General features: G+C 31.6%; 7 protein-coding genes across 7 annotated transcripts in view; 1 reads left to right on the top strand and 6 right to left on the bottom strand.

Moving 5' to 3' along the window:
• Positions 1-565, bottom strand: part of HELRODRAFT_188298 (hypothetical protein) — a gene marked incomplete at both ends in the record, with an annotated part of 3,359 nt that extends 2,794 nt beyond the window's left edge. Inside the window, 2 exons of the mRNA XM_009017319.1 lie at positions 118-270; positions 554-565. Coding sequence (XP_009015567.1) covers positions 118-270; positions 554-565 — 165 coding nt within the window. The remainder of the gene's footprint in view (positions 1-117; positions 271-553) is intronic.
• A 151-nt stretch (positions 566-716) lies between these two features.
• Positions 717-2,010, bottom strand: HELRODRAFT_160357 (hypothetical protein; the record flags this gene model as incomplete). Its single annotated transcript, XM_009017320.1, has 4 exons — positions 717-795; positions 962-1,035; positions 1,098-1,184; positions 1,852-2,010. 4 exons carry the CDS (start codon positions 2,008-2,010, stop codon positions 717-719), a joined length of 399 nt encoding a protein of 132 aa, XP_009015568.1.
• A 4,002-nt stretch (positions 2,011-6,012) lies between these two features.
• Positions 6,013-7,217, bottom strand: HELRODRAFT_64527 (hypothetical protein; the record flags this gene model as incomplete). The annotated part of the gene is made up of 3 exons (XM_009017321.1): positions 6,013-6,179; positions 6,705-6,848; positions 7,109-7,217. Coding segments are annotated over 3 exons (420 nt in total), but the record flags the coding sequence as incomplete, so codon positions are not given.
• Positions 7,218-21,849: 14,632 nt separating this feature from the next.
• On the bottom strand, positions 21,850-26,345 carry HELRODRAFT_160359 (hypothetical protein; the record flags this gene model as incomplete). Its single annotated transcript, XM_009017322.1, has 10 exons — positions 21,850-22,575; positions 23,155-23,194; positions 23,259-23,346; positions 23,742-23,958; positions 24,210-24,358; positions 24,531-24,820; positions 25,159-25,234; positions 25,428-25,635; positions 25,781-25,911; positions 26,192-26,345. The coding sequence occupies 10 exons, from the start codon at positions 26,343-26,345 to the stop codon at positions 21,850-21,852; spliced, it is 2,079 nt and encodes a 692-aa protein (XP_009015570.1).
• Positions 26,346-28,980: 2,635 nt separating this feature from the next.
• On the top strand, positions 28,981-29,243 carry HELRODRAFT_64435 (hypothetical protein; the record flags this gene model as incomplete). Its single annotated transcript, XM_009017323.1, has 2 exons — positions 28,981-29,081; positions 29,105-29,243. 2 exons carry the CDS (start codon positions 28,981-28,983, stop codon positions 29,241-29,243), a joined length of 240 nt encoding a protein of 79 aa, XP_009015571.1.
• Positions 29,244-30,420: 1,177 nt separating this feature from the next.
• HELRODRAFT_64965 (hypothetical protein) lies at positions 30,421-38,233 on the bottom strand (the record flags this gene model as incomplete). The annotated part of the gene is made up of 12 exons (XM_009017324.1): positions 30,421-30,588; positions 31,479-31,596; positions 31,965-32,026; positions 32,279-32,379; positions 32,850-32,937; positions 33,932-34,130; positions 35,423-35,513; positions 36,237-36,516; positions 36,659-36,865; positions 37,213-37,332; positions 37,533-37,640; positions 38,039-38,233. Coding segments are annotated over 12 exons (1,737 nt in total), but the record flags the coding sequence as incomplete, so codon positions are not given.
• A 9,290-nt stretch (positions 38,234-47,523) lies between these two features.
• HELRODRAFT_160362 (hypothetical protein) lies at positions 47,524-48,620 on the bottom strand (the record flags this gene model as incomplete). The annotated part of the gene is made up of 2 exons (XM_009017325.1): positions 47,524-47,643; positions 48,189-48,620. 2 exons carry the CDS (start codon positions 48,618-48,620, stop codon positions 47,524-47,526), a joined length of 552 nt encoding a protein of 183 aa, XP_009015573.1.
• Positions 48,621-72,089: the final 23,469 nt, after the last annotated feature.

Below are 72,089 nucleotides of genomic sequence, written 5' to 3' on the forward strand. Positions count from 1 at the left end.
ATTTCAAAACTATCCTAGTTTAGCATAAGCTATAATAATGTTTGGGAGGTATGTTGTGAAATAATGAAGAAAATAGTGGATTAAAAATTGAACAAAAATGTGATGAATAAAATTTACTTGCAGACTATGCCTTCTGCACCTTTCTTGGAACTTCTTATGATAAGAATGCTCTTTCAAGAGTCGTTTGATGCGGGCACAACTACTTTCCAGTGAATGTTTGTTACTGACATCATCATCGTCGTCACTACATGTGTCACCTGATAAGACTTCCTTTCATAAGCAAACAAAAAATATTTTGTGAGCAGTAAAAAATTAATTTGTGAGCATTAAAATTTTTCAACAGAAATTAAAATGATGGCCTTATCATTTTAACCCATATAAAGAACTTATCGCTAGAAATATAAATCCCTAAGCTATTAATAGCCTTATATTACTAACAATCAAAAAATAATGATTAATGAATACAAATTAAACTGATTAGCAGAGAAAAATAAATAAAGATAAGACAAAGATATATCAATTGAAAATTTTAGTGTTAACTAAAGTAATATACCTTAATCCACATTTTAGATGAATGAAGGTGAACATTCAGTTTTATTTCCTTTCCTTTTAACGATCAAATTTGATGCTTTTAACTTATAATGTATTTAAAGAGTTTTATTTTAAATATGATCTAACATTATTAAATTATTAATTTTTATAAATTTCAAAAAATGTTACAAACTTCTGTTTGTATGAAAGTTACTGCAGTGATCAGACTGACAGCTCTGAGAAATGATCTTCTCTTCTTCATTCCTGTATAAAATAAAATTAATACACTTTACTCAATCATAAAAATTAGTACCAGTTTATATTAAGACTCTCTTATAAATAAAAAAAAAACAAAAATAAAATTAATTCAACAACAAGCAATACAAGTCAAAAAAAATAATGACTTCATATTTCTTGTAAAAATACATACTTTTTCAAATTATGAGCTTTCAGTTTCTCAATGAAAGAGATCAGTGGGCCTATCTGTAATGCTTTCTCAATTCTCTGAACATGTGCCGGTGTTGCCAATGTTGAATTTTGTTGACTATCATGATGTACACTTGTACTTGCCACATTCTTAGGTAGATGTAGCAGTAGGCTGCTGCTCTGCCAATTTTGCATGACAACAAAACTTCCTTTGAAAACCTGATAATCTGTTGACAGTTATTTATAAATTATAAATTAAATTAAGGTGTTGAATTGAAATATATTATAATATCATCAAATGAGAAAATGAGCCATGCATGCAATTTGTAAGGACTAAAAATATGAAACAATTATTTTCACATTAAAATTTAAAGTGAAAATGATAGTTAAAGTTTATTGTTTAAAAAAAATGTTTACCAATGGCCATCCCATGTGCATAATGTCATTAATTTAATTTAACTTTTAATAATAATTAATTAAATTAAATAATCTTGAAAAATAAGTTAACTATTTAATAATTAGTTTAGCATTTACTTTTTATGTTAACAACTCAACATTTGAAGATTTTAACATGTTTTTTATCACTTAATTATTATTTATTTATTTATTTTACATTGTAGTTATAATTTTTTACACAACAAAAACCATTTAAAAATAGAAATTAGAAAATGATCATTCAAGAAAGATGATGTGAAAAAATTTAAATTGAGCAATAAATAAAATAAATATAAAATTAAAATTTCTAACAAAAATCTAGGCAACTTAAGAACCCAACAACAAAAATTAAAATTCAGACGAAATTCGAAATTGCCATAGCAATAATAAATATATAAAATAATGATTGAGAAAAATGTGTTAAATTTTAAATGAAACGTTTGCATACAATCAACTTACCGGAACAGCGGTGTTTCTGAAAGGAAAACAAGCATTAGATTTCAGGCGAGAATACCAAATTAATCTCAACAAAATGGCTGTCAGGCTTTTTGCGAGCCGAGCATTGAATGCAGCTACGTACATAACTCTTTTCGTCATTGAGATGTTGCCAGCCGCCATCTTATAGCAAAAGCTATAAATACATTTTTAATAAAAAAAACACATTTTTTAAAAACTTGGATAAAACAATTTAAAGTTACAAAAAAACCAAATCTTTAAATAAAACTTTTAACTTAAAATTACTATAAATTGTTTTTTCAAAGCAAAAACGTTTCATTATTAATTAAATGCGCTTTAGATTTTTCTGAGTTGCGTCAACTAATCTATAGAGTCCATAGAGATGAAAGTTGTACATATATATATATATATATATATATATATATATATATATATATAATATTATTTATTATGTTTATAATATATATATATATACACATACATATATATATATATTTGATAAAAATCACGGCATGTTCAGCGTTTGTTAGCTTCCTGTTTAGTTATTCAATTTTTCTAACGGTTGATCGTAAATCTAAAATTACTAGGCAAATCTTGGGCAACAATGTTGAAACCTTACATTACAATAACAACCGTTATAATTTACGACTAGCGACTAGCCGAATCAATACTCACCGAAGATGGTATATGAATACAGACAAAAAGCTTTTTTGTTCTACCATGCCAAAAATAAATAAAAATTTTGGTTTTGGACTCAAGAAACATAAGAAACTTGAGAACGATTTACGCTCAACTTTTAGAAAAATTGAAAAACTAAACAGGAAGCTCGCTCAACTTTAAATAACTCGATATTGTTCATGTACATAAAATAATGAGAGATGACTTTAAATGTGACTTACGTGTGTTGAGTATTACTTAGTGTTTAAAATGTTATAAAGTTTAATAATCGAAATCGAACGAGAAACGACTCACCCATTGTTATTAATAATATTTTTTTAATTGTTTGATTGCAACTAGATATATATTTTAACAAAGTAAAATAATAAAAACTGAAAACTGAGAATAAAAAAAATATAAAATATATAAAATATAAAGAGTAACGCAAATATTAATGTGCAAAAGTGTATAAGTAATGTTCAAGAGCTTTAAGCGTGTTAAAGAAATAACTCTAACTTAACTAAGATATCTTATATATAATATAATATCTTAGATATATAAGTTATCTTATGTGCTTGTTTTTATATACTAGAAGACCTGGTTCCATAGAGCTTAACTAGTTATTATTATTATTATTATTATTATTATTATTATTATTATATTATTATTATTATTTCTATTATTACGGAAATTGATATTCAGCGCTTTTTAATTGTTGAAAACTCAAAAGCGCTACTAAATCATAGACAATTAAGACGGACGTTCATTGTGCAAATAAATAAGTTTTAAGCTGACTTCGAAATCGTAAATATTGTGGGTTAGGGTCAGGTAAGTAAGGAGGTAAACCATTCCAAACAACCGGACCAAGAACCGCAAAGCTGCGGGAACCCGTCGCTAACTTTTTAGTCGGATAAAAAATAAATTACGCTCGGTTGATCGGAAGGAATATTTTGAAAAATGAGATTTGTATGGTTCCAATCTATCAATGAGATAAGGAGGTGCTGTATTATTGACAAATTTAAATATCAAAACTGCTAACTTGAAGAAAACACGTTTCTCAACCCTCAACCAGTGCAACTTATTCAAAATAGGCGTAACATGATCGAACCACGAACCCCCCAAAACCAGCTTGGCCGCACGATTCTGTATTGACTGATCTTTGAAAAAGACCTTTTTTTGACACCATAAAAAAAAGACCATTGCAATAGTCCAGTCTGGAAAAAATGAAAGAGGAAATCAAACTTTGAAGAATAGACGTGTTTAGTGATTTTTTGATATTGCGTAATAAACGCAGTTGTTAAACTCCTTCTAACCAGTCAGTCCCTATTGTATTTCCCCTCATTCTTTTTATTACAAAGCATTATATGCTTTGATAAATTTTACGTTATATTATCGTATATTGAGCTGCTTTATGTCTGCAAATTTGCTGTCTCGTCGTGAACTACTTTTATAACTTAACTTACATTATTATTGTTTTCTACTTTAACATTTATCTATATACAAACTTTATTTACTTATATCTTCTAACCTAAGTTATCATCCACATAATAATATTTATTATCGGGTGTCTTTGTTCTATGAGTACTGAGTAGGTAACTTGCTAATCGTAAATTATAATGGATGTTATTGTAATGTAAGATTTCAACTTGTTGTCCAAGATTTGTCTAGTAATTTTAGTTTTGTGTTTCTCTTCCATGTGATTCTTTATAGTGCATGTTTGTACCCGCATCGTGAGTCTTCTCGATAACTTGGTCGTCGCCATACCAATATATTCAGAATTATGGTTCCCAAAGTGTCGGGAATAGGCGAGCGTTGGAGCTCGAGGTTGAAGGAGTGATAGGAAAGGGTCGTCCGCGATTGGGAGGGAGAGAGCAGGTGGAGAAGGACATAGTGAAAGCGAGGTTGCGTGATACTGAGGCGAGTGACAGATGTGAACGGCTTCGAGGGGTATTTCGGTTTCATCATAGGTATCCAAACGGCAACCCCCGTTTTTTGGTTGGAGTAGTATATTCGTAGTTTAGCACTATCGTATTCGTTTGTTGCTTGAACGTTTTTTTTTATGATTCTTTTCATGATTTTTCAACCTGTTCGAAAGCTGTTGACACATGGTTCTTATAATATATTATTTTTGTTGTTATTGTTAGTTGCATTGTTGTTGCTGCTGATTTTTTGTTCTTTGCGTTCTATTACTTTGGGTGTCATGGAATTTTTTTAATCTATTATCATTGGGCAATTTATAGTGACCCTATCAAGTCTTGTCCTCCTGCTCTCTACATCAATTAAAACAATAAAAATGAGGTCGCAGTATAGCACATTTCAATTTTATTGAAAATTTCAAAAAATCGAAACGTCACTAGGAAATATTTATTTCAACAATGAAATGTATCTGTTTATTACTAATAAAATATAATCAAGTGATGTAATTAACCCTTTAAAACATTTTAGAGTATGTTAAATAAACTATGGCCAAGTAAATTTAAATATTTTACCATAATATAAGATAACATAAGATGTTGAAATAAAAATTTTGAAAGGTAAAATTTCAGTCCTGAGATCAAAAATACTTAAATTCAATGGTTGTTTCATCAAAATTTTAACAGTAATACTAAAATGAAAATAAATACTAAAATAAATACATGTAAGTTTGAAACCCCGAGGAAACATAGCAAAAAACCTTGATTATAAAAGGTGATGATTATTTTTTTTAAAATGCTGCATATTAGTTTGTAAAAGGATTGATTCAGAGAGAGGTGAACAAATTTTGTTCATGCTTATCCCAAATCAACAAAATAGAGCAGATATCGAAAAATATAGCTAAGTCAAACTTTAAAAAAATTGAATCCAATAATATTATGACAAATTTAATTGAATTAAATTTTTTACGAGAAATTTTGCTTGTTATGATTGCTGTTAAAATTTGATGCAATCACATTACTTTTATTATCTAAAACCATTTATTCTATACATTTAATAATTTCTTTTAGAAAGGCGTGGTGTGCTTATAAACCTGTATGTAGTTCGTTCGATTTTTGGAGTTTCCGGTATTCGAACATTGTTTGGTGTGTTAAAAACTTTAAATGTTACATATTGAGCGGTAGGTGTAATTGTGAAGGCTGGCGTTTCTAACGGTTTCGCGTAAAATGTTGGTGTTGTTCGCAAATAAAATACACTTGTTTGTTCATTGTGGTTGTTATCAAATTTATTATCGTTATTGCCAGTATTTCTGTTGAACATTGGTGTAGTTTTAATAAAATTTCCTTCTGGTGTGTTAACGCGATAGTTGAAGAGAGTTAAATCGTACGGTACAGGAGAAGGTGAAGCACGGAATTTAGTTGTTGTCGTCGTAGTTGTCGTCGTCGTAGTTGTGGTTTTAGTGCCTTCAATTATAAGTTTGGGTTCATTTGTTGTTTTCGATCCTGTATTGAAACCTTAGAGAATGTTAAATAATTTTTTCAGTGTGTCTGTGTGTTTGTCTTCACTGACAAATAGTCCAATTAATTGTAACCCTCACTGACCGTACAGTTGTTGTATCCTGAGTATGTCGTTTGCTGTTAAGTTGAAGTTCGGATCGTAGGGACTGTAGATGGCGTACATAACATCGTTCTCTTTCGATGAGTGGTTGAGACCTAACACATGACCTATTTCGTGAGTGGCTACACGCAACAAATTGTGACCTGTCGGTATTTATTAATCCTTAATATTTAATGTGACGAATGCGAAATTTCGAGTGCGAAATATTTCGTAGCACTCGCGGTTTGTAAGTATCATTAATGTAACGGCAGAATTTTAAACAAATTGACAATTTAATAGTTCAAATTTTACTTTTTAAAACATTAATATTTCTACGCTATCTTATAATTGTGTTCCAGCTTTATTTCTTATTTTCTTTATTAAATATTTAACATTAAATTTTTGATCCCTTGGTTATGTAACTATTGACTGATGTGAACTGAACATTAGTAATTGAACTTAATTGTTTGTATTGTCAAATGTATAAGCTCATTTGATCAACCAATTGAAAATGTAATCTGTTTATTTAACTAACGTTCTTATAAAAACCTAAATAACAACATTTTGAGTCAAAAAAGATAAAAAATAATTAGATAACATAATAATCTTCACGCTAGCGTTGATCTCAAATAAAGTTCAATGGGTAACAAAATTAATTTATAGTGAATTAATAGTATTCAGGTTTCAACATGTAGACATAGATTTCAAAAGTAAATTAGTTGTACCTTCATAAGACTCATCAGTCCATTCTTCGTCTTCGTCAAAATGAATCCTGCCATCTTGTGGGTAAAAAGAGTGCGCTAATGTTTTACCCACATTTCCATTACTTCTCCCTGATTTCAAGAAAAAACGATCAATTAATTTGTGTACATTTTTTCATTTTGAAAAAGGCAAATGCAAAATAAAAACACAAAGTTGATAATATAATTATTTAGTCAAAAAAATTCTTTAATTATTTTGTAGAGATGAATGCAAGAACCACATTTTGCAAATTAGTTTTGGTTATGTCTGATTATTACTTGCTTACTGTACCTTCCATTCAACCATTCAAAATATGAAACAAATCAGCGTGAAAAACGAATTGAAAGTCAACCATCGAATGGGAAGCCATCTCCGTGATCACCAGAGGCAAAGAGGATTTTGATGTTGGTATCGTTTGGGCTTACAGTGTTTTCCACTTCCAGACGTGTTACATCGGTCCAAAACTAATTTGTGAAAGTTAATTGAGATGATGTCGTTTTGAGGATATTAATGATTAGTGAGACGAATATTTGATTGTGATGAAAATGAACATGAGCTTCTGATGATAACGATGTAAGGATGATTATGATTTTGGTAGCGGGTTTTTGGAAACAGGACCGGGTTAAGCCTTTAGCAAGCCCTTGACAATATATCAAATTTGGGCCCTAATATTTTTAAAATAAATTACTCCGCAAAAACAAATTTAGGCCTTATATAGCTGTACCATTTTTAACAACATAATTTACAAAAACACAATAAAATGATAATCGTAACTATTTTTAAATAATAATATTTCAAATATTGGGACATACGTATTTACGGTTTCAAGTAATAATTTGAATTTAGAAATTTTAATTTGAAAAGTCAAAAAGATTTCATTGGTATTTGAACGTTCAGGTTCAATGACTTTCTTTATTTCGGTGATTGCTAATGGGTTTATAGGGTAGGTTCATATTGTATTTACATTTCAATTTAATCTTTTATGCAACTAGTTTTACATTCTGCTTTCTTGAGTTTCCACATTTCAAAATCTGTCTATTAAATTAAATGGTCTATGAAAAACCTTAATTTTGCCTTATTAGGCTGTAAAATGCAGTTGCTCATCTGTCATTTTTTCATAAAGCCACAAGCCATTTAATAGAATTTTTAATTTAAAGTTAACAGTGATAGTAGAAATAGTTGTAGTTGGCTTCGCATCAAAAATAGTAAGTCATGAGAAAGAATGTAAAATTAACATCTGAAATTTTCTAAATTTTCTTTTTTAAAAATGAAACCTTGAAGGCTTTTTTAAGAACTTCCTTCGTCGTCCCTGTTGCAATTTTGCCAGAGTACGTCAGAAAATAGTATTTCAAATCGAATAATGGCCACGATGCTGTTAAGATTGAATGATTAGTCAATCAATCAATCAATCAATCAATCAGTCAGTCATTCAATCAATCAGTCAGTCAGTCAGTCAGTCAGTCAGTCAGTCAGTCAGTCAGTCAGTCAGTCAGTCAGTCAGTCAGTCAGTCAGTCAGTCAGTCAGTCAGTCAGTCAGTCAGTCAGTCAGTCAGTCAGTCAGTCAGTCAGTCAGTCAGTCAGTCAGTCAGTCAGTCAGTCAGTCAGTCAGTCAGTCAGTCAGTCAGTCAGTCAGTCAGTCAGTCAGTCAGTCAGTCAGTCAGTCAGTCAGTCAGTCAGTCAGTCAGTCAGTCAGTCAGTCAGTCAGTCAGTCAGTCAGTCAGTCAGTCAGTCAGTCAGTCAGTCAGTCAGTCAGTCAGCCAGCCAGCCAGCCAGTCAGCCAGCCAGCCAGCCAACCAACCAACCAACCAATCAATCAATCAATCAATCAATCAATCAATCAATCAATCAATCAATCAATCAATCAATCAATCAATCAATCAATCAATCAATCAGTCAATCAATCAATCAATCAATCAATCAGCCATTGTTATTTATATAGCGCTCTTTTAACTAACGCTGAACAATCACCATGTATGCCACTTAACTCATCATATATTCGAGCTTTATTCCCTAAAAGAGTTGCATAAACTCATATAATATAATTAATTTAGCAAAAATAAAGCAGTTATAATTTAACAAAAGTAAATTAATTAAATTAACTAACAGACATATTCATCGAGTCTCTTTCTTCTTGCTTCATTGTTGTTGGGAGCATCAGTGACTCCACATCTTGATTTCTGCATGAGGTCCCACGTTTTCGAATCCAGGTCTCCTGTGGCTGGCAGACCAACTTCTCGTTGGAAGCTTTTGATGCCCTTCACGTAGTTGTAATTGTTGATGCTGCCGTCCAGTTGGTACTTGTCCACGTAGCTGGTTTTTATGTGCTTGTACTTCATCAAGTAACGCTGTAAGATTTGTTGGGTGGGTGCAATTTAAATATTTTATTAACGCGCATTCAACAGCAGTTACAAATTATTTATTTACTAAAGGTGATTTTGAATTTAAATTTTTTCGTTGTAAGATGATGTTTCGAGTTATAGAAATAATTCAAACATACGATTATGTTCTGAGGCATAATTTCACAAGTAATGTTATGAAGTGAATTTGTTTATTTTTTGAATATATTAATTTTCAAAATTTTCATTAGAAGTGTATTATGCTTCAGTCATTTGTGATTTCACTTCAACGATGAAAATTATCAATGGAAATTGATGATTGCATTGAATTAGATTATTGAAAATTTAAATATTTTATTTACATCCAGGTTAGAATGTAATGAAATGATTCACGCAATGTCTTTCATGTGCTGCAGCGTAATATAATGGCAGCATTCTTGTAGCTGTTGAGAGGAGTGTAAATATTTAATCAATGACTAATATTATAATTACAGTATATTATGTTTGTCAATTAGGTTCGATCAGCTAAAAAACAAGTTGCAATCAAAATTAATTTTGTTTCAATCAACTTTTTCCTTAACTAATTACTAACCTCACCTATAATGCATAACTAACTGACATCATTGTAGAATCTAAATGCTGATAAACAATTTCATTATAAAGTTGATACGTTGAAAGAAGTTTAATAAAGCTTAGTACAAAATTCAGTTCGGCATACATTTGAGTCGCGGTGTAGAAGTGTGTAAAGAGTTTAACGAGGCTAGTTATTGCTAGCACGTTGCTTCAAGCCTGCTGCTTTCACGAATGAACCAAATAGAACAACGCCACACCAGTACAATTAATTTTTATGACCACCGCCGTAAACGAATGAAACATGATCATTAGACTACAGCAATAACATCACATGTTTGAGAAAATAGTTATTACCAGCAACTGTTAACAACGAAAAGGACTTCTAACTTTGGCTGCGTCTTTCATTTTGTTGGGTTTCTCGATGATAGGCGCTGCACTGATGATGCATACGATGGCAGCTGTGCTCATTGTATAAAAACACGTCCGTGCAACACAATTCTTTGAATTTGACTTCATCCTGATAGATGATCCAGCCAGATAAATCTTCTTGCGTTGCTGACTTTTTTTAAATTTCTAAAATATTTGTAAAATAATCATTAGAAATGATCAGAGCAGGCGAGGGTCATGAAATTAAAATATGTGATTGCTTTGTTTAATTTCAAAAGTTTGTCAAGTTAATAAATTTTATTTAAATTAGTAGATTATTTATATTACGTTAATTAAACTGTTTTAACTAAATTTGTAACATTTTAAAACATGCAAGCGTAATATTATATGTTGATACTTTGCATCTGGAAATTTATTTTGTGAAAAGGTAAAAAAAACTGAATAACAAATTAACCAAACAAAATTTTATAAAATTTTTCTACCAATATTTTGCAATGTGATCCACAATATTCGTTTTCAAGTTTCAATAACTAACTTATGACGCTTGCAAATACAACAATAACCTATTAATTAAATAATTGAATATAATAAAAATCACTTCTCATGAGTTGCACTGAATTGTTGTTGTGTCTAGTTGAAATAATTAAACGTCTTCGCATGCCAATCTTGCTTAAATAGAGATTTCTTTGGCGTTGTCACACTTTGTTGTGTTTAAGCTGCCTGCCTTTGAATAACAAATTAACAACTATATGTGTGTATGTATGTATATATATATATATATATATATATATATATATATATATATATATATATTTTTACAATATTCTATAAATTCTACCGAATGTTTGGCGTTAATATGTTTGTAGTTCGCCAAACATTCGGTAGAATTTATAGAATATTGTAAAAATTATGGTCTATTACCAACATATATATCTATATATATATATATATATATATATATATATATATGTGTGTGTGTGTGTGTGTGTGTGTACATATATGTATAGATATATATATGTAAATATATGTATATATATGTATATATATGTAAATATCTATATATATATATTTTTACAATATTCTATAAATTCTACCGAATGGTTTAATTTATAGAATAGTGTAAAAATTATGGTCTATTACCAACATTTACTTGAAGTTCTGCGACCAACCGACGCAATCTAACAATCGAACAAGATCGCGAGCAGCGACTGCTCCATCTCTCTCGAGAATTAGAAGTTACATTCGGTAGAATTTATAGAATATTGTAAAAATTATGGTCTATTACCAACATATATATATATATATATTTTGGTAACAGACTGTTGTTAACGCAACATTTCAAAAATTCCACACTACTTTCAACATTGTTCAACTTTTTTATATTTCTTTTTAATTTATTAATTTCAGAGAAATTAGACATTTTATTGTTTTTTAAAAAATTTTTATTAAATAAATTTGCAAATAGCTATTTCGAGTTATAAATAACTCATCTTCAGTGCATTATATATAAGGTATGTAAGATATCTGATATAAAGGAACAAGTAATTATTAATTTATATAAATTATTTAATTAAAACAAAAAACCAATAAAATAAATTTAATAACTAAAAACACTATAAAACGCGATTTTTAAAATTTTAACGGCAAGATTGTTTATATTATGGTTGTTAAGGTAAATATCAACGCTCAGCCAAGAAGCGCGAATTAATTTATTTAATTAACTACATATTATTAATATTATTTTGACAATATTTAAAAACGTTATTATTATTATTATTGTTAACGTTATTATTATTATTATTATCATCGCTGTGGTTCTTCTTGCTTCTTGTGATGATGTTCCATTTGCAAGTGATATTTGCGCTGTGGGTTGGGGCGTTGGTATCTACAGTGTTGGCACTGTTGTTGTTGTTATTGTTGATGCTGTTGTTGTTGGTGTTGTTGATGTTGTTGTTAGGGTTGTCACTATTGATGATGTTCCAATTGCAACTGATATTTGCGCTGTGGGTTGTAGCATTGGTATCTACAGTGTTGGCACTGTTGTTGTTGTTGTTATTGTTGATGTTGCTGTTGATGTTGTTGTTGGTTTTGTTGATGTTGTTGTTAAAGTTGTCACTATTGGTATGATTGTTGTTTACATCATCAATATTGTTGGTGATAACATTGTTATAATTATTGCTGTTGTCGTAATTGTTGTTGTTATAATTATAATGATTGTTGTTTTTATTTAGTAGTCTATTTGAAGGTAGAATGTTGTTAGACTGTACTTGAATGTTCATGGAGGAATTTTTGTTTTGTTTGAAAATTGATTCAGCGATTTTCAGGTTTGTGATGTTGTTATTGCAATAAACTATTTGCGTGTTATTTAACATTTGTTGTGTTAAAGTGATGTTATGCTGTTGTTGATAATGTTTTTTAATTGCTCCATCTTGTAGATGCATGGTCAAACGTCTTGACAATGTGGTAGTTGTCATTCCAATATATGAAGCATTGTTGCGGTGCGAACCAACGCCCCAACCCACAGCGCAAATATCACTTGCAAATGGAACATCATCACAAGAAGCAAGAAGAACCACAGCGATGATAATAATAATAATAACGTTAACAATAATAATAATCATAACGTTTTTAAATATTGTCAAAGTAATATTAATAATATGTAGTTAATTAAATAAATTAATTCGCGCTTCATGGCTGAGCGTTGATATTTACCTTAACAACCATAATATAAACAATCTTGCCGTTAAAATTTTAAAAATCGCGTTTTATAGTGTTTTTAGTTATTAAATTTATTTTATTGGTTTTTTGTTTTAATTAAATAATTTATATAAATTAATAATTACTTGTTCCTTTATATCAAATATCTTACATACCTTATATATAATGCACTGAAGATGAGTATTTATAACTCGAAATAGCTATTTGCAAATTTATTTAATAAAAATCTTTTAAAAAACAATAAAATGTCTAATTTCTCTGAAATTAATGAATTAAAAAGAAATATAAAAAAGTTGAACAATGCTGAAAGTAGTGTGGAATTTTTGAAATATATATATATATATATATATATATATATATATATTCTATAAATTCTACCGAATGTTTGGCGTTATAACTTCTAATTCTCGAGAGAGATGGAGCAGTCGCTGCTCGTGCTCGCGATCATGTTCGATTGTTAGATTGCGTCGGTTGTCGCAGAACTTCGAGTAAATGTTGGTAATAGACCATAATTTTTACAATATTCTATAAATTCTACCGAATGTTTGTCGTTATATTAACTCCAAACATAGAATAAATGTGAGCATTTAACAATTTTTTGATTTTGTTAACTAAAAAATTGGTTTTTCTTTTTAATCAGTTATTTCCCAATGATTCATAGAAGCAACGACGTAAACGCTGTTTTGTTAGAAGAACTCCCTTGTACATAAACTTATTCAAAGATCCTTATCAAATAAAATAAGTTAAATCAATCATATAATAAAGAAGATGAGAATACTGCTGATGATTATGACGATGATCACAATGATCATATTGTATAATAGCAATTGTAAATTCACAAATATTTATTAATGGGAGATTGATTCAAATTTGTTGTCTAGTTCAACGACAACGTAAAAATCGGTAAAATATTTTCCTAAATTTTTGATTCAAATTTGTTGTCTAGTTCAACGACAACGTAAAAATCGGTAAAATATTTTCCTAAATTTTTTTGGTAGCGTTATCATAGAATACTATTTGTGAGAATTATTTTTAAAATGTATTGTTATTATAAACAATAATTGAAAAATATTCTTATAACATTCCATATTTACATTATATTTTATAACGTACTAACATTTGCGAAGGTTGATTGTCTGTTAGACGTATACAATTAACTTACAACAATGGATGCTTTAAATTGTCCGCAATCATTGCAGTGACGTTGAAAATTTATTAGGGACACTCAAATGCATACATGCATGTAAAAAAAACCCTGTGAAACAATGTGCCGTGTGAGGTACCTACCAAAAGAAAATTGCAAAGACAATGAATTAAGATAACGAATATAAAACAATAAAGTAATTTATCAACGAAATTTAACAAAGAAAAATAATAAGTAAGATAAAAAACAACATTGAGAAATAACAAATAAAAATAATTAAATTACTGCGAATGTTGATACACAAAATAGATACGAAATCGGATTTGTGCCAGGGTTTGGTTAGGCTGTTGAAAAATTGAATAATGACAAAATGGTTGAAAAAAGGTGAAGTTTTTTATCTATTTCGCTACGTTTAAACAGGAAAAGTGAAAATGTAATACTACAATGACTCAGTAAGAAAAAAATGCAAAAACTTTTACAATGATGTTGCAGTTGAAACAATTTAGTGAAAAATTTGTAAATTTCGGATACTTTCTTTCCCCAAAAATTTTCACGCTTGCTGACAAATTTGAGCAACTACCACGTCTACTTATAACATCGTGCAATAACCATGTAAACGTGCAATAACCATGTAAACATATGGGTTTTTTAAAAAATTTTTTTTTATTTTGCGACGGACTGATATAAATGCATTATTCAAATGATATTGTCAATAATTAATAATTATAAATAGGGCCTGCCTTACAATGGCAAAGCCGAAGCCAAATATTCATTCATTTACAAACATTTGGAAAAAAAATATACACACATATATACATATATATTTCTTTAAAAATTGGCTATATAGTATATAAAATATAGCTACGTCTTGGCGTGTTGAAAGAATGTTTGATGGACAGACAGGACGAACTAAAAAATCGTAGAAACGTGTAATTTATGTGGTTGTTTTATTAACAAATAAAACAATGCGAAATACATATTTACTTTTAAACGGCAGTAATAAGTTTGGTAATTGTGAACTATTCGTTATTCAGTCTTGCGTCCCAGGCTCAATTGTTCAAGCAGCTAACATTCAACGAATAAATGAACTCGTGTTCTCATGTACACAAATTTTTCATCAACTATGATGATAGTAATGATCGTGACAATTTTTTAGACAGAAAAAATTTTAATTTTGATTTTTTTTGTTCGAAATGTTGACGAGGATGTCTTCAAAATTGCAGGCACACACAAATCTTGGAAAATTGTCATATCAATTAACATTTCGATCATGTTCACTGAGCCTCCTCGCCTGTTCAATTACGTCGTGTCATTTTATGCTCTGACGCAAATAATTGAAAATGTGTTTAAGCATTTTAAAACACAGTGTGGTTTCAAAAACAGTCAAATCTTTAGCAGGTTTGTCATCAATCACAGTTTCCACGGAATCACTGAAAGTCAGCTTCTTAAAATTTTTTTGTTTGACTTGTCCGTAATCATGAAATATTCAAATTTGAATCAAAAAGTTATAAATTTTACATGTGGATACGAATGTTGTTATTAATTTAATTTGTGTTTTAATTTTAAATTAATTGAATATTTCATATTCAAAGGTATTACTGTGACAAACGAAGCTGTATTGTAATATGTTCGCATTGCACGACAGCGCAACTTGCATAACAAGCTCGTAAGATATTCATAAATATAATGTAGAATGTAATACAGTGTTGAGAACATTTGTTTGTTGGCTATTTTATTGAGTCGCTGGCGTGCAAGCGACACGCAAGCTTCAACAATACGACTACGCCCTCAACTGCCGCTAGCTTCAACATTCACACAATGTAACTCGTCAAGCAATAACAGTTAGCATGAGAGAGCTTTCTGAGCAGGTTGAGTGAAGTTACAGGAGGAAGAAATGCTCAATCAAATTTTTAAAATTTATTACCATTATTACAATTGTGACTCATTTTAAAATAAGATTGGATGTTTTTATGAAAGATTTTAATGTTGTATACGGTCTTACGCTTGCAGCTGTTCTGCAATTATGACGCTTACCCTTTGAAAGTTTTATATTACCGTTTGATGGGTCACTTTTGTGGATGTTTAATTATACATTTGTATATATGTGTTATGATATTTTAGATATTGGAATATTCATTCTTAAGTTTGAACCCATTATTTTTATGTTATGTTTTTGCATAGTTAATATTAAGAAAATAATCAATTCAGTAAAACTTATCCAAAGAAAATTTTTAATCTAAAATATGTGCATATAAATCTTGCCATAACATATTAATGTTTCTCCAGCATCTTTCATTGTTCCATCCTGGTCATCCATTCACTGCTCAGATACCAAAAAACGAACGATATAAACATGATCACGTGAGAATTTACCTGATCACGTGTGACATGGTGACATCATGGCATGTTGTTTCCACCCGTTCTTGTATGTTTCTCTTTGTTAACAATTTTAATCGTGCAGCACTACTGCTTTAATCTGTTTGTTCTTACTATGTATTTTGTTTACTTCTACATTTTTTTAAACATAACAAAAGCAGTCTCCACCTATCTACTCAATATTTTTCTGCACTTGAAACTATGTGTGACAATGAATATTGACATTTCTTTACTGATTCTTACCAGTTATTTTCTTATTTTTGTTAAATATGCAATTTATTTGAAAACATTTTTTAACAGTATCATCTGATTGAATTTAACGACAATGTTTTTTTATCCAGGTAAGCAGATAGTTAGAACTCAATCACAAACCACTAGAACCGATTTATCTTCTCACAACCATCAAACATTTTCTAGACACACAGATCGCGCTTCAATAAATTTGTCGGCAATGATTTTAAAAAATTCTAATAACAATTAATATAATACTTGAAGTTGCTACATAAACAGCTGTGAGCCGTTAGCAAACTTTCAAAACATTGGATTCAAGTTCTGATCATATTCATTCATAAACGATGAGACAAAAATATCGTTCTAGCTTTTACAATGACGACGCAATTTTAGCAAATGATTGGAAACTTGGTCAGGTTAGTGACGTTAGTGAAAATATTTCGAGGTACGTCATCCAATGAACCCAATTATAATGGGCCGACCAAATATAACATGCTGCATAGAAGCTACGTTTGATTTTACAATATTAAATAATGATAAAAAGTAAAAATCGCCAAAATTTTGAAAACCCAGTTTTATATTATCATAAAAAAGGCAACAAAATATGACTAGCAATACATCAGCAACAACTACATTGACATTGCAAAGACTAACATTGACATTGAAAAAATTGAAAATGACATTGAAAAGACATTGTTGAGAAAACATTTGGCATTACATTATGATTAATTTAAGCAAAACACCTACGAAAACATTTCTATACAGACAGTTTCTAAAAGTGAAAAAATTATGACTTATTGCAAATTTGCTGTAAAATCAAATTTTTTATTTTAAAAAATACACAGGGCTATAAAATTAAATTTCAACTCAGTTGTTGAGATTGAGGGTAAAGGATAAAACAATTTTATTTAAAAAAAATGGAAAATTATTGGGGATATAAACCTGATGTAGAATGCATTGATTCAACGACAGTGAACCTTATATAACGTTAATGAACATAAAGTACTAATATATAACCAGAACAAAAAAATTTTAGGTGAAATATCTCTGGCTGATTAAGTAACGCGAGGGTATTTTCGTATTTTAAGATCAACTAATTATAAAAACCATGCTACACCACACACACACACACACACACACACACAAACACACACACACACACACACACACACTACGCATACACACACACACATATACACACACACAAGTAGTGTTAAAGGCGTTTATTGAATTTATCACGGCTAATCTCGATGTCCAGGAATTGGCGAATTAATTTATTTCATAAATATAAAATATTTTATAGATTTATTCTATAAATAAATTTTGAAAAAATATTATATAACATTTATAATAATTATTGTTGTTGTTTATTTATAATAAAAATAATAACTACGGTATTATTTATATTATCAATATTAATACCCTTGTATTAATTAAGACGACGAATGTCTAGAAGAAAATTGGTTATTCAATTCATGGCCTAGATTGTAAATAAAATTTGCCAAAAATTATTTAGAATCGTACAACAGTTTTTACCCTAAATCGATTTGAAGTGCATCCTTTTTATATTTCAAAGTCATCCAAATTATTCACCATCCATATAATGCACAATCTATATAATGAACCAACCATATAATGCACCATCCATATAATTCACCTCACACGTAATTCACCATTCACATCCACACAACTCATCCATTACAAAAATCAGCACGCACACGAAAATACAACTGCCGCGTTAATTGAAAGCAACTAAATCAAATGTGCCAACAAAGAGAATACATTCGAAATAAAAATTAAGATTTACGAGTTTAGTTATATGTTAATAAATTATATATTGAAAAATACAAGAAAGTTATAATCTTCAAAGATGTAAATTATTATTGTGAGCTGCCATTCTTTAATAATAAATAATTTAATTTTTTTTACATAAAAACTTCCTGATTTATTCCATTTATTTTTAGGTTTCTCAATCAAAAGCCATGTTCATGTCAGGCAGTACAAAATAAAAAAAACATTTATAACAAATCCATTTGTAAAATTTTAGGTTAATTAATTAATTAATTCATTCATTTGTTCATTTATTCATTCGTTCGTTCGTTCGTTCATTCATTCATTCATTCATTCATTCATTCATTCATTCATTCATTCATTCATTCATTCGTTCATTCATTCGTTCATTCATTCATTCATTCTTTCGTTCGTTCTTTCATTCATTTGTTCGTTCGCTCGTTCGTTTGTTCGTTCGTTCATTCATTCATTCATTCATTAATTCATTCATTCATTCATTCATTCATTCATATCCATCCATTCATCCATCCATTCATTCATTCATTCAGGAAATAAGTGATAGCGTTGGAAGAAATTTACTCAACCCACACAAACAATGATGAATTCTTATGCCAGCTTCACCGTAACAACAACTTTCATAAAAAAAAAATAATTTAGTACACAAATTTATAATTAATGACGCAATAAATTTTAAAAATAATAAAAAACAAAAGAAATAACACACACTGTAACAATAACAACACACTAGAGATTAACACTAACAAAAACATGAAAGCAGGAAAGTAAACATAAACTTCAACATTTCTATTATTTTATAGCTATTAATTGTTTGAATTTCGGTCCGAATGAATGGTTACTACATTGCAAATTAATTAGAGCAACACAACAAAATGTTTGTTGATGTGAAATGATTGAACATTCTGAACTGAATCGCGTTCATTGTTTGGTTGTATTGATGATAATAAGCATAATGTTTTTTTTCAATCTGCAATATTCACAATATTAGCTCATTATAAATACAAGTTAATCATCAACAAATTTGAATCATAATAAAAATTATGAATCACAAAAACATTGAACATAAATCACTAGATTCATAACTTTATAGTTTAAGATTTCTAATGTTTTTTGTCATACTTATGTTCCTTGACATAGTGGAAAGTTTTTTCCTCTGTTTGACCTAGCTTTCCAAAAAGGATGTGAATGGCTGATATCATCTGACTCCAGGAGCATCTTTCGCAATGCTCATTTCCCAGCTGTCTCTTATCTGCTCTCAGGCCTCGCTGCTACGCTTTTAATAATTAAATCTCTTTTTGAATGTTTTAAAAGTATATGTTTAATCCATCATCACTTATGACTTTATAACCTATTTTTTGTTTTATTTTTTTAGAATTTTGCTTTTTTTACTTCTGTTTGTCCTTGAAAAATATATTTCTGTAAGATCATTTGATTTTTAATAAAATGTTTTTTTTTCATGTTGATTGCATTTTATTGGAGAAACTAAAATACTAATTTGTTGCTTCAGAGTTTTTCTAAAATATTTTTTGAAAAATAAAATTTCAAATTATTCTATTTTATCAACAAAGTGACGCAGATATCCTTCTTAATTTGTACATACACGAACACTAGTGAAGTAATGAATTTGAGTTTGCAAAGCTGGGTGCAGCTAAACAATACTTCAATCTACAACTAAACTCAAATCATCGCGTGTTATCGGTGCTTAGTTTGTTTTTAATGTTATCCTTACAGCCACAATTACAAATTATTGTAAATCCCATTGTTAGTACATTTATTATTATTATCCCTCAAAAATTACATTGTCATATCGTCATAGGTAATTAATACTACTACTGATAATGATAAAAATAATAATTATTATCATTATTATTATCAGTATTATCATCACGATTATGATACATCAGCACCACATCACAATGAACTTTCATTATCGACCTCAACGTAAATGTTGGCAAACAAAATTTCATTTTTTTTTTCATGACAACTCAATCATAACAATAATAAGAGGATTATTAATTATTATTATTAACATCATCATCGTCGTCATCATCACCATCACCACATTCACGCCATAATATTTGTTCAAAACATTCATTAGATGTTTTACTTTTTTCACACAGCAATAAATTGGCCTATTTAGCGACCTGACAGGATTAAACGTTGAAATGAAAGCATGAATGTTCAGCGACACAAGTTGCGACACAAGTTGCGACACAAGTTGCGACACAAGTTGCTAAATAAAGCGTACATTTAATTTTGTATTTCGTGTGAACAGAAAGTAAGCTATGCACGAACCAATCTAGAGATTATGACGTTGTCAGTCAGTGTGGCACAGTTTACTTACTAATAAACGTTTTAAATATTATTGTTTTTGTTAAAAATCGTCGTACATATTAATGTTATTTTTGTATTAATTTTTTTTTAAATTTAAAAAATATTTTTTCATTTAGAAAAAATACAATGCGGTTTCATCTCCATGGTTGCTGTGTATATTTAAAATGATAATGATAATTTTAAATGATAATAGTTTTAACGATCCTGATGATGAACGATGATGATGAGGATCACCAAGATTTTTATAATAAATTTCATGCCACGAATGAAAAAACAATTTTAAAATGCTTAATATGAAAATAGATTTTAATGGAAAATAGACAAACGGGCGGATGGTCATAAAACCCGGATCAAACATCCATACTTGTTGTAAAGTAAATCCGACCCTTCATCAACTTAATTTTTGGGTTGATTTCGCATACCATGTTGGAAGATTTTCCACCTATGCTGCGATCCCGTCCGAGGTCGAATGATGATTTATGATGATCGATCACCTAAGACCATCAGATGTTTGCCTCACTTATAATGTGTAACTGTACAATTTAAAGATGATGATACTGTGTTTCTGAAACAACTCAAAATTTGTTCATACAAAGCTATTTCATTGACAGATTTTTTATACTGACCTTGGAAAAAACCCGGCAGTTAATGTTGAATTAGTTCCTGAAACATAGTAGTAGGAATGTAACTGAACTAACTATTAGTAATGCGGCCAAAAATGATTTATCCTAACACCGTTTATAACATACATATTGTATTTTTTTTTAAATTTTACTAATTTTTCTTGTCTTTTTTTGCCTTCTTATAAAATTCGTATTTTTTTTAATTTTTATTTTATTGAAATTTTTAATCAACTTTATCAGGGAAGACGCATTAACATACAGTGGCGGATTTAGAGGTGGCCTCCGACGTGAGCAAAAAGTTCAGTGAAATTTATTATTTCAACAGAAAAACATCGTTTTTTGTTGAAAATGGACAAAAAAACGGAAGTGATCCGCAAAAAATATCCTACCACAAACGTTGGCACCGTCCCAAGTTAAACATTTTAAAAATTTTGGCGTTCCCCGTCAAAGTTGTCCAGATCCACCATATATTAATTAACTTCAGTATTTATTTTTTTAGATAATTTAATTTATATACCAACGTTGTTATCATTTATCATTGTAATTAATTTTTAATTCTTATTTATAAACAGTTCTGTTTAATATTCACAGTTGCTGATCTGCAATATGAATCAGGCTCTGATGCGTCATTGCTCTCACCCATATGGTCACCATCATCATCGTCAAGGTCATCACCATCGTCATCATCATTATTTAAATACTGCTCTGCCCAAACATTGACTGGTTTTCTGTTTGGTGGATATATAAAACTGATTGGAACATGTTGGAGTGATACTTTGGAATAATTTTCTTCCTCTGAATCTGTTACATCACCATCATCTTCATTATTGGTGACGGCTTTTCTAACGTTGTTGATGCAATTCCCGACAACGTGCATGTCATTTTCATTGCGGTTGATGTCGTTACTGTTATCGTTGATGCCACTCCCAACATTGTTGATGTCATTCCCAACATTGTTGATGTCATTCCCAACATTGTTGATGTCATTCCCAACATTGTTGATGTCATTCCCAACATTGTTGATGTCATTCCCAGCATTGTGGACGTCATTTCCAACATTATGGATGTCATTACCAACATTGTGGATGTCATTTCCAGCATTCTGGATGTCATTCCCAACATTGTTGACAAAATTTCCAACATCGTTATTATTGTTTTCAACACTGTTGTCAGGATCTTCAGTATTTGACGAAGTACTAATTGCAATATTTTGATTATCCTTCGGATAGTGATTCAAACTTAATTCTACCTTAGTATCTAACTGAAAGTAATGGTTGGAAGAGTCTGTCTGTTTAAAACAATTCAAGAATTATATTTTAATTTGGTACTGGAATTAAATACAATTCAACACTCTGACCGAATAGTGAATGATCTGAGAGTAGACCTCGTTCGTTCCATTTACAAGCTCATAAGATGCTTCCTGCAACATTTATTCTATTCAATTAATTCGGGAAAATTTGGAAATATTAGTATCACGCATTAAAACACTAATGATCCTTTTTAATTCGTTACAATTTTAATTGTTAAAACTTATTACAACGAGATCTGGCGAAATTAAGCGTTATAAAAAAATTATTTTAAAACAACTCTCACCATAAATTATGTATTGCTACGTTGTGTAGATACGTATGTAAATATATAGATGTATGGATGTATGTAATCATATGCATTCGTATAAATATAAAAATGGCCGGAACAGGTGACGACCATGTCAAATGGTGTCCAATCAATCAATTGACCGCATAGAATGATGATGGTGTTTTGGTGTTTTACATAGGTTAAAATGTGCTATATAAATGTTCCAATAATTATAAGAATAAATATATTTTCTCTATATTGATATAAGAGATTTTTAATAAAAAGAAACCTCTTTTATAGGCATTGAGATGTTTTGGTGTTTACAAATTCTAGAAGTTTAAAAAATATTTTGAAATATATTTTCTATCTTTTCTAAAGATAAAAATTAAATACCTGCTTCGACAAAGCAAGATGACAGTGACGAACAGCAGAAAGAGTACAGCAATAACGATTGAAGGTACTACGAAAAAATCCCAATGACCTTCAGATTTTTTTAATTAAAAGTCAAAATTATAATTTCTGGCAAACGAATTTAACAGAAAATTTTAAAGTTATTAACTCAGTTAAGTTAATATAATTGAATATGACAGTATTTAGGTAATAAATTATAAAATGCCAGAGCAGTGAAAACTTTTTAAGAAATTTGAAATTCATTCTACCTGGAAAAACATAAAAATGTTATCCTATCCGATTAAAAACATTACAAATCGTAGGACCTAATCATAGTTAAAAGAGATCTTGCATCAACCTAACGTATCATTACCGACAAAATATGTACTGTATCCGTTCAATTCAAATATTACAAATTTATTTTTTTATTTCTGTAAAAGTTATAAAAAAATAATACAAGAAAAATTTGCTGGCAAGATAACTAACTAGTATTGATTTTGGACAAGATCAGCTGATCACATCTTCTGTACATCATTGACCGAGCAGCATCGGTTTCAAAGTCTTCTATATGATCAGAGCACGGTTTTTGTGGTTCTTTGTATTTGATGGTTGCATGGAGACATACGTTTATTTTAGAACTAACAAGTGCTGGATCACTGAGGATGTCCAATTTCACTTGGAACGTTTCCAAAGTTGAATTGATCTTTTTGTGGTTGGTGGGTAATTTCTAATTGTATTGGCGTTTTCAAGTTTAATCATTTTCATACAAATTAATTACAAGGGCAATTTATATTAAATTTAATATTTGATCATTAAACCTAAATCAACAGATTTGTATAAAAAGTTTTCACAAAGTTATTGCGTTGAGATTATACGGATTAAAGTTTTGTCAATCTAAAACCGATTTTTATTGGAAAAAGAGTCAAAAATTTGATATGGTAATTAGTGTCTGACTTGCTGGTTAGATAAGTGCAAGTTGTTGGATGTCGTCACATAATAACAGAGAGGTAGCACAAGTGGGTTCCAGGCGATGGAAGTCCTGAAAGTTAGGTGGAGTTCGTCGCTGGCAACATCGTGAGAAATTTTCAACAGTCTTATCGGTCCTATGTGGTTTAGGTCAGTTCATTGTTTATTGTTGCATCAATTTCATAAATTAATAATATAGGCTCAGATGTATTTACTTGTTAATGTGAGAATGATTCAATTTTGTTTCATAGAAACGTTAGCATATATTAATTTTCATTTAATTAATGGTAATAAGGTTGTTAATCTTACTTGAGTTTGAAGTGGAGGCATTTAAAGCGATTGTATCAACATTGGCAGATTGTTGAAAAGCTGTTAAACCGTTCCAGCATTCGAGGTTCAATACGAAATTTTCTACACTTTTGTCATTGTCATCAGCGCTGCTTCCATTAAGAACCACCGCGTAATTCGTACTTTCAACATCTTCAGCACTTACATTATTTCCGAAATTTGTTGATAGGGTTAAATAACGGCAAGCAAGAGATGTGTTGAGAGATGTCAAGATGCCATGTGACTTGGTGCTAAAGCTGTTCACACCTGTCCTAATGAAATAGTTTTTTGGCTGTTAATAAACATACACATTCGTTATAAATGGATCGTTGTTAATGAATAGGCCTATTTACTTTAATGCGTTTACGTAATGACAAAACAGTTTTTAGTAAAAATTATTTAATGCATTTTAAAAGCAACCCACAAATATTTTTTTAGACAAAAATAGCTTGGTAAAAACTTCATAACAAACAATTTTGATTGATCAGATCAAAAGAAAAACTAAAAAAAACGTGCAAAATCAAACCATAATCACAAATTGTTGTTAGATAAATACATATATCGGTGACATCTAACTCACATGTGGCAACGTGTGGAGGAGTGTGTGTACCTGTTGGTGCAGTAGACAATCAACCAGCTGGCTCCATTGAACCAGCTCATAACTTCAATCACAGGATTTGATGAGTCTTCAAATGGTTAAAAATGAAAATGTTATTTAAAAACGTTTGAAAACTATAAAAATTCTAGCTGTGCAATTTCGAAAATACGGTGCGTGTGTACAAATCCGTAAAAATTATATAAATCCAAATAAACTGACATAAAAATTCCATCAAAAGATCTCAATTAAAAAAATCAGATAAAAAAAAATTTTCAAGTTACATTGAACTGTTATGGACATGGTTGCAATAAAAATCAGTTCCTCATTTTCATCAACCACAACGCAATGATGAAATCCGTTCATGTTCATGGAAGCTTTCCAGATTTCAACATTTAGAACAATCATGTAACGACTTTCTGGAGCGTTGGTGTCTTTGAAATTGTTGTCGTTCTCTTTACTTCTCCCCAAAATTGATTGGTTGGCAATAAACTGGGGAAATTTTTTTTAAAATGATTTACTGGAAACATAGTTTCAAACTTTCAATATATCATATAAGTAGATTGCATTGTCATATTTTTGAGTTGCATAACGGATTAAAAACCTAACTGAATACAACAAAGATTTGTCACAATACCCGTGTATAATTAACATTGGACTTGAGAAGATTTGGCAGGTCAATGGATTTGATTAAACGTTCGGAATGAACGGTGCATGTTATGTTGAAGGATTCGTCTACCAACACGTAAATATCTCTTGGGCGTAGTTCTATAATGTTACATTGTGTTAATTAACATATTCAATTTTTGATTCTTATACGTGTTACCGATTTATTTAAGACTTCTTGACAGTGATGCCGAGCGTAAAAAAATTTTAACTCATAGAAACCTCAAAACATTTTTCCGGTCAATTTATCTCTTATTTGCACTTTAAGCTTGTTTAAAAATTAAATCTAGAATAAAAAAAAACTAAACTCCAAATGTTTTCAAACTGGCTTCATTCACATCATTATCATCATAGTAGTTTCCATCGCCACCAAAATCATCACCATCCTTATAATATGTGTCATGATAATCTTCCTTTAAATGTGTTTCCAATTTGTGATAATCGTGACTGCCAGCATTATCACTGTACCTCACATTGGATAGTGGAACGTTGTGAACACCTGTCACGTTGTCACTGAGCACCACATCTTCCACCATGGTGGGCAGTTCATCAGTGGGCTGCATCCCAATTAGTAACGCCACTGTTACCTGGTTGTGACGAGCAAAAACACTATTGAGTACAAGCAAATTGACTGAACTGATTCGATTTTAAAACTTTAAATGTTTTTTTTAATTTATATGTTTCTCTATTTCAAAAAAAAATGTTTTGATTAGTTGGTTTAACACTTTTAATGTTAAAAGGCATTACCACGGATGTTATTCCGCAATTCATTTATATGATGTTAAGTGGTGTTTTTACAGATCAACAAACGTTTACTGCGCTCATTAAAACTTATTTAACTCCAACTCGTACAGAAAACCTGTCAAGTTCAGTCACATTTCCAGATTTTAAAAAATGTTTCTTTGTTTCAATATCTGCCTCATGTTTGTTACACGTCGTCTTTGAACTTTATATAAAATTTGGTGAAACTACATACAGGTTAACCAGATAAAATATATATATTGATTTTTCTGTACAAAACTTGGAACGTGCAGGTTAATAGCTGAAATGATTGTGCAGATTTAAACATTTTTCAGTTTTTAAGAGATACCACTCATATTAATTTGCTCGAACAACATGCATCAGTTGTTTCAAATTGAAAAATTTTAAGTTTTCTCACCGCATGTAAGATCAAATAACGTCTTTTGTTGAACACTGAACCAGTTATCACGCGACATGATCGACGACGATTCTTGTTTATTATCATGGAGATAGAGATAAATTTTTATTTTTTAGCAACTTCTGGATTCTTTCGTTTCAACAATATAAAAAGCAATCTTACGTCATCTTCGTTCACAAAAACGAGACTGTGCTAACACATTTGACTATCCGTATCTCGTTTGAGTCACATAATTTTGTATTAAAATATATCTAAAATGTAAATCAAACAGCAATTATTATAATATGCAATGTCAACATATTTTCGAAAAACGTAAGTATACTATCTATTGTAACTTTCTCAGCTGCAATGTTCCTGCGTTTCTCGAGCGCACGTGCGTGCGTGCCTGCCTGGCTCCTCTTGCTTAGTAACAACCAGGGTAAACAAACAGGTAGGAATGAAATATTTATATTTGATAGGCTGTCATGACGTTGTCCCAATGCATATTTACGACAAGTTCATTACACCACCGTGATAACGTCTTTGTGGCTATTCTATAGTTCCATTTTTATAGTTATAATAAATCAGTCGCTTGGTGTTTGGAAGCTTCTATCGACGAGAAAATCCCTTCAACGAATTGCGTGAATATTTTTATTCGGATGAAATTTTTTTTATCAAGATTTATTCAATGATTGTGTTGGTGGTGCGTGAGATAAATGACGATGATGACGGTGATGATGGAAGTAGATGTAGGAGGTTGATGATAATGATTTACGTTAGAATGGGGGTGATAATGCTGATGAAAACACAGTTGTATATGAATTTTAAATAGAGTTGATTGCATTTTTCATAAAATAAAAAAACATTTTCAGTCACGAAATGACGTCATAATTTATTTTAAAAACACCAATGACACATACGTTCAATAAAATGTAGTTCAATAAAATGTAGTTAGTTGATGATGACATCCAATGAAAATAATTTAAAAAAACATCGAATGAAACAAACATGTCATCAAACAAATAAAAAAAAAGGAAACAAACATCGATCAGACTAAAAAAATGTTTCCATCTCATCGTCCATCCATCCATCCATCCATCCATCCATCCATCCATCCATCCATCCATCCATCCATCCATCCATCCATCCATCCATCCATCCATCCATCCATCCATCCATCCATCCATCCATCCATCCATCCATCCATCCATCCATCCATCCATCCATCCATCCATCCATCCATCCATCCATCCATCCATCCATCCATCCATCCATCCATCCATCCATCCATCCATCCATCCATCCATCCATTCATTCATTCATTCATTCCATCGTGGCTCGTGCTGGTCGCTTGCGTGTAAATCTCTCAACATTGCGACTGCACATCGGTTGAGGTTCCATCTAATTAATTAATTAATTAACTGAATACTTAATTAATCAATTAATTTAATATTTATTTACATATTTTCAAATTAATTTATGATTTTCATGAAAAAATAAAAAATACAATGGACAGATATATTAGATCGAATATAAAAAATCTTGCTAACAGCAATTACATACCGATGTGTATACTAGTTAACATAATTAAATATGATTTAATATATTTTCCAAAATAAATATTCAAATATAAAATATAACTAATTATATTATTGGGTGGATCAGATGTTTCTTGAGCAATCGAACCTTCCCGGCTAAAAATGAGGATGCGTTATCGCAGCTAATTAAGATCACTAGAGGAGTGCCTCAAGGCAGCCTGCTCGGTGCACTCCTATTTATTATCTGCATCAATAATATTGCAGATGTTTGTGGAAACATTCTACTTTTTGCAGATGACTCCGAACTCTTCAACGTAATTTAGACTGAAGAAGACTGTCGATAATTGCAAATAACCTTAGAAAATGTAAGTGATTGGTTCTTGAGACGTGGGTTAAAAGTAAATGCTTCCAAGTGTTCCGTATTTAAAGTTGGAGGTCAAAAGCAGTTCTCAACATAGGAGGAGTAGAGATGCCCCTAACTGAGACAGAACAAATATGGATCTTGGTATACTTATAGACTCCAAACTGATTTTCAACGATTGTATTTCTCAGGCTGCTAGAAAAGCAAATAGAAAAAATAATTGGTTTGCTAAAACGTAATTTTAAACTGTACAGCAAGATTACATAATTTCAAAAATGCACCTATAGCAGCTTTTTTGCTTATTTGTGAATCTGTGGTTAGGTCAGTTCTGGAGTATGGAGTAATTGTATGGTACCCCTTTAGAAAATACCAAATTAAACGCTTAGAAAGGATTTAGAAAAGAGCATCCAGAATACCACTCTAATGCAGAGGATTAAAATACGAGGACAGGTCAAAGCTTCTCGGGTGGTCTTTACTGGTTCACAGAGGCAGAAGAGGAGACATGACATCAACTCATCAATTGCCTGATGGACTGCAGATTGTTGATATCAAACCTGACTACGCACCTACCACGGCAAAAGAGGAAATGGAATGAAGTTGATTAAGTGGATTTGCAGAAAAAAATGTCAGAAAAACCAACGGAATAGTCAATGACTGGAATGACCTACCTGAAAATGTGGTCAAATCACCCAACATTTTGAAAAGCAAATTTTATATCTGAAAATAAAAATGTCAACCCAGAAGATGTAAAGTTGAACAGAACATTTTCAACCAAATATTTTGATTATTGAATTATTTTTTCTTAAAAGCTGTTTGCATTAAGGTGGCAAGAAGCTTTGTCGCGCTCCAAATTTATTCAATTCAATTTATTTCAATTCAATTCAATTCTATTCTATTCTATTCTATTCTATTCTATTCTATTCCATTCCTTTCCATTCCATTCTATTCTATTTTATTCTAATTCTATTCTTATTCTATAATATAAAAAAACGATTGGTGAACGTCAGACTGACTAACATCTTTGACGAGCATGTCGTCAATGGAGATCAAATCGACATCGCGACACTCGTCAACATCGCTCAAGCAGTCACTTCTTATGTAGAAATTTTGAAGGTCGTCATAGTTGCTACTACGAACTTGCTTGGTAGATGTTTTCTTCCTTGAATGGTCAGGAAAGCTTTTTCTTACAGTTTTGTTGTTGTTGATGTTGCTATTGATGTTTTTAATGTATTCAATGGTGTTGGTGTTGTTATCAATGTTGTTGTTATTGCCGTTGTTGTTGAAGTCGTTGATGTTGTTGTTATTTTTATTGTTGTTGTTGTTGTTGACGTTGTCGTTGCTGCTAGTTAAGTAGGATTTGTTCTTCATGTTGGTTGCACGTAATGCAAATTTTATGTGACACACGAAAGCTTGTTTGAACGTTATCTTGAAAAGTTAAGAAATATGCATTAGATCAAAATTCTCAAATTTTTTTAGTTTTGTAAAAAACCAAATTACCTCAACAGATGTGAAATCGTAAACGTCACGAGATCATCTAACAATATAAAGATGCTATTCAATCCACACAAAACCCCTCAACCACCTGTACAGTTTAGAAACAAAAAATGTACCCGTCTCCTTGTAGACTCCATCTTACTAGCGTAAGATATCTCGAGGACGACAAGGATCAAAGCCAATACCAGTCCAGCTATCAGGATGTAGAAGATCCCGAGAGTATTCTGCAGTTTCAAACTGCTCGTCAACTCGTGCTAAGTTTCAGAGTGAATTTTTATAAATAATGACGACGACGACGATGATGAATAAAATGATGATGATGAAGAAGAAGATGAAGTTACTGATGAAGATGATGTTGATGACTTTTCATTCTTACCTTTTTATTTCAATTGGACAAACGCATGTTTGCAATCACGTAATCACTGGTATTGTTTTTCCAATCATCTCTATTCCCATCATTACCATAAGTATAATAATTATTATCACCACCATCATCATCATCATCAGCGTTTTTGTCCTTTTCATTGTTATTTTCATCATCATCGTCACCATACTTTGTTATCGATATAAGCAATGAACAAAATTAACATTGTCATCTTTCATAGAATTTCCACTGCAGATCTTTGTCATCTAAATCTCTTTATAATGATTTGAGGCTGAATCGTTAACTTGAGTAAAAGACACTCCGTCATGTTTGCATAAATATTTTATTCTTTATAACGCAGAGCTTCTTACATGTTTTTCTATACACGACACACGTACACAGTACGTACACACGCGCAAGCACCTCAGCATATTCGTATGATGATCTTTGAGTTTCGGACAGACAGTATTCGAACCATGTTATCGCGTTATAGAAGAGCGAAACATGGCATTCCTACCGACTGAGCTAACTTGTTGATCATATTTGCAAACACCATAACAAACATCTTATTTATAAGCACTTTTCGTTATTACCATTTAAAAATTTACAAATGTTCCAGCCTACAAATCATACATTAACCACAATTTTCTTACTACGTTACTAGAACGCTATCCACATCATGCAAAATGTCATCCTTAAATACTCATTCATTATACCATCTGAAAATAATTTACCATGAACCAAATACCCGATGACCCTTCCACCACCACGTACTTTTTTTAGAGTGACCTCCTTCACAGGACATTCACCCTTTTCCTGCCACCATTTTGTTTCCAGCTTTGTCAGCTCTCCACCTTCGTGCAGTTCCAGCACTGTTAATGTTATTCTGTCTCTGGAATGATGGATGATGTTTGTATGGAAGGAAAGAAAAACGGTGTTCTGTTTTATGAGTGTTTATCAATTTTAAATACTTGGTGATGATGTTGCCCAGCGGCTTGGGTGGATGAATAGAAAGTTGTCTTATCATGATATCGTAATAAAGGTCATACAATCATTTGATTGGATGCGCTGTAATTTAAGCGCTTATCAAATGCAGGCTTGGAAGGTCGAAGTAATTTGCATTGGAGATGAGAATTATAACAAAATACTTTCAATAAAATGATGATTTTGAAATTATTCTAACTTATTTTTAGTAAATTTTGTTAAAATATTTGGGTTTGATATATTAAAATTTAATAAAAAAACAATTAATGTACAGACTTGAGATCAGATCCTTGCTGCATTCCGATGCCATAACCTTTCGAGTCCAAGTTGCCTCCCACCTGTTATGTTTCAAAAACATTTCAAAAAACATTTAAAAGTTTTTGAAGTGCAAAATTTTATTGGATATAAAGTTATTTTCTTTATTAATAAATTGAAACAAGTTAATATTTATCAATGTGTTTAAAACGTTTACCTTAAAAAGTTATTAGCAATAACAACTGAGTGTGAGAGTAACTGACAAGCAATAATTAGAAAATATTTGAATGACTGTGATTATTATTGGATGCGAAATGAATGTGAACCAAACAAACCTTCATGGTGTCGCAGGGCTTCCTCTGGTTGTAGTAGTCAACAGTTGTTGATTCTGCCAGGAAGGCGTACTTGCCTTTGCTTGTTCGAACCCTGTCCACACCTGCACCGTTGTGGGGGTGATGCTTGTGATTTTTTGTGAGGTAGGAGAGACTCATCATCAGTTGTTTTATAAAAAGTTTTTGTTCTTCAAAAACATATTTCATAAAATAAAAATTTGATAGAATGGATAGTTTTTGGTTTAATGGCAGAATACAATAGCCGTGTTTTTAATTCAAGGAGTAAATTTAGAAAACAGTGAAATAGATTTTTCAAAATCAAGAAAATTGAAACATGCTTGCTATTATATTGATTTTCAAGTAAAAAATAATTATTTATATTTTTTAAAAGAATTTTTAAAACAATATTTCACAAAGAAGTTTCTTAAGAAGAAAACTACAATTTAATAAGAAAATTGGAAAACAATTAAAAATTACGTTGAAACAAAAATGCAATTCTAGCAAATGACAAAAATTGATGAATAGTTGAAGAACAGTTAAAAACCAGTTACGAATGAAAAAAGTAGACCCAAACCTTCATCATTTGTTTTGACGAAGATGACAGTTGGATTGTTGGATGACATAAATGCCCACATGCGTTCGTACACTGATATGCTTGACGTCTTGATGGCATTTTTTTATTTCATCAATCCATAGTTAATTATTATTTATTTCAAATTTAATTAGGGTGATATGTTTCTCTACTTGATTATTAAAGTTAAAACAAAAATAAAATCGTTATGAAACAACCAACCGACCAGCCAACCGACAAACCAAACAACCAACCAACATAATAGACCTTCCAGTTCGTGCAATCATAAGCTTTATTGTTATCGTTTTTGTAAAACAACTTCACGAATGAAAATAAAATTATTTTGTTTTCAACAAAATAAAACAAGTTGTTGATTTCAAATAAGTTTTTAACTGCTTTACTGGCATAACATTAATAAAAAAAAGGTCAAAAAAACGAGTGTTTGTATGAAATTTTGGATTCATAATTATGGGAATTTCATTGAAAAAGATATTTATATAAAATTTGCTTTCAGTTTTGTGCATATATTTCCATTCGTAAATTTCGTTTGTATCTCAAAAAATTGAATGATGATTTGCAGTCACGCACTTGAAAAAATACTTTCAAAGTTTTGAGAAATTTGAAAAATTAATATTTCTTTCGATAGGAGGGAAAACAGCGTGGTAATTTTTTCTGATAATGAAATTTCATTTTTGTTTTGTCAAGTTTGTTTTTTTAATTTTCACGTAAAAAAAAGTTATTTTTGAATGTTTCCTAGAATAAGGAATTAATGAAATTGTTTCTTCAGTTGACGGCATGTTTGAAACGTTTGATATCATTTTGCCGCCAAAACATAAGTTATGGCCAGTGGACGAACTTTAAAAATAACGTGATCATTTTAATATTAAAAAAAAAATAACTTTCGACATACATTTAGTTGTCGACAAAACTGAAACACATAATTTCTTCAAAAACATTTATACAAAATTTGCAAAGAATTAATTTTTCTCGACGTTTCTGTTCAGTAGCAATTGATTGATGAAAGCCAGTATTTCGTGCAATTGATGTAATGGTATTCATGCGGTGAATAAGCAAACTGAAGCAACCTTAAAAAAATCTTTCGTCGATCCTGAATCGACACTCCCGTATTTGATCTCCGTCTGCTTGGCTAGGTCATCGGCGGATTCGATGGGACTCTGCATTCGTTCCTGCGTTAGGAAAGCCGCCAGGTTGGCTGTGTAGGAGCTGATGATGATGAGGGTGAAGAACCACCACACACTTCCCACGATTCTTCCAGGCAGAGACCTGTTGGTAGCAGAAGTTTCAAACCCAACTTTAAATAATGGAGTTAAATTTCCTGACAAAAGAAAAATATTACAATTTATAAATATTATTTATAAATAATATTAATCATTTATTGTAGTAAATAAATTATATTGCCATGGGCGTAGCTAGCCAGAAGTGGTTTTCGGGGTTCAAACCATAAAAAATAATTCATAACTTGATCTTGTTGCTTTGCACCATTTCAAAAAACAGTTTAATAGTAATGGCAATAGTAACTTCTGACGCACTCACAACCAAACAATCATAATTTTATTATTACCCTTAATAATAAAATTATTAATAATGGTAATAGTTATGTGTGGACAACTCACTGCTGTTGGCTGATGTCTTTATATGCTTATGCGTGTAGGTGTTCACGTACATACTTATGATACGAGATGAATATGTGCCCTATAAAGTAAATATGCTGACTAACTCAGGGCAGGGGAGATGAAGTTTGATTGTATTTTTGCAATGGAAGCTAGTTCAATTTTTGAGAGAGCATATGATGTCTTGTTCGTTTATTGAATCTCAAAAGTATTACAATGATTGTGGACAATGTGTGGAAGAGCAAATCACTGGTATGTCCCGCTTTTTTACACCAATTTCATTTAGTTTAGTTTAATTTTATTTAGTTATTTTTTGTTTATTTGTAGCTAGTTAATTCATTTGTTTTTATTTATATAGTAGCATTGTGTAAAAGCTTGAAAGAGTCTTTAGGCATACAAGAGGTATGGAAAGCTAGTTTTGCTTCTAAAAAAAAATCATTTTCTAAATCCACCTTAGTACGCCAAAGATTTGTGTGATAAAAGTTTGTAACCCTATATATACACTCTGAACTTTTTTCAGTTTTCAGCAATAACAAAAATAAAAATATAAAATTTGTGTGGAATAAATTTTGTGAAAAAAAGTGGAATGCAATAATTTGAATGGATGTTCTCGGAAGAAATTTTAATCTCCGATTACGTTTGCAATCACGTGATGACACTCAACAATGGAGTAAGAATTAAAATTTGAATGAAATGCAATCCGTTTCAACAGGAAAAAGTTTCAAATTTTAGACATTTTATGTTAAAAACTGATGGGAACAAAAAACTTTAACAAATTTTCTCAGGAAAAAATTGTTTCATTAACAACTTTTTCAAAAATACTTAGTTTCATGAGTTTATATATTCTATACCGAAAAATTGTGAGCTATCTTATAAATTAATTTTGTTATTTATCGCTATCAAGTGGTTGGAAGTGCAACGTGCCTGTTAAAAAAGTTTGCTAACTTTGGTTCGACATCGCATCCCTGCTGCATGAATGCACCAAGTGAGAACCACAGACTGTTGAAGATGGTGATCCTGTCGTCGACCCTGATGGCTTGCACGGCGTCAGCGTTATCCATGTAACTGTTCTTCAGGTGTCTGCTGATGTTGGCGAGTGAAATGTGGCGGTGCGATGAGATGCTGTCCTTGCGGTGGAAGTCACCTGCCGAGTAACTTTTCGTCATCCGTCTCCTGCTGCTTTCCGTCGGCATCGCCACACTGTTTGATCTTTGGCGTTGTGGTTGTAAGGAAAATTGCTGCAGCTGCAGAAAGTGTTGCTGCTGTTGTTGCTGTTGACGTAACTGTTGCTGATGTTTTTTTTGACGAAAACGTAATTGAAGCAGTTCTGACTCACAGTCCTGACAAAAGTCCTGAAAGCACTGTGTTCTATAGCATTGGGATGTGCAATGGCTGCAACGACATTGCGGTTGACATAGTGGTTGTGAGAATGGCTGTGAGTGAGGTTGACATTGTTGTTGTTCTTGGTGTAAGAATATTTTATGGTGTTGATGCAATTGCTTTAAATTTTGTTGCTGTAGATTCAACTGATGCTGCTTTTCTAACATTTTATTAGTTTTATGTTTAAAAATGCATGGAGAAACTTCATGAAGCGTTTGACAAGTTTGATCAAATGAATCGAAACGAGATTGCGCAAACATACGATCCTCATCAAACAACATTTCTTCCGATTGATGGTTGACACGTTGCTCACACATTTCATCATCTTCATTTTTTATGCGTTTCATATTTAAATCAGATTGTTTCAAAATATTTGCACCAAAGTAGTCCACTCCGGATCGAGATGATCCGCTGCTTTTTTCGCCTGGACTGAACCTGGCCACGAGGAAGAGGACCACACTTACTCCGATGTACGCAAAAGATACGCACATCCAAATTTCGTGAGAGAGAGGCTTCATAAAACCGACGATGCCAGGATTTTCCTTTGTTATTTTTTTAATCATGATGCTAATTCCGAGACTCATAAATGGTTTGCTGAAATCAACGACTCTCTCACGCGCAGATGTTATCGTCAGTGGTGCTATTGCCATGTCAGCTTCCTGAATTGTGTGTGATTTACATTTTGGTAATTATAATTATATCTAAATTAATCTTACTCGTTTATGTCAAAATTTTGCAATTTTTCACTGCCATATATGTAGTCTTAAGGACTATGAACCAATCAACCGACCAGCCAGTCACCTTTCTCACAAGTTCTCCAATCATTCCATTCCATGTGACGTTATCATCTGTGGCTCCGAACTTTCCATCCTTCACAGGTCTGATAATGTACGTGAAGCCAATTCTTTTAGCAATTTTTTGAGCAAGTTCAGGGCAGTAACCTTCATAAAAATCGTTGGGATCTTCTGGCTCAACGGACAACTCACGTTTCATAAAGTACGGAGCGCCCTGCGTTGTTTTCGTGTTATTATAACGATGAAAAATAAGCCATATTAAACAAAGACGGTTTTTTAGATCTCCTGGATTTTTTGTTTAGCGGAATAAAAAATTGCAAATAAATAAATAATGCTTTTAATATGTGTTAATAATTTGATTTTATCTCAATAATATTTGTAGAAATGTCAACAATATTCACTATAGTAGGAGATCGGCAATGATGTTGATGACAATGTTGGAAAAATTATAACTTATATGAAGATGATGATGATGTCGAGGGAAGAAATGATGATGACAATACTGAGAAAATTAATTATGATGATGTAACTTATTAAATTTAAGATGTTGGAAATTCAAACCAGGATGGATGTGATGAATCTGGTCCTGTTTGTTAGAGGGGCAAATCTCATCTTCTCCCGGAGCCGAGGTGGGGGGTACTCGTGAATGCTTATGCCCCCTTCTGAACTCCAGCTACCCATCTTTAAATGGTGGCCATCAATGCAGTTAATATTAACAAATTAATAAATATTTTTACCATACCAGTTTTAAAACGATGTTACTTATATAATCGTGTTTTTAAAGACAAAACTAATATTGAAACACAAAAAATTTTGATAGAGGAATATCGTGGAGCTAAGAAAAAATTAAAAAAAAAAACATAAAATTAAGAGATTAGGACCCTATAAAGCTGGCGTATGTTTGAGACCTCCATGACGTCCATTTTGACATCAGACCTAAGAGAGGAGTCATCGAATTTGACGTGACCTGTCGCCCCGTAGAAATCTGTCTGTCTGACAAACGAAGGCAAATATTTTTAGATGTTGTAATGCACTTTGTCGTTGAGCTATAATCAGTAAGATAAAATGTTTAACTTATTAGTTGAACATTTTTTTAAATAAAAAAATTTTTAAAGAAAAAAATCTTTTGAAAAAGCATAATATTTTTAGAGTTTATGTATAATAAATTTAAATTGACAACGAATAAAAAATTTAAAAAATTCATCATCATCTTCAACCCCAACAATAAATCCATCTGCTCAAAAGCATCGTTTATATTAACGTTAATTTTAATGACGGCAACAATAATTACATCATGATTAAAAAACAACAACAACAACAACAACAACATGATTAAGAAACAACAACAACCACAACAAACACACAGTGTTTGACGCCAACGAACAACCGTCATAAGATGTTTCATGACGTCATCTCCATCCTCCCATGCACTCACGCCCTCTCTATCGCAGTCAAATTGTGTTGTGAACTTTTGAAATGAGGTCAACCAACGTTTGACCTTTGAACTGCTGACGTCACTGAGGACCGAGGAGACCAGTTTGATGGAATCCAACATCAAAGCTGTTTCATACTTGAAGGTACGAGTTTTGAAAGTGAGTTGATAAAATTAGGTAAATTAAAAAATTACGGTAAAGTTTGTAAACGTAATATAAATTATTTTTAATTTTGTCAAATGTAATTATTTATCTGAGTAAAATTTGAAAAAAAACTAAATTTTTATACAAGAAAAGAAGGAAAAAAAGTGAAGCTGGTGATTTGCTTATTGTTGCATGCTGTTGTTACTGTTGTGTTGCTCTTACGCAAGCAGGACATTCATACAAGGACGTCTAGAAGTCTAGAATCAATTGCCAGTTGACAACACTTCCGCCATCAATCAATCACACGTCACTAACAAGTGTTCTAATACATACCACACACACATACACACACACACACATATGCACGCAAACACACACACTCACACAAATGCTCACACATAAACACGCTCTCATGTACACACACATTTAAAAATGTGAGACTGAAAGTTTTTAAACTTTAAAGAATGCTGAAACTTTAAAGAATGTCGAAACTTAAAACTTTAAAGAATGTGAAAAGTTTTTCCATTTTAGTTTGTTTGCGTTTTGTTTGCGCAGCCGATTGCATTGCAGTTATTATGTTTAGGAAAAATTTTATGTCGTTGACGCAACTTTTTCACAAAAATAACTCTTAAAACATGGAATAAGTGCATTTCTGCTGGTCAAATGACAAGCCTGTGTTTCATATTGAAAATAATTATTGTTTTTGTCATGAAATTTTTTAAAGTAATTTTGATATTTTTCATTGAAATGTTTATTTTATAAAAACATTAGTCACACAGTGTGAACCAAATAAAAATCACAAAAACATTTTTTATAGCAACAAATAAGAAGCTTTTGACTGGTGGTTGTTAATTTGCACGGCACGCAATCGTGTAAGTGGCTCGTAAGGGCTATTATCTAACTATTTTCATTTCGTAATATCATTTCACGAGTACTTTTTTCTGCTTCTTTTGTAGTTTTTTTAAAATTATTTTCAATACATATATCCATGCACATTGTAAAATACATTCTAGCTTAGATTACCCACACCTATTAACGTTTATTGCCAAACCTGCTGTTTTTAGGGTATTTTTATCGATTCACTTTCAGCTTAATTTTATGTTACATTTGTCGCTTTCATACTGAACATCACTTCATCCCAGCGTTTTTAAGATAAACATTTTTTAGCCTTTCTCGCTTTCTTCCATCATTTTAAATTTGTAAAAAAAATTAACCGTCAAATTTCCCAATGCCAACAATTTTGTATGCCTCACTGAAACACGCGAATGTTGAATTACAGATGTTTTTAACAGGCATTACTCAATGTTGCTGCAGTTGAAACAAAAGTCCTCGAAATGTTCTCAGTTTTGTTTGTCAGTTGTTACAAATGAACCTCAATCTTGCATTGTTAACGTGGAAAAACCTTTTGAAGCAGGAGCAACAATACGAAATGATGTTTAATGAGATTATATGAAATATGAAACATTAACGAGGAAGATGGAATAAAATATGATGAAAACTCTGCAGTTGTACAAAATTTTCCCTCATTAAAATGGTTACAACAGTAGGACGTGTTTCTTCCCTGGAATCTGCAACAACGTTGTCATCCCCTCCAGCACCATTCACTCATTAATACTTGCCAACATTTTCTTAAGTTGAATTTGTTTTGAAAGAATTTAAAAACAATGAACTTGTTATCTCCTTATCAATAAAATGTTAAATTATTTGCTTTAAACTTATTATAAATAAATAAATTTTTTGATAAATAATTTTTAATTTTATTTTTTTATTTTCATTGACTGACGGAGTGCAAAACATTTCATACAGAAGTTGCAACATAATTTGTGCAGGGTGAAAACTTTTGTAAAGTTCATTTCTGAACTAAAACTCAAGTCTTTTCGAATTCACACAGAAAACTTGTATATGTAACAGGTAACACACTCGACAAATACATTTACAATTGTTAAAAAACTTATATACGCAGGCAAACACGCACATATATATATATATATATATATATATATATATATATATATATATATATATACATATATAAATACATAAACGTGCGTGTGCGTGTGTGATAAATGCTGTGATGTTTTCGGCATCCATCAGCCACACGCCACCACAAGCAGCCGGCTGCACGTCTGATAGGAAGGCATAATAATAATAATATATTAAAGATTTAATAAGATTATCTCGTCACGAAAGCACGCAGACTTAATCCCCTTCAATGTTGGCCATATAATTTTCACATGGGTATCGCTCGCTCGCTGCCGCACAGCTAACTCGCCACTCACACGCTATCTATGTGTTCTAATTACTTTTTAATTCTATTTTGAGAAAAAGTTGCTTCCGGGGCAAATGCACTTAATGTGTGTGCGTGTGTATGTATGTGTTTGTGCGTATTTCTGTATGTGTTTGTGTGCGCGTGTGTGTGTGCGCATCAACATTTTGCTGAGGTTACAACCTGGGAAATCTACATATTTCTACGTGGGAAAACTGCATCGTTTTGTAATTTAATAGATTTCAGGTGCAGAATGTTCCTGCAGTGTCTCATCACTGTTGAAGTTAGTTACATTTGAATGTCAACCAACGGCATTTCTTAGATTTGTTTTCAGTTAACTTAATTTGTTTTCAGAATGATTTGGTCGTAAAAGTTGAATGCTGTTTTTTTATCTGCTGCCACTTTGTTCATATAGATGACATTTATCCTAACAGACTTTCCAGTACAAAGTGGATTGTACACTTAATGCCACATGGAGTGTGAATAAATCAGAAGACAAAGACACTCCAGGTGAACGCACAACGTCAGGTGTGGATGTCGTTGGTTGGCGTTCATTTGCAGAGCACGAGAGGAACAAGTCAATGTCCTGTCTTGTGCTCTGCTTGCAATCAACTTGGCACGTCGTCCTATTGCGGGGCAACAAACTCGCATGCTTCTAATTCTAAAATGAATGCAAAAATTGAAACATTCTGCCGAAACTATATTAGATAAAAATATCCATATATCGTAACAAGCCATGCGCCAGGTTTTTTAAAAACACTTGCACTCATGCACTCATTAAAGTTTGGTCAGAAAGTTTTTCAGATGAAAACATCCATTGATAAAGCTGAAAAATTCATGTCTTAACTGTTTTAAAAAAACTGCTAATGAACGGCTTTTAAAAAAATGAGCAGAATTAACTAATGATTAAACATTTTCAAATAATTTCGTTTTTGCTGTTAAATAGTTACCATTTTACAAGCGGACATATGGCGAAGTAGTTTGTAGCAATCCCCTCTACGTTCGTTGTTGACATTAAAATACAACGATGACCTTAAAATACAACGATGACCTTAAACCTCCTTCCTCACTAACAAACATTCACTCTCCACTCTAGAACATGCTGCTGTCGTTAACTCGTTCTGCAATGGGACTGCTGACCAAATTGACCGAGAAGTTATGAATAGTGCTACTGCACTTTTTACCGATATGGTAAAATTTATTCTTTTATACATTTGCTAATTAATATTTCTGTTTTTAAAACAAAAACAAAACAAACAGCAGGCATTATCCAATTCACCATGCACCTCACAAACAAACATACATACATACAAACAAACAAACAAACAAATTAGGTATTAAACGCTACTCGGTTCATGCAGCTGTCATCGTTCATGACATGCAGTTTATATTATTCGTCTTATTTAATTATTAATATATATATATTTAATTAAGCATTTAATAATTTAGTACATCAATAAAATAAATTTTCAATATTTTATTCTGAGTTTAAACGTGCAGTTCAAAATTTATAATTTGAATTTTTCAATTATTTGTAATAGGATTGTAAAATCTGAGTTAGGTAAATAGGTAGGTAGGTAGGTAGGTAGGTAGGTAGGTAGGTAGGTAGGTAGGTAGGTAGGTAGGTAGGTAGGTAGGTAGGTAGGTAGGTAGGTAGGTAGGTAGGTAGGTAGGTAGGTAGGTAGGTAGGTAGGTAGGTAGGTAGGTAGGTAGGTAGGTAGGTAGGTAGGTAGGTAGGTAGGTGGGTAGGTAGGTAGGTAGGTATGTGTTCTGCGTGAGTGAGGTTCATATTCTATTTAGGATTGCATGCACGTTCAACATGTTGCTTCCACGAAGAGTAATAAACATTCAGACAGCGTAGTAATTCATTATTCATGTTCTTTTATACTAACGCAAATGCTAAAAAAACTTTTGGCAAAAAATTTATTTCAATTCGCGCATAAAACAGTTTCAATAAAAATATAACAATTGCAAACAAATTCAGGCAAAAATGAAGAGTATTTTTATAAAAATAAACAAAAACTGAAAAAATGATCGAAATGAAACAAAAAAACATCAACGTCAACATATTAGGCGGTAAATAAATAAAAAGTGCAGTACTTACATTTACTTTGCCGAATGAGAGCTTATTGTCCTTGAAATGTTGTTGTTGCTGCTGTTGAAGATGCTTTTGTTGAGGCGAATAAAAATGTTGTTTTGATGATGCAGGTTGTTGTGTGTTCTTAATTTGTTGTGTCAACTTTTGCAGGTGTTTGTGTTGTTGTTGGAGGTCTTGATTTGTGTACATTTGTTGTTGTTGTGGGTAGGTAAATTTTTTAATTGGGCGGTAGTATTGTTGTTGTTGTCGTTGTTGTGATTGGTTGGTTGGTCGACGATTCTGTTGAGTTTGATGCTCTTTGATATTTTGGTAAAAATTTGGTAGGAAGTATTCTAAAATCGGTGAAAATGTGGTAGTGAAAGAGCTTGGTGTTGAAGGAAATTTGAGATGAGTGGAAGGAGGAGGTCTGTAGAGTTTCTTCAAGTTGGACTTCAACGTTAAATTCTGCACGTCCACCAGCCGGAACCCCGTAACATTCATTCCTCCGATCTCAAAAAATGGAACTTCCAACTCATTGATGACCTGAGCGTCGTTTTTGAATAATTTTACACTTTACCGGTTTGAATGTTGATGGATAATTAAAAATCATCTGATAAAATTGTTTCTTAAAATGTTTTCTCTAGAAAATATTTCCGTTCAAATTTGACGAGGTGTTCCTCCTCATTCTGAAACTGTTTGTTTATCGTAATAATTTGTTAGAAAAAACCAATGCGGAGGCTATGAATGTATTACCTCCATCTGAATGCAAATAGATTTTTTGCTTGCACCCTTGTTTCTCAGCGAAAAGATAAAAATTTGATGGCAACAATCTTACACCGCCACAGAAATAAAATGACTCGCACGTATAAAAATAATGTCTGGCGATAAAAATTCAAAGCGATTCCATGGCAAGAAAGTTGTTGAAATAAAATTTTTCATTGCAAATATGACTGTAATTGTTTTTTTTACGTCTTCGTTTGCTGCAAAATTTTCTAAAGATGTCAGAAACTGTTATTTTTATGCAGAATGAAATGCAAATTGTTTTAGGTAAAAAACACATTAAGTTTTATTTTGAAGTTCTTTTTCGATGCAAAATCACTTACGTCTGCAGATGAATTTTATATCAGCAAAAATATTCGAATGCTCTAAATTTTGTAAAATAAATTTATCATAAGAGTTTTAAAAAATTGATTTGTAGTATCCAATTTACATATTTTGAATTTTTTGAACTTGAATTTCCAGTTGCTGTAAAATTGCTTTCAGATATTTCATTACATTTTTTTTATCAAATTATTAACAAAATATAGTTATCTATTCATCTCGTTGGTCACTTCAACAAAAATACTTCCAATAAAAATTTTTATCACGAAATTCCCACCGATAATTTCAGTACATTAACTAACAGAATAAATGATTTTTCAATTAAGAAAGTATTCATGCATAGCCAGTAGTTCTAACTAATTTAATTATTTTGACTGGATGTGAAACTTTTTAACAAAATGTTTTGAAAGAAAAAGAATTTGTTACTATTTCTTTAATGACAGAACATTACTAACACTAATATTTTCAGCGGCATTAAATTTTTTTTATTCTAAAAGTCAAGAAGTACATGTTAATTTTTTTTGCCAAGAAAAATTTCAGCAAAAAACTATAAAGAGTCTTGAAAAAAAATCAAATTAACAACGACCTTTCAACGAAAAGTTATCAGCCGCACGTCTCGGAGCATGATTTCTGCTGATTCAAAATTCATCTGCTGACTTAATTGATTTTGCAAGAAAAAAGAACTTCAAAATGAAACATCTTAATGCTGCTTACTGCTTATTGCAATTTTCATTTGAACATTTTGTTTGATGTGCCTGTCAGCACTTTATTATCTTTTTTTCAGAAAAGATTGCAAAATTCATAAATCAACAAATATAAAAAACGTAAAAAAGAAATTTATAAACCGTCACGCACTTGCAAAAACACACATTTACAAACAGACCAACATTTACACAGAGAAGCAGACGCACACAAACACAGACACACACAAACACAGACACACGAACACAGACACACACACACGAACATAGACACAAACACATACACATATGCGCAAGCAGATGCATACTAACAGTATCGACTATGACGAAATTCCTTTTAACCTCAGGCAATTCACTCTGCAGCAGAAAAATGAAACGAATACGTTTTATTCATTTATTTGAAATGAAGTTAAAAGTTAAACTAAATTTTATAAAACACAAAATAAGATTTACCGTAAATCCAACTTCATTCTTTTAAAGTTAACAAAAAAATATATTGCTATCAACGTTATATTAATGTTAAAAAGTAAAAAACCAGCCTAATAGTGAGTCGTCCAAACAATATTTTGACTTATCATCTCATCACTTATACATGCATTTCCATACGAAGTTGGTTTTAAAACGATTCCCGCACTTAATGCAGACCTCTGATTCTTCTGCTTTGCTTACCTAACCTTGATATAAATCAAGTGACGCATTAAAAACTTTTCATCTATTTTGACAAAGTTTTGATCGATGATTGAAGGAACGTAATGAATGACAGCAAGTTAACAGCCCAGTTAACTGACATCATCCTTTCAAAACGAGATCCCACTGGGAATTGTGCACATTTTATTGGGAAGATAAGATGGTCCTGAGATGGAAAGATGGTTCTCTGTTGGTGCATGCTCATATGTTTCTCAAATATTTATTTAAATGCTTCTTTTAATGTCAATTCATTGTTACTTATGATGATTGATAGTGAACGAGCAAATGAACAAATCGTTTACCGAACATATTTAAGGTTATAAATTAAAAAATAATGTCCGTGATAGATTGAACTAGTCGTTAGACAAATGTATAATACATTTAATTTTGTTATAAACTACCAACATTGTCGTTGAAATACTAATAAGTACTTTGATAGTTATATGTATTTTATTTGGAAATAAGTTAAATCAGATGGATATTCATATAATTATGAATGTCGAAAGATCTGATAACTCAGTGTAGAAAATGTTGATATAGCTAGACGAGAGGCGGGTGATGGTGCGATGAATTACTTGGCATTACCGTTAGCCTGATCAGGTTTGATTGCAAAGAAATCCTCTACTTATCTGTGATGTGTTCAGTCATGTGTAGGTACTTACGTACATTTTTCCAAGTTGAGAAATAGTGAAACGATTATTTTAAAAAATCAATATAATAGCAATATAATTATAGTGAATTGATATTTTGTTTTCAAGATTAATTTTGAAAAGTGCGGTAGATTAATTTTGTTTTTTTTTTTTATTAGCCATGACCAAATTGGGAGCTGTGAAGGTCTTGGAGCTGAAAGAGAACGGATTAGGGTGCCAATAATTTTCAGAATGAAAAAACTTTCCATCAAGTTTTTCGAAAATTCTTTGCTAACCAATGAAATCAACAAAAATGTAGTAATTTGTTAGTCATAAGCAATTAATTAAAAACTGAATCACCTTAAAACAACATTGATATGTTTGTGCGAATGTTTCTCGTAAAAGAGAGAAAAAATTTTTTCGGGAAAAAAAGAACATTCGAACTTTTGTAATTTGATTTTTTTAAATATTTTTTTTGGGCCATTTCTGTAGATGCCTCGGGCAATGCCCCGCCTGACCTCCCCTAAATGCACCCCGTATTGTAACTCATTTCAATTTTATTTCTGCTTCACGTGGCTTAACAATTTAGATTTTGGATCTCTTTTTCATTCAAATAAAAACGTTTTTGAACTAAATTGAAAGATGCTACATATAAGAAGAAGGTTAGGAACATATATTTTTGTTTGTTTAATAGAACATTAACAAAAGACGGTGACGTAAATATTTATACATCATGGAAAATAATATTTTGAAGTTAATGTTCAAAACAAAATAGACAGGCAATAAATAGAAGTTATGACTTTTGACATGACAGAGAGGTCAGGTCACGTTCCAGCGGATCACTTCATGTACATTTCGTATGTTGCGAGGGATTCATACATTAAGTGCAGCTAATAAGCAATTTTTTGAAGTTCCACTACATTATAAGAGAATTTTTTTTAATTAAAAAAAAATGTTTTTGTTAAAATCGTATTAAACTAATAACGCTAATGATGACGACATTTTTTAGAACATATTTTTGCACAAGTTGAGTTGTTTAATAACAAATGAAATTAGAATACATATAATTAAAACTATTAAAAGTAAACTTATGATGTGATTTCTTTCAATTTTACATTTAACCGATTATGGAACATGGTCTTTAAATATTTTTATCAATACATAAAGACTTGGCCTAATTGCTGAAATCCACTAATCTTAAACATATTTTCATATATTTTTCTCTTCAAAATGTTTCAACGTGATGTTCATTAAAATAAATGTGACTGTAGCTTCACTAAATATAAATAATTACTATAATATGATTTGTATCATTTAATTTATATTATATATCAACGGACAGTCATTATGATATAATACGGACAGTATATACGAAAGTATGAAATATGAATTGAAAAATATGAAGGCGCTATGATCAAGTTCTAAAATAAACCGCTGCTGACTATTTCCACGCTAATGCGTGTGTAGGTACATTGTCACACGTTGTGGTGCTGCAGGATGAGTTGATGCTAACAATTCGTACCCTGCATGTCTATCAGATCTTTATTTATTCCTAATATTTGCAAATTTCTAATTTATTCTTACATATTTTTGTGTACATTGAATGCTAAGCTGTAGCAAAATTTGGGTTGTTCGAAGCAGGATTGAAGTTAATAAATGTTAGTAACAGTGCCAGCGAAAGTTCGCTAAATACTTGCTGTTTAATTCTGAGACATTTTTTTCCTATTAAACAGAATACACGAATCTTTACTTTAACGTATTTTATTATTTAGTTTTATATGGAAAGATTAGTTGCATGCAGATTGAAAGTACCTTACGATTGCACTGTTACTATTTATATTTTATATAGAGAAGGACATTCAGTACAAGTGTACAAGGTGAAGTGATGTGTTTTTGTATATGAAATGTACAACGAATGCACAATGGATGGACAGCACAGTTCCTTGCACGGCTGCTGTAAGTTCAAATATGCGCGCATTTGATTCCATGGGAATAATAATAAACTCTCGAAATGAAGATTGCGTAAAATAACATAAAAATGTTTACCCTACCAAATAGGATAATAAAAAATATGAACCCGAAAATAAATTTCTCAATTTCAAAAAGTTCATTGGTATCGTTAAAATTGTTCTTGCCCGATTATCCAAATTATGAATTGACAGTAAACATGCAGTGCTAAATTGTTTTAACCCCTTACAGCTGCTCTCAATGTTTTGAAGGAAGTTTAACTTTTCTTTACATCCCAAGCATGTCGACACACATTCACATTGCAATGCCTACTTACATCAGCAGTTGAACTGAAACTAAAAAATAGTAACGGTCATACAATTTGCCAATAAAAAACCAAAATCAACATGAGCAATTCCAAATGTCAAGCGAGAAAATGTAACATGAAAAATGTATGTCATACGATGCAAATTGTATAAATACGCTTATATAAATAAATAAACGTACAATGAGAAATAATAATATAGCAATGTAGAGAGGAAGAAAACTAACAAGTTGAATGAGCAGACGTGTGAGGAGTGGGGCGGGAAGATCAAGAAAGATGGTGGCGTTTTCTTTCTTCAAATGCTTTATGAAGCCATCGTAATGACTTATTTGAATCATGTCATTTTTGTTGTTGCTGCTGATGTTGTTCAGGTTGTTGTTGTTGTTGTCTTTGATAATGTTGTTGATATTATTGTTGATACTTTCATGTGTGATGTTGTTTCTGTCGGGCGTGTCAGCGGTTTTATTAATTTGGGCGGGATTTGGGCTTTCTTCTACATGTGACACTTTATTAACTTTATTGTTGTTATTATGCATGTTTTTCATAATGCTATCGTCGTCGTCGTCGTTGTTATTGTGGTTTTTGTTGTTGTTGTTCTGCATGCTGACAAATAACATCCTTCCATTTGTCTTAACATCCGTTCCGTGCAGCTGGTCCATTAGTTGCTGCAAGCGCTCCAATCCTGTGGTTGGTGGAGGTGGTGGTTGTCATTTCGGTGTTGTTGTTTGTAGTGGTACCATTAAGTTTAGTTGTTGTGTTGTGGTTATGTCGTTGTTGCTGTTAAGTGAGTGGTTGTTGTGATTGTTGCTGCTGGTTAGTAGCTGCTGTTTATTATTAGCTGCCGTTTAGTATCTGCTACTTATGCAATGTAGATGGTTGTTGTTTTGTTGTTGTTGGTGGTGTTACCTTACTTTTGTTGTAGATTTTGTAATTATGGTAGTTGTTATTTTTTAGTTATCCTTTTATTTATACTATCTGTTGTTCGGAGTGTTGCCGACTTGTGAAACAACATGGGCGGGATGTTATAAAGAGACAAAAGTTGTTGCACGCAAATTTCATTAACTCTCACTTGTTTGTGCTGCAATAAGTGGCGGATAAATTATTTATTCACACTGCGTATGCAATGGTTTCATTATTTTGTCATTTTTGGCTCAAATTAACAAAAAACTTCACAAATATTTCAAGTTTTTTGTGGTAAAATAAAACTAAAAATTATCAGCAACTGCAAATTTCTTCATAATATTTAGGGTAAAAAAGAAATTATCTAATTCATTGGAGAAAAACTGTCCAACTATACTTGAAATCACCTCTTACACTTGTTTATTCTCGGATGAATTTATTCCACACTTAAAATGTTGAAGACCACCCAACTAACAATATATATTTTCGTTTAGACATCATTTTCATAGACCTAGACTGTTATCCTATGCAAAAATCAACATGCGAACATGCTGCAAAATTATCTCAGTAATTGCTGTCCATGGAAAAAGGATTTCAAGCTTTAGAAAATATTAAAAGTTGTTAATGTTTATTGATGTCACTAACAAATTGTTACTTGTGTGGGATTGCTGTTACGACGGGGTTAATGTTTTTCATGTTTTTGTTGTTGTTTCTGTTGCTGATGTGCGTGTGTTGTTGTTGTTAAATATTAAAGTGTGTATGTAGATGTTTTTTTGCAGCAAATTTTTTGTGGTAAGATTTTTGGAAAAAATTGTTATTGTCTTTTTTGTGGGTTCGTGTTCGTGTTTGTTATTGATGTTGTTGTTGTTATTGTTGTTGGTTGTTATGTAGTTATGCGGTTTTGATTGCTGTGCTGTTGTTGTGTTGCTATGTGATTCTTATCTATCAAATTGTTCAACCTTTTTAGTTTTTTTTTTATTTATAATGAAGTAAATGATTTTGCTACTATACTACAAATAATTTTTTCATTTATTTTTCTCTATGGTGACAATTGCTGGGTTAGTTTTATGGCCGATATAGTTTTGAAAATGCAAGTCTCGTCATAATGCTTTCATAAATCATGTTTGTTTGCAGTTGCGACAATGTTTTTTTTTGCAAAAAAAAAACATTTGGGTGAACGTTTTTTAGGGTAAAAAAAAATTTTGTATTTTTTAATTTTTTTTTATAATTGTTTCCATCACAGATTCGTTTTGCGGCTAGCGCATGTGTTGCTCGCATGTTGGATAATTTAGAAAATAATGTTCGGTTTTCGCTCTTGTCACTCTTGTTTCTACTGACTGGTTCTTTACATCTGTTGTTTAGCCAGGCCTAATACCATCACTGATGTTGAATTATGTTTCAAATATTGGTTACAACAATGATGGTGGTGATGTTGATGAAGATTGTGGTGACGATGATGATGAAGATGATGATAGCTGCGATAGTGATGGCACTGATGATGATGATGATAATGTTGATGTTGATGATGAAGACGATGAGAGTCGTGATAATGATGACAGTGGAGGAGAAGAAGAAGATGATGATGACGACGACGATGACGATGATAACGACGATGAAATAGATATGGATATAGCAACAACAAAATAATGTCGGGTCGCCTGGCAATTTATATTGCAACAGCCTGAGGTGGTTTTTATTAGATGATAACAAAATTCAAGCATTTTTTGTAAACATAGTGGAGTGGAGTCTTGTTAAATTGCTGTTACGTAAAAATTTTGCATTTTTTAAAAATTTATTTTTTTTTAAATATACTTTTTATTTTTACAAATCATTCAAGTTATGAAACTTTCACTACCTACGACTTTGAACATCTTCTACAAAGAAATAAAAATTATTTGACATAAATGACAGGCCAATGATGTCACACAGACGTTTACCATAAGTTATTACCTTTTTATATATAATTATTTTAATGATGATGACGCCATCGTTGAATAACTTTCTGACATTTATTAACATTAAAACATTGATTCATCAAAGTAGTCATTACCATAGGCTTTAGCAATTATGATGATGTTGATGATGATGATAATGATGATGATGATGATGATCACGATGAAATAGATATCTATCAAGTGTTAGTAACGACATCATCAGCATCATCATCATTATCGTCAACATCGTCATCACCACTACCACTATCTGATGATAATTCCTCATTGCCTTCATCATCATCATTCTTCCTGACATCATCACCCTCACCTTTACACAGCCATGGTGATTAAGTCGCCAAAGTTTTTTCCACCATTATTCAATTTATCTTCCAGGGTATCAATTTCACATCTCCCCCATCATCATCATCATCATCATCGTCGTCGTCGTCGTCGTCGTCATCATCAATATCATCGTCAGCATATAGTATCTTCGTCTTTATCATCATCCTCATCATCTTTATCATCATCATCAACAACAACATCATCGTCAGCATATTAGTATCATCATCTTTATCATCATCAGTAACATCATCATCGTTATTTATACACTATCATCATGGTACTCAACAACCAATCATCAACGAACTCACTGCAGCTGCCAACAACGACATCATCCTTCCTCATCGTCACTCATCATCCACTCATTAAACACACACACGTACACACGCAAGCACACACACACACAGACACACACACACACACACACACACACACACATATATATATATATATATATATATATATATATAAATTATATATATATATATAATATAATAGATATAATATAATATATCTGTAACGATATCTTCATTATTTTTTGAGGAACTGTCTTCAATATTAGAATTTGTAACATCACTATGTGATAAGGTAATTTTATTGGGTGATCTCAATATACATGTTGAGAAAAGTGATTGTGGTCACACTATCCGCCTTAATAATTTATTTGATCTGTTTCTAATGCGTAATGTCATAAATGAGCCTACGCATAATTTAGGAGGTATACTAGACCTCAACGTGTCTGGTTATCAAATGTCGGTTAATGATATCAAGATATAGCCGAGTGGGGTACACTCGGATCATAGTTTGATAACGGCGTGTTTGCCTATATCACGTCCGCTTTCTCGTAAGATGAAAAAATCAGTGCGCTCTTGGAATCGAATTGATAAAAATAAATTGATTTCATTAATTCAAGAATCACCAATTGTTAAATTTTGTGATATTATTGATGCAAATGAAGCTGCTGAGCTATTTAGTAATGAATTATTAAAAATTGCTGATGCCGTTGCACCGATTCATATGGTTGAAACAAAAATTGTGGCGACTGCACCTTGGTATGATGGTGAGTGTCGTAAGATAGGGCGTGATTGTCGAAGGGCAGAAAGAAAATATAGATTACATTATAGAATGGGGGCCAAAAAATTGTGGGTTGAATCATTTAGGTTAAAAAACAACCATTTCAGGGAGAAAAAAGAAAATTATTGGAAAAAATTGGTTGATGAAAATGCTAATGATCCTAAAAAGTTATGGAGAATTTTAAATAAAATTTTATGTAAAGAGTCATCAAATGATTGTACTATGACCCATACAGCTAACGATTTTGTAGAATTTTTTATTAAAAAAATTGAAGGGATAAAAAACAATATATCTGTAGCTGGAGAGCCTGCTATAAAGTGTAGGTCTAATGTTGACATAAAATTTTGTGAATTTTCGCGGGTATCGCAGTCTGAAGTTAAAACCTTTGTAATTAGTTCTCCGTCAACCTCTTGTATGATTGATTGTATGCCTGCTAATATTTTTAAACAATATATAGATTATTTTTTGCCCTATTTTACGGAATTTAATTAATTTGTGTCTATCAACAGGCACATTTCCAGCTGTTTATAGGCATGCAATTATTATTCCTCTTCAGAAGCATGCGTCTTTAGGCATGAATGAACTTAAAAGTTTTCGACCTGTCTCGAATTTAACTTTTATTTCGAAGGTTTTGGAAAGAATTGTTCATAAACAATTTTTAAAGTATTTAAATGATAATAACTTTTTTCCAAATAATCAATCTGGTTTCAGACGCTTTCATTCGACGGTTACAGGTATTGTCGGAACTTTTTGAGGCTTCTGATCGCAATCAGGTCTCTCTTCTGACTCTACTTGATATGAGTGCCGCATTTGACTGTGTGAATTATGATACACTGTTACGTCGATTATGTTTAAGTTACGGTGTCTGTGACTTAGCTTTGGAATTTTTCAAATCTTATTTGTGCAAACGTACCCAGCAGGTTTATTATAATAATTCTTGGTCAAACACAATTGATGTTTTGTCTGGGGTTCCCCAGGGGTCTGTCTTAGGCCCGCTTCTTTTTACGTTATATACAGCCGATATTATGTATCTCATTGATGAATTTTCTTTAAAGGGTTTTGCTTATGCAGATGATGTTCAGATAATTGCAAGTGCGGCGACTGGGGAGTTTGATTTTCTGATTGAAAGAATGTTGGATTGTTTGGGTGCATTGGATAGGTGGATGGGTTTGAATGGTATAAAATTGAATCGGGGAAAAACTCAGCTGGTACCAGTTGGAACTTGGCGGCAAACCTCTAGGATTAACGTTGATTTTGTGAAAATAAGTGACATGATTATTGATTTTTGAAAAATGGCTACAGTTTTGGGTTTTAAAATAGATAAAAATCTATGTTTGGGTGAACATATAAAGGTTTTGGTAAAATCTTGTTCATTTCAATTGCGGCAATTGTATCTGATTACTCTGATTCATTCGTTTATACATTCTAGATTGGACTATTGTAATAGTTTGTTTTATGATGTTTCGAAACATGAGATTGCTAAGTTGCAGATGGTTCAGAATAGAACTGCAAGAATTGTTGTTGGTGCTAGTCGTGTTGAACATATTAGTCCACTTCTGTCGGAATTGCATTGGTTGCCGGTCAGCAAAAGAATTGTTTTTAAAGTCTGTGTTTTGGTTTTTAGATGCTTAAACGGATTGGCTCCGCAATATCTGTCCGAAATGTTGATTGACAGATCATCGATTTCTTTAAAAACTGGCCTACGATCAGATCGGGAAAACTTGTTAGTGGTCCCGGTTACTAAATTAAAGATTGCATCACGTAGTTTTGCAGTTTATGGACCAAGGCATTGGAATGAATTTCCATATTTTTTGCGCCGGTCTGGCCTGACACTTCCCCAGTTCAAGAGTCAATTGAAGACATATCTTTTTTCCTTGTAGAAAATTGCCATAGTTGTAAAGCGCCTATGAGAATGTTTTTAATAGGCGCTATATAAATGATCATATAATATATATATATATATATATATATATATATATATATTTCAAAAATTCAACACTACTTTCAACATTGTTCAAGTTCAAAGTTCAATGTTGAAAGTAGTTTTGAATTTTTGAAATGTTGCGTTAACAACAGTCTGTTACCGAAATATATATATATATATATATATATATATATATATATATATATATTTTTTCTTTTCGATTTCCGGATCATTTTTTTTCATTGATATCATTTCTTTGATTTCTTTGTTTTGATTTGATAAAATAAAAAATGTCAAAAAAAAAAATATATATATATATATATATATATATATATATATATTTATATGTATATATATACCAATACACACACACACTTTTTTCTTTATATATATATATATTTATATATATATATATACCAATACACACACACACTTTTTTCTCTGTCTTCCTCTCTTTCACACAACAAATACACACTTCTCTCTCTCTCTCTCTCTCTAACACACACACACACTAACACACACACACATACACAACACTAACCTTCATTGTTGCAGTACACAAACAACAACTTCGACCACTTCTGACTTTTAATCAAATCGGCATGGGCATTCATTATATGAGGTTTCATAAACATTACATAACCACTTAAATATATTCTTCTCCATTTACTATCATCATTATCCCCATTGCTACCAATATCATAGCTGTCATCGTCATTGTAATCTTCTTGTCTACCTTTATTTTCATAAACATCATCATATTTAGTGTCTTTTGTATTATCGTTGGTGAGGTCGTTGTTGATGTTGTTGTGGTTGTTGTTGTTGTGATTGTTGTTGTTGATGTTATGGTTGTTGTTGATGATGTTATGGTTGTTGTTGTAATTGTTGTTGTTGATGATGTTATGGTTGTTATTGTTGTTGATGTTGTTGTTGTCGTTGTTGTCGTTGTTGTTATACTGATCGTCATAGAAATATTCATAATTGTCATTGTTGTTGTTCAGTTGTGGTAGGTACTTTGTGAAGTTGTAGGCAGTGCCGACGCTGACGTATGGGATGTGGAATGCGTCCGTGTAGGACTTGATGGTATTGATGGTGGCCGCCCTGTGGTCCCCGATCATCATCATCACGTTCTCCTGCTTCACCAACTTGCAAACTGGTGGATGGTGGTGATGAAATGGATGGATGTTGATGATGATGAAATGGATAGATGTTGATGATGATGAAATGGATAGATGTTGATGATGACAAAATGGATGTATGTTGATGATGATAAAATGGAAAATTTGGCGATGGAAACAGAGGTGCTAATGACATCAATGAGTCACTCATACACACCTACTATGTGACTACTGAAAAAATGTTGATGTAAAAATTGAAGATAAGATGACGGTGGTAATAATATAGATAATGGTGATGATGACGACAATGATAATGATAATTTATTAAAAGATAGAAATACAGGCATTTTAGCGACATCATTATTGAAAACTTTTGGCTTTCAATTAATTTCAACTTTTATCTTTTCATTTTATCATTTTAACTTCATCTTTTTGATTTTGGTCTTATCTTTGCAGCTTTTTTACCATCACAGCTTTTATTTTTAGTATTACTTTTCGTTTGGTTCGATGGCAATTATAGCAAGGGCGCTTTAGTCGTTTGCATTGGCGCTTCACAAACGAAATTCTTATCATTATTATTATCATTTATTATTATTAATATTATAATTATTTATTATCGTTATTATTATTATTATTAATATTATGGCGGTCGTAATGATGGTGATAATGCGGTGATTTATGACTAAGAAATGATGTTGTTGTTTAGGGTGACGTGGGTTAAGCTGCCAAGAAGAATGTCAGTCAACATCAATAGCGCTTTAATTTTTCAGGCAGATGAAAGAGCAACAGTAAAAAGCCCGCAGTTTCCTGGGATCCTGAACATGAAGTAATATACAACAACCACAGAATCAACTACTACTACTACTGCTACTACAACTCCTACCACTACTACTACTACCACTACTACTCCTGGTATTACTAATACTACTACTCTTACTACTCTTACTACTATTACTACTACTACAACTACCACTGATACTGCTACTATTACTACCACTACTTCTACTTCTACTACTACTGCTACTTCTACTTCTACTACAACTGCTACTTCTACTACTACTGCTTCTTCTACTACTACATCAACAATGGCCACTATAAAGACAAAAAAATAATACAACCACATTTTATTGTGAATATTATACCCTGTAAGTGTACGTTGATGATGAAGATTGGATAATAATGACGATAATGCATTTGTGGCTGGTGCAATAAAACCAAATTCCATCCCAGAACGAATTGTGAATATGATGGAATTATGATAAAATTTGTTTTAATTTTAGAATAATAATAATAATAGAATAAATAGTACCAAACCTACTTATACAAAGGTAAAAATATTATTACGTAAAGTAGTAGCACTGCACTTCAGATATGCCCGACCATTATGAATGGCGACACCTACATTTTTATTTAATTATTTATTCATTAATTTATTTACTTACCTTTATTTATTCATCATTAAATATTTCATCATGAATAAATAAATTAATATCATACAAAGACCAAAGGAATTGTGTTCAACAGTTTACACGATGTTATAAATACATAGCAGTTATTTTTTTTTCGAAATATTTTGAAAAATTTTCCGGAGATTTTTATTTTTGGTTAAAATACATTCAAAATGTTTTCAAATATTTTTACATTTCATAACTTAAATTTTATAGGATGGCTACCCCAAAGTTATTATATAAAGTTTTTACGACAGAACATTTTGGCGCCAATATAAATACGTTTGATAAGAAGACTTGACAATTTCTGGTAAGTCTGACGCTAATGCATTCGCTTCTTAACATGTGTTGTGTGCGTGTGTTCGCTTGTTTGTTTGTGTGTGTGTGTGTGTGTGTGTGTGTGTGTACGTGTTCAATTATTTAATTATATTCTTTTTATTTAATAACTGTCGTATCCTATAATTAAATGTTTTTATAAAACACTCAATGATAACATTAATAAGGATGGCACACTTCTCAATCTAGTTGTATGTGATACTGGTCATTTCGGCAGCTATCAATGTTCATGGTATTTTTTTGATAAAATTTTGATATATATGAATGCCTAAAATATATATTAAACTTGAGATGAAAAATAGTTTTTAATTTGGTTTCAACAAATGATAAATAGATGAACGAAGTTTTACATTGATTGGCTCCAAACGTCAAAAGGTTATTAACACAAATAAATAAATTTACTATAACAATAAAATGCTGACACAGGATAACGTTGGCTTCCTGAACAAATGTACACATGTTTAACAAACGTTGACTGCTGACACACACACACACCACACACACACCACACACACACAAACAAACACACCACACACACCACACACACAGACACACATACATACACACCACACATGTTAAACATATTTATTTATCGTGAAAACATATACCGTGTATATTACATAAACTCTCAGGATCACCTTGTTAAATTCATGATCATAATGTTACTCAGGTCATATTTTTTGGCACCATGGTTTCCCAGAATTTGATCACATTGATCCGATTCAACACAGTTACATTCCACTAATTGTTTCATATGAAAACTAAAACAAATACACAAACAAATATTTACTGCAATTTTATTTTTCAACATCAACCCCACTGACGACCATGACAGAATGTAAAACATCAAAAACCTTTCCATAAGAAATCGATCACACGCTGGAGAATTTATGCATGTGTGTTGATGCATAGAAAATATTGCTATGTGTGTGAATGTGCGTGGATGTGTATGCATGTGTGTGTGTGTGTGTGTGTGTGAGTGTGTGTGTGTGTGTGTGTGTGTGTGTGTGTGTGTGTGTGTTTGTATGGGTCTGTTGATAGCCACGTTATGCGCGCGTGAGATGAACATCCACTTGTTCTTTCTCTACAATGCCGTTCATTTCTGCATGTATTAATATTAAAACGTACCAGGTTGCTTTGAAATTATTTACATAAATTAAACTATTTCATTTATATTAGACTCAAGTTTACTTTCATTCAAATTTGTAAAAATGAATGAGGTTTCAGTAAATCGGAAACTGAAAAATTGACTCAGTTGAACACAATGCAATGCAATTTGTTAGTGGAGCATGTTTAATAACTGAGTAACCTCACGCTCAATCTTTGTGGATGTCGCAAGTTAATGGATGCAAAAGTAAATAATGTCTCAAAACAACTAGTTTTAGCTGATTAGATTGTAGTTTCTGATAAATTATTATTAACACAAATTTTGTTACATGTGTTAAATATTGAAAAATTCACTGATATATTACGATAAAATTGTTTGATTGAGTCAGCTACTCATAGTTATTTGATTGCCATTTTGAAGTATATGAGAAGATTATTTTCAACTTTCCATCCTTTCTGCTTTTTCACTTTTATTTCACCCATAATATTATTAAATGATCTTAATTTAACAGAGGAACATTAATTTCACATAATTACGAAATGGATTTCATGTTTACCACAGACCATGGGCGTTTGCATGGTGAAAATCACTTCCTCAGCATCAAAATCCTCAACGTTATCTTCATCCTGATGCTTGCTGGCGTCGGATGCTAACCTGGTTGAATGCTCCAGTGCACACTGCAACAAGACATACCAGACTAGATCAGTTTGGCTGAACGTGATGCCACCTGTTCAGTCCAAACATCCGCATCATACATCGCAGTGTATTTGTTCTTTCAGTTTCATTCTTTTAATGGATGAAGAAAACGAACAAACAAATATTTCACTGTAATAAATTGGACCGAAAATACACCAACAGTAATTTAACAATGCTTAATAATAATAATCAGAATTATTTTAAAGTTTATTTCATACAAATAATTAAAATACCTAATTATTTTTTCTAAGAAATCAATTCAGGCGCATTGTTAGTTGTCCAAAATTCAAGAAATTTAATGAAAAATAAATGAATAAATGAGCAAGCAGGTGAAAATGTAAAATTATATGAATAAAAATCGTTTCATAACTCAAGAGAAGAGTAGGGATGTGGACATCTCTCTACGCTGCATTCAACGTGTTAAATATGTAGTTTCATCAGTTAATAATTTTTATTTTAACAAATTTTAAAAATTTTAAAGAACGTAATAAATAAACTCGAAAACCTGGTCTCTATATATGAACAAACTTTTGCAGAATGATAACATGGGAACGATCATCAGAGGGATTCGAGGTGGAAAATTATTTCAATTTTGTGACTGAAAAGTTGATGGTGTAAAATGAAAACAAATTTGTCAGCGTTGGTAGCTGTGAAACTAAATATTGGAAAAAAGATTGGTAACAATTGCTGCTATGAAAATAAAAAAATCTAAAAGTTGAAAAAAAATGGAAAAATAATTTTAACAATTAAAATGAAAACGACGAAAGACAAATTGTTTTAACACGTAGAATAGAAAGATAAAAACTTTGTGTATAAAACGAGGTGATAAGAAAATATAATAAGCAAACATTCGAAGGGATGGAAACAGATCAGAAAAAATGCTGAAATAAATTTGCTTAAATGGTTGTTTATTTGCGAAGTTAAGTAATCTCAAATGGTGTTTGTAGGACTAGCTCAGAGCATTAATATTTTGTTTTTAAAAATTTGTTTCGTTTTATTCAAGTCACCGTAATTTCAAAACTCAACTTTGTCATTTCCACCATCAGCATGCAACTAATCAGAGTCACTCCTCTCATCACCATTACCATTGTCTCAATCATTACTAAAATCATCGTCATCATCCTTATCAGCATCATTATCGTCATCGTCGTCGTTGTTACTGATGTCATTATCATCAGAAGAACAACAAGAGAATCGAGTTAACAAATCTTTTAATTTTATTGTTGGTGAGAATCTCTTCTCAATTTAATTAATTCAAGCAATATATCTTCCTCCCTGGCATCGTTAGATGCTCCAAACACAAATGCACACTGATGAAAGGAAAACGTAGGTAATTAACCCAAACATACACGCAAACACACACACACAACACACACATGCGTTCTTTTATGTATATACACACATATATACACAAACACAAACTAAAACATATTATACATATACATACAAACCATTTTTATTAATAAATTCTACTTTCCGATCATTGAGTTAAATTATATATGCAACGGTCAACTTTGACGCATTCTGTTGTGTTCATGTTCTATTACAAAAAAATGTTTTCTATAAATATTTAAATCTGATGATCATATTTTATAACGTTTGTTCAATTACACAGAACAACTCTAATATATAATTTTCTAAAAATTAGAAACATAATTAAAATGAAACAAACTTCTTGATGATGGTGATGACATTTTGATGATGGTGATGATATCTTGAGATGATGGTGATGATATCTTGAGATGATGGTGATGATATCTTGAGATGATGGTGATGATATCTTGAGATGATGGTGATGATATCTTGAGATGATGGTGATGATATCTTGAGATGATGGTGATGATATCTTGAGATGATGGTGATGATATCTTGAGATGATGGTGATGATATCTTGAGATGATGATTTTAAATGGCATGCTAAAGATGATGTAATTGGTTTTAACGAGGCACTTCCAATTTAACGAGGCTGAAAATTTTGGTTAAATGGTCATTTGGTCAATTTTTGAATAAATCCATTAGTCAAATTTTAAAATATTGTTTTAAAAATTATTTGATTTAATTTGATGTAGGAATGACTTATTTTGAAATAGAAATAAAATAAAATTTTGAGAAATAAAAATTACAGTAAAAACTGTAATAAAAAACTTAAACCCAAAAACAAATAAATTTAAGAAATTTTAAACAAAAAACATTTGAAAATGTTGTTGGAAACTTATTTTTTATTTTTTTAATTGAGACACAACATTTTCTGAGTCTCGTAGCTATTATAAATTTTCATGTGTTAGGAGAATTAAAGTTTTCAAAGAAATTCTAAACGTTGAAATAAAATTTAAAATATGTTTGTCTGAATGTAGTTTAAAAATCTTATAATTAAGCAAACACAGCAAAGCAGAATTGATGAGAAATATTAATAAATTGAATAAAATGTACCGTTTGATTAACATTTGTTCATCGATTTGATAATTCGTTATCCCAAAGAAAAATAATTTTACACATAGATACACATGATGTAGAGAGAAAAAACTTACTTGCACTACTGACAGAATAGCTGTCAGTAAATGATGTTCTTAAGATTTTGAACATGGGAGATGTGGTGCCATATCTTCCTTCATCAATATTGTCATCGTTGTAGTTGCGGTTGTTGTAGTTGTGGTTGTAAACTTCCCGCTCGATAGATCTCGTCTGCTCCTCTGGTGTTTCGTGGTCCAAAAGTATTCCTATGTAGGGAATTACAATTATTGGGCTGTCTCTTTGTTGTCTTGTTTGAGTACGTGTGTAGGTGCGTGCGTGCGTGCGTGTATGTGTGTTTGTGTATGTTTGTATGTGTATGTGTCAAGTCCGTCTGTCGATGTGTTTACAATATTATATTGGGTCATCTGTATTTACACCTATTAAAAGAGTTTCCGCTTCAAAATGATCGTTTTTTGCTTTCTTTATTTTATTTGTATTGCTTATTAAATTGCAAACTTGCGTGTATATCAGCTGTGAATGAAAATCATTTTTTAATATTTCTGCAATGAATATAATTTTTAAGCTATTGTGATTACAAACATTCTTTACAATAATGTTTCTTTCAAGTGTTTTTATCGTGTTAATGCAAGCCTGTTACTTTATTTTCTTGAATAAAATTTGTAAATTTGCACAAACACAAACACAAAAACACACACAAAAATACACACCCACCCAAATATACACATTCACAGACACACTCGCAAGCACACATGATATTAGCGACAAGTTTTAAAGAATAAAAAATCCAACATTTTTAATTATTCCCTTATTGAGAATTAATTCATTTAATCTTAATATTTAAAATTTGCTAAATTTGCAACTGCCTATTAACATGAAGACTTGTTTCTGCAAAAACGATTTCAGAATTTAAAACGTCCAACAAAGCCCTGTTGTATTCAAATGAAATGATCAATGAAAACACATCAACTGCTTCTTTGAAACTCACGCAATAAAAAAATTTATTTGAATTTGAAAAAATATTGTCATTCATTTTAAATTGAATAAAAACTTTTAAATAGCTGTTGCCAAGCAATCAGCGATTGTTAAAAAAACAGAGTTATTCTCACGATTTGGTACATGTGAATTATAAATATGTGTGCCTATGCTTATGTGTCACTGCAATTAAGAGTACGTTGTGCGCGCCTTAATGTGAATACGTGATTTTGTAATAACAATTTTGTAAAAAGTGAAACTGCTAATGTTAGGTATGTTTTAAAGATGACTACAGATAAGCTGATTAAAGGTTTGAATGGCAATCATGCAAATTATCGAATGATTGAACACAACTTAATGAACATTATTTAGGTAGATTGTTTCTGATTTAATTTAATTCAGTGCTCTAGATAATTCTTATCCTGTAAACCTTATTTACATTATTTTAAAAATCTATTTGTTTTTTCAAATAATCGTTAATGCTAAATAGCATCACGATATTGCATTTGCACTCAATGGAAAGCACGGTTAGGGAGTTGCAATTTATACGAAAAACACAACAAATCTTGTCTCTTGATATTTTTTCTAATTTTTCATTAAAATCATTTTGTTTGAAAAAGCAACCGTTCGCGCCGAAGATTCTAGATAGCGTTTCTTAGCGACAAAACTTGAGATAAAAAAACAATTCGCTCACATATTCAAAACAATTTTTCTATCTCGGGTTTTTTTTTATAAACTTCACACCGTTTGCTCCTCTACGAATCAACTCTAAATCTCTCCCCTATCATAATACCCGTAGAGATCATTAATAATGGATTGAGGCGTGCATTAATAAGAGATGAACAAGTGGGATGTGAAACTTTTAAACCTTCAAAGTCATTTTTTTGTTACTGATTTTGATCATTTTTGTTGTACATTTGTAGTCTTTTTGAAAAATTTGCAGCTTTTAAACGTTTAAAAAATTATAAAAAAAAAATAATTATTATTATTATTAAAGTTATTAAAAAAATTAATTTGAGTTTTTTTATATTTTGCTCTTGCCAAACAACTTTCTAAATTAAAAATTTTCGAACAGTTATCACAAAGAAAACAAAATCTATGAGGCCATCTTACATCACAACATCACCTATTTGTTTATAATCTCACTGTTATTATTTATCTTCAGCACCATCTGATTGTTACTCCATGTTCTCATCTTCATCTCATCATCATTTTTCCATATTTAGCCATGATAGCCATTCATTTTTCATGATCCTCATTGCACCTTTTCATTTCCCTATCAATCTCATTTTTTCCATCTTATCTTTTTCACCACTCATCAATCTTTCATCATCATCATCATCATCATCATCATCATCATCATCATCATCATCATCATCATCATCATGTTATCATCATCATGTTATCCTCATCATCATCATGTTATCCTCATCATCATCATGTTATCCTCATCATCATCATGTTATCATCGCTGGTATATTTATGAAGGCTCCTGCAGTATCATCACCATTTTTAAGATTTCATCTCTGATTATGACGTCACCATCTTCGTCGTCATATCCGTTTCCGTCCAATCACCATTAACGTCATCAAAATTGCTATAAATCTTGTAAACTAACGCGTTCTCGAGCGTTTCCCTTTTTGAGAAATTTTTTTCATCGTCATTCATTCAATTTATTATCACCAACTTTGTTAGAATTCTACATCTTCTTATAAATTGCTGTCAGAATTTATTTCTTCTTACGATCGCTATTATTTTTTGTACTTATGATTCTTCGTTGAGACTTTGTTCTTTAATCAGTAAAATCATTATCATCATCATCATCATCATCATCGTCATCATCATCATCGTCATTGTTATTATTATTATTATTATTATTATTATTATTATTATTATTATTATTACAACTTCCATATATTTCTGCAACAATTCTCTAAATTTAGACTTTTTTTTGCTCATCAATGTTATCATCATTATTATCCATGAGAAACTCTTCACGTCAACATTATAATTTATATTATCATCGTCGTTATCGTTATAGTCATTTCAACATCAGCAACGACTTTGTCGTCATCATCAATTGAGACGCAACTATGAAAACTGAACGTCTGATCGTAAGCTTTCATCACCATCAGCATTATTATTTTTCATCATCATTGGCATCCTCTTTGTCGTAGTATCATCATTATCACCTCAAACATCATCTCCATCATCATCAACAACACCATTAAAACTAAATTCATCTCCAATAGTTCATCATTATCGTCGTCGTCAGCTCTTCATCTGCATCACAAAGAACACCACCACTCCATCATTTGACATATTCAATTCACTCGAAGTTGGCTGCATTTCAAGAAGCATCAAGGCAGGCAGGAGATTATTTGAAGGCCTCTCATCTTACATGCCATCATCATCAAAATTCAATTCGAAAATTACTTCCCGATATCCAGATTCACACACACCCATGCAAGCATACTCAACCTTCAAAACACACACACACGCACACAACACACGCACGCACACACACACACACTTACATACATACGCTCAAACAAAGGCATACAAACCCATGTAAAGATGGACATACGCATTTTATGTACACATATGCACAGCACACACACTTATATCATAAGATAACCTATAACCTATACTCTCGCGCATATTTTCAAGAAAATTATTGAAATAATAAAAAAGTCAAGCATGAATAATTAGAAATACTCTCCTATTATAATTCTACACATTTTTCATTTAATGTACACGTACACACGTGCACAAACGTACGTGTGTACATGTACAAATACGCACGTGTACATGAAGAAGTACGCACGTGTACATACAAATGTACAAAACTTTTTATCTTTTTGGTGCTATGTCTAAATGAAGCACAATTTTTCCAACCAAATTTTATTTTTTTAAAAGTGAAATAGTTGTTCGAGTTATTTAATTGATAAATAATTGTAATTCAAACTCGCGAAATTTAATAATTATCAATTTGAGAATTTTCGTAAGTGTGTGTTCACGGTTAGTATTTGTGATTTGTTCGTCTTCCTACTCGCATCACATGCACCGACTTCATTATTCACGTTTGCAAATTGTTTACCGCGCTTATTATCAAGCAAATAAAGCATTTCTTTTTGCAGCGTTTCTGCATCCTGTCATGATCTTCAGGTTTATGCATTTGTTTATCGTTAGGGTAGGATGTGTTGTTTGTGTACGTGTACGTACATATATTTGTATGTTTGTATGAGAGAGTATGTTCATGTACGTATGCTGATGGTGTATTTATGTTCATGCATTTGTACGTTTGTGTGTTGGAGTGTGTACGATTATGCGATTATGCCCGAGTGTGTATAAGCGTGTATATTTATACATGCGTGCACTGTGCATGGATGTGTTTGTGAAATATCTGCGCATTATTTCGGGATTATAAATTTTGTGTGTCTGCTGCAGTCTGTTCATTGTTAGGTGTGTTTACACGGGCCACTCCATTTGGCAGGACCAAACACATCCATTACAGGGACAGTTTTTTGCGTTTATAAGTGAAAATAGTTTGTTAATGTGGATTTATTGCCTGCGAGTTTGTTTGTTATTTCACGTTTTACACGACGATTTTCTGCGACGGGAATGATGAAATGGTGCGTGTATTCGGACGTCTGTATTTGTTCGGCGCTAACATTAATCTTCGTTTAAGGTAGAAGTTGATTTGGCGTGTTTTATACTGTGTGTGTGTGTGTGTGTGTGTGTGTGGGTGTGTGTGTGTTGGGATTTTGTTTATCTTATTTTTACGATGTGTATGACGTGTTGTTGTTACTTTAATTTGTATTCTGTTTTGTTTGTACGCTGTGTTTGTATTTCGTTTTGAAAAGCGTAGTTAGGAGTTTTCATGTCTTTAAAGCATACGTTAATTTATGTTATGAAAAAATATTTTGCTGCTGTTGCATTGTTTGAAATGGCTGTTTTTGTTTTAAATTTATTATTTGAGTTGCATTATTTAAAATTTATTGTTATTATATATAAAAAGCGTCATTAAACACAAACGAAGAATGAACGGTTTGTTGTAGGTACATTTGAAAACAACAACAAACAAAAATATCGCAATATATAACTTTTCGTGAAATGTTTTGTTGAAATGGTCTGCTGTTATTTTGCTGTTTTTCTTGAATTTGCTGCTTCGTTGTTGAAATGATATTGTTGTGGCGGTCATGTTCTCCTCAAAAACATGGTGTTGCATGTTATACAAAATTAATTTCACGCCCATGCACCAATCAATCAATCAGTCCATCCATCCATCCATCAATCCATCCATCCATCCATCCATCAATCCATCCATCAGCCAATTGAAGCAACGCAAGATTCCATGATTGTTTGTTTGTTTGTTATTTGTTCAGCCGTTTTGATGCATTTTGATTAGCAGGTTGTTGTTGGGCGATCGGCTGGAATGAGACGGAGTGGCAGTTGTGTTGAATGATACACTTTTGTATTTTGTTCTCAAATAATGTGATTGTTTTTTTTTTGTTTCGAGTTATCAAACATTTGTTGTCCAACTTTACGTGAATACCTTATCTCAAAATCAGATAACCTCAAGTTGTCAAGTTTTTCAGTGCGTTAAAAGGCAGATAATATTTTCCCAGCGAGAAAGTTGTCAACATCCATTACGGCTTTTTCTGGGTATAAATTTAGGATCCTGTTAAACAATTTCTAGTAAAATTGAATATGGAAAGAAAGTTGATATGGGAATTTTTGACTCATGCAAATAAATTATTTATAATTTTACATTTATTTAATTATTAATAAAATACGCCACTGCTAAATTTAGAACAATAATAAAATATAATTTTATAAAATTAATCACAGTGATTTTGTGTTCGATGGAAATAAACAATTTTATATTTTCAATTTTCCAACTATGACCAGTTTCAAAAAATTCAGTATTTTGAGCATTTGTGCAGCAGTCATTATAGAAGCGGAAGCTGTTTTGTTAGTAGGGAAATGTGAATCAAAGTTTTCGTACTGGAAACAGTTCGTTCGCGGTGGTTGTGGTGTTTTTTGTGGTAGCTGTCTGGAGAAGTTGTGGAACTGTTGGATGGAACTGAAGTCGTTACGAAGATAGTGTGACGTCCTACAAACACGACCAAATGAAGGATCGTTGTAATGATGACATACGGATGAAACAAGTAGGACAATAACTATATTACTTTAATTTCAAATTTAATCACATTTATTGTTTCAACTGTTAAAAATATTTTTGACTACGGCTAAACAATAAAGTACATTAGTTGATGTTTATGGTTTTTCAAAAAACAGCCGGTGGAATAAAGTGTAGAATAAAAAGCAGTCGAAAACGAAAGAAAGAAAATAAGATGAGCAGAGCAAGCACGAAAGAACAACTCTTACCGTGAACCGACTTTTAAGTTAATGACCGGCATCAAAACGTTTCCTTCACATATCTCATGCACTTTTTGAATAATTCATCTAGCTGGCCCATCTTATTAATCACGCAAGCATGCACGCGCCTCTACATACTCACACGCATATACACACTTAAATGCAAACATATACACTACGCAACCGTATCGTAAAAGCAACACTTCTACACAGTCATCAACAATCATCATTTATATTTTTATACATGCCGACATATGAGCAATTGCTTATACGTGTAAATTATGTGACTGTGTACGTACATAAATGTGAACAGAACTCCTTTTCAAACATTTTGTAAGAGCTTTTGGCCAAGTTATTTCCACAAAGATAAGTAGAAATAGACGCTAATGTTTGCTTATTCAAATATAAAACCTTAACTCTCATACACACGAAAAATACACACACGCACACGAATAACTAACACGCAGGCACAGATTTAGTCCCAAAAGCAGGAGTTGTTATCATGTAATCAAAATATGCGCCATCATTTGATTACCTACTAATACTTGGCGCTCCAAGCAGTCTAACGCACAATCAACTCCATATCATGTGTGCGTGTGTGGGTGCGTGTGCGTGCGTGTGTGTGCGTGTGTGTGCGTGCATGTATGTGTGTTTAAGATGTGTGTTGGTTTTCTTTTCTTCTTATGCCCAATTTTATATTATATCAAGTGACTTTATATATGAATAAATATTTAATACAAACAAAAACGCATGTATAATTGGTGTTGTCTGTCTGTCTGTCTGTGTCACTATGCAGCATTATGTGCTTTGAGGTATAACGCAATTTTAAAAAGTGAAAACTCGGTACTAAAACTAGAAACTTTTCAAATGCATTTATTCAAAATGATAATGAATTAAAGTGTTTCCGCGCAAACTTCAACAATTAGTTTCTTCAAAGCAGTATCATTCTCTTATTTTTTTATTTTATTCATTTTTGAATTAGGAATTTGAACCCCATCATACCTGATCAGGTTGTTTTGCCTGCGATTTCCTTTGTCCTATGTTCTACACTCAGACACCATATAACTGTTTAATTTAACATTGATTATTTATGTTTCTTCTTCATCTTCCATTAATTTTGCATAAATAGTTTTCCTTTATTTGTTGGCTTGTCAACAAGACTGTCAAAGCAACAACTAATTGACACATCGATATATTGGTTTATTTATTAAATAAGTGGTTAATTGAGGGATTGATTGATTGGTTGACTGATTGATTGGTTGACTGGTTGATTGAAATATTGGTTGCTACATTGATTTATTAATTGATTGATTGTTTGGCTAGTTGATTGGTTAGTTGATTGGCTGGTTGGTTGGTTGTTTGGCTGGGTGGCTGGTTGGCTAGTTGTTTAATTAGTGGCCTAACTTATAATTGATGGTTTAATTATAAAGTACTCAGGGATGATGAATCGTCTGAAACGACTTTTCATTATGTCTGCGATTTCTTATTACTAATCACACAGCCTAACAATAAAAAACATTTGTCATTTGGGGAAACATTTTTTGCTGATTCTTGACATTATAAAACAATTCACAATTTTGTAGCATCGTCACGACCACAATCACAACAATAAAATTATTTTTCTATCACTATTACTGATATATATCATATACATTTTTTACCACAACTTCATCATCATGTCATGCGATCATTTCACTGTCAACTAACCGATATTGACGATCATCTCATGCGGTTTGTGATGTTTTTGATGAGGTCTGTTTTGCTGATTGTCATAAAGTTGTTGATATTGGTGTTGGAGTTTTTGGTTTTGTTGATGTTGTTGTTGTTGATATTGTTGTTGGTGACGAGTAAAATATTTCTTCTCCTTATTGGCAGCCACAATCGTCACCGCCTCAGCCACTAAGTGAGAATTCATTTGCAATCCAAGGTGGATGCTCTTAAAACGATTCCACATTTTGAAAAAAAATAAATAAAGTTGATAAAAGAAATGAGATTGTTGTTGATTTGTGTGCTGTTGTGGAGTTATATGTCGCCGAGATATAAATCGATGTAGTTGAAGAAGTTGAAAACGTTGTTGCTGGTGACAACATTGGAAATTAGCGGGATTATATTTGTCCAGAAAATTGTTTAAATGACGATTGACCGGAAGCAAGTTTGAATCCTCCTTGCTGATCCCAAAGTTGGAGTGAGATAAGAGAACATTCTGAGCCTGATCGTGTAAGTGAATGAAATTTAAATGCTCTTTTCGAGAAATATTGTCAGGCGTGATGTTCACATTTGTATTGATAGGGCGGTGAAGATGTTGATGGTGTTGAAGTAACACGCTAAACAAAATTATAAATCGATTCATTTTGAAGTAAAAAAAATATTTAAAAGTAATTCTTTAAATACGAAATTTATTTTAACAGGTAATTTTATCAGGTTTGTTATTTTTATTTGTCCATTTGAGGTTTCACCAAACAGTTCTTAAATTTTTATTTAAAAAAAACAAATTTGAAACAAAAACGTTATTTTTAGAAATTTTTCTCTAACAAAAAGCAAAATACTATTCAAATTTGAAATTCATTATTTATTCCTTCTTCTCCGATCTTCACATCGTTCAAAATTGCTTCGAAGCCACAATGAGCCGATGCTTTATACACGCAATCTCCTCCCGTCTTTCCGTCATCATTGCCATTTACAGCAGATGCAATAAAATTGTCAGCGTCATCATCACCCTCTTCATCGTCATCATCTCCAACTTCGTCACAATAATCTTCATCATTATCCTTATTAACACTTTCATCTGCATCACATCATCATCTTCGTCTTCGTCATCATAATTCTCTTTTTTACCGCCACTATAATCATTGTCCTCATCATCTTTCTGATCATCATTATCTTAATTATCATTTTAAATTTAATCCCATTATAAGTTTCATCATTTTTTTCTTCTTTCTATCGTCTCATTGTCGTTTCAGATTTCATGGTTTGCTTCTGCCCCCATCAACGCTATTTTTTGATGTCATATATTTGTGGATTGTAATTTGGTTGTTTCAAGGCACACACAAACTTAAATAAATATATACGATGAATATATTAATAAATATATATACAAATATTGTTTTTAATTATTTATTTGTTGGATATTAATTTTAAAATCAATTTCAATTACAATCGCATTTAAGTCTGTTTTAAAAAATTTTCATACACCTCGGATGTTTGTCACATTTTGATGTTCGTCAGTTTGATAAAATGTAAAATATTGAAAGTCATAAATTGACGTTTTAAATTATTCACTAAATTTTTCAATGCCATATTTCAGCCAATAAAATCACAGACTGGTGTTGTGATCATGGTCAGGTGCACAAAACTTATTCCAACACGTCCTCTCCGGTTGCTAAAATTTTTCAACAACTACAAACTGGCGTTCAATTAAAAAATTCAACTTTGACGTTTCGATTTTTAAATTTTCATTTTATGACCAATTGCCATCAGTGTAATTCTTCGAAGTTTTAATTATGGAAAAAAAGGAGTGATTTTTATAAATTAAATAAACATAATTTTAACATTTAGAATTAGAAGTAGCCATATATTCTGCTATTAAAAATTCTCTAATCAGCAATAATTATATGGTCATAAAGACCTAGTCTTCGAAAGTCACTAGTTTTTTAATTGAACAAAATTTACCTGACCAATAAAATTTGTATCAACTGAACGATGAACGTTATTAAATACATGGGTATCACGTAAGTGAGACTGACGGCAGATGCAAAGATCAACATTCTGAGGTTATAAAGAAGAAGAGTATTTTCTAATGAAGTAAAAATTGTTTTAATCAATTTATTTTATTTTATCTTAATAAAATTTTGTTTGTCTGACCAGTCCAAAAAAAAAATATAAACAAACAAATGGTGTCAATGCGAATGCTTGTAATGTAGGCCAAGCAAACACCACGACAGCCTCAAAATAGTGTCATCAAAAATGTAAGTTTAAAAACTATCCAGACATGTTATTGCCATATTTCATGTCTTATTTTTCATTGAATCAACTTTACAATTCAATTTGAAACAATTTTATGTACTCACGTATTTCATTGTTTTGTCTTCCTTCATCTTTCTCTACTCTACCTGTACTGTAAATACATGCCCGCCCACCTATTCAACGTTCAGTATTGCAAAAGAGATTCATTTTTCTGCCCAATTTAACCTTATTTCACTGATGCATGAGAGCGTTTGAATGCATTTAACATGAAAAAAATTCAATTACACTCTGCGTTCCTATTTTTCTAACAAAATCTCCATCATTCTCCATTGAATGCCATTTAAACAAGTGTTCTTTCATGGGCTTTCAACGAGTTTTTCATTGTTAAATGATCACTTTCACATTTTATAAATTTTATTTTTTGACTTATGTAACATTAAAACGTGCGTAACTTTGCAT

The sequence above is a fragment of the Helobdella robusta genome (genome assembly GCF_000326865.2).
Source record: "Helobdella robusta unplaced genomic scaffold HELROscaffold_2, whole genome shotgun sequence".
In the NCBI taxonomy this organism is placed as follows: Eukaryota; Metazoa; Annelida; class Clitellata; order Rhynchobdellida; family Glossiphoniidae; genus Helobdella; species Helobdella robusta.